The following is a 72,089-nucleotide window of genomic DNA, read 5'->3' on the forward strand; positions in this document are numbered from 1 at the left end:
CGAGGATGTCTGCAAAAATGGGAAAACAACTGATGTCCAGCCGACGACATGGTCCCCTGTTCTTGAAAATGGGTGATCAGCTGAACTGTCGTTCACGCCAATGGCCGATAGAAAACAGCCTGTGGCCATGTGCAAAAGAGGTACTCAGTCGGAAAACAAAGATTCGATGAGTGCTGCAAGAACACAGGTACACTCACATGTGCAGCAGAAGCGTGGTGGGCCCATAACCCAATGTTGGTGTTCATCAAAATAGAACCGAAATATGAGACAGGAATACATACTGGTAGACACCATGGATGATACAATATGCTGGTGCTCGATGTTCTCCTCAGCCTATCGATGCTCACAATGAGCCTGAACTATTATGTCGATAGTGAGCACGACCATGAACCCAACAGTATGTAGAAGAGGACATCCCTTAGTTACATTCATGGATCAATACCGGAACCGGAACCCAAAATCACCATAATTGAAGAAGGGGATATTAAGATCCTTGAAGGGGATGAGAGACAAAAGGCTCTTGAAGAATATTCTAAAAGGCATCATGATTGGGAAATAAAGAACTTCAAGATCTTGTCTTGGATTTTTTTCATCCATTGAGACAAAGATAAACGCCAATATCATCAAATTTAAAAAAGCTTCCGAAGCTTGGTTGTATCTTGAGAAAATGTATACTTCAAGAGACTTATCTCACAAGTACTTTCTCCAAAAGAGGGCTTTGACCCTCCAACAAAATGATATGATCATTCGAGAGTACTTTGTCGAATTATCCTCTATTTGGGACGAGTTTGTCATCCTTGAACCTAAATGGAGTGGAGAAGCAATCGAATTAAGGCACAAACAACTTGAGGAAGACCGGTTCTTCAATTTTCTAAATGGTCTTAAATCCGAATTTGAACAAGTTCGGTTCACTCTTCTCTCCGCTTTCACATCTCCCTCCCTTGAAGATGTAATCACCAAGCTAAGTGGTGAAGAAACCTGTATGGGGATTAGCAAGAATAATCCTAGCATTCTTGTTACCTCTTCTACTCAAGAAGATGGTGAAATGGTTGATGCCGTGTCAAGACCGGGGAATAACGTGAAGACCTATAGACATTCTCATTTCAAGAACCAAGGAGGAAATGATCGGTATGGCAAAAGGGACTATAGCAAGTTGACTTGCCACTTTTGTAAAGAACCAGGACATATCAAACCTATGTGTCCTAAATGGAAGAAATTAATTGCAACGGTTATGGCATCCCAAGCAGAAGAACGTCCTTTATCAAGTGAGTCTCTTTCCCTTCAACAAATCGTAGAGGCATTGCAACCTCTTCTCAAGGGAGGCATTTTCGGAGCCACCATGTCATATTCTTCTCCCGGTAAGATATCTTGGCTTTTAGATTCCGGGGCATCCTTTCACATGACCTCAAGTACTTGCTCTCTTTCAAATTTTTCTAAAAAAATTTTTCCATCCTTTGTCTCAACCGCGGATGGAACACTTCTTGAGATTAAAGGAATAGGCAATGTTGAAAGACAAGACTTTTTTGTTCCAAAAATTCGTCTTATCCCAAAACTTAATTTAAATCTTCTTTCCGTCTCCCAGCTCTCGGACCATGGTTGCGATATAAAGTTATAGGCTTCTAAGAGAGGCATGTAATGGGAGGAGTGGGTGGATACCACTACTAGTGGTTAGCATGAACAGTTATGATAACTTCCCTTTAACTCTCATGTATCCATGTCAAATAGAATCACATCAGGTTGGATCCAATCCATATTTCAACACTCCATTGATCTCGTCGGACTGTCCACCTCCACCAGATTACCTTAAAGATATGTTGTGCTACCTTCAAATACATTTGTGGTCCAGCATTCTACCAACAACCCCGGAAACCAAATCCAAAGGGGAACACGACTTGATGCTTGGAGTTTCAGGTCCATGCGAGGCGTCCATTGGTGAGCCACCAACATGCGACCAGCCACTTTCCATGGACCTCCATGCAGAATCAGTGACATGTCTTCGATGTTATTCAACCTTATCAAGAATAAACCTTGATTCATAGAGGAAATTTTGATGGGGGATGCAAATTTCAACAATGCTCTGAGTTCTTGGATGGCAAACTGATACTCGATGTGAGTACTTTTGTTTTCTCCCGAAAAACCAGCAAGCAAAGTCCACATGAAGGCCTGAAACATCTCGTCATGTTAATTTGTAAAGAACTCCAAGCGCATCTTTCCATCATGCTGGACCATGACCGCTTTGGGCGATGAGCCAGAATTCATAGAACCCTCCACTATGCCCATGAACGAGTTGTAGGGAAAGAGGCCGGTGCCCGCGGACTATGAGGAGCATCATGATTAGGGGTGGCAATTTCTGACACGACCCGCCAACCCGCCTCTTAGGCGGGTTCGGGTTCGGGTTGGGCTTCAGCCAACCCGTTTAATAAACGGGTCGACCCGTGTAACCCGTTTATTAAACAGGTCGGGTTCGGGTTGGGGGTATGCCAACCCACCAACTCGGCTGACCCGTTTAATAAACGTGTTAGGCGGGTGGGTCAACCCGCCAACCCACCAACCCGACCCGCCAACCCGTCTGACAATCCGCCAACCCGACCTGTCAACCCGCCAACCTGACTACCTGCCAACCCGATCCGTCAACCCGACTCGCCAACCTGACCTGCGAACCTGAAAACTTGTTTACCCGACCCAACCCATTTATTAAATGGGTTGGCGGGTCGTGTCGAGTTACCCGTTTATTAAACGGGTCGGGTTCGGGTTGAGGTATTCTGACACGCCAACCCGACCCGATTGCCACCCCTAATCATGATGCTCTTCTCCTACCGGGAGGGATAGGTTAGGGGAAACACTCTCCATCAACCATTAGGAGCCAACAATCAATGGTCAATTGTGAGGTCTCCCTCTCCAAAAAACTTCCTAAACCTAAAACCTTCATTTTTTTAAAAACTTTCAATATCGGATCAGGTATGAAGCGGGTTCAGGTCCATAATCGTGTCGGTTTCAGGTCGGTTCAGTTTTATAATATTGAGAACCATTTGGGTTCGAGTACATAATCGGGTTGGGTCTTGTCGGGTTTGGGTATTCACTTACACATGACTCAACAGGAACTCACGGGTCCACCAATATCAGGTTGGGTTGGATATATTTGTTTCGGGACATCGGGTTGGGTTGGGTATACCCAACCCACTTTCACCTCTAGTCATCTAAACACTTGATAAATCTACCTGAATTTGAGGCTAAACCAGGTTTTTGCCTCATGTCATCCCAACACAGCCTGAGTGGTTCTTTTCCAGAGAGAATGGTACAATCAGGCGTAACCTCATTAGCTGTGGGGAATTGGTGGGAGTCTATTAGTTTGGATATGCCTTGTATGTCCAGGCATCCAATGGACCTACCAGTAACCCTCGTACATATTGACATAACTTTTTTTTTTGGAATAACGCCCGCGTGAATCGAACCCCGACTGCCCGTCTAACAGTAGAGACCAGTTCCAACTACGCTGCCCCTCGTGTCATCTGTGATAGGTATAATATATTTAAAAAAAAAAGGATTTTTTTCACAAAAACACCTAAACTTTGAACAAAAAAACACCTAAATTTTCAATATTTTTAAAAACACACCACAACTTTGTCATGGTTAATTGAAAAAACTACTGTTACTCTCGCCAAAAGCTGCTGTTAAATCTGTGCTGCAATTACCAAAATTTAGGTGTATTTTTTATTATCATAAAACACTTTAGGTGTGCCTTTTAAAGTTTTTCTAAACAAAAGATATTGCTTTGAGAGTAAATTACTGATTTTATCTTATTAACTAAACTTGGGTTAATGATAACCCAAGTTAAACTGACGGAAGTGTGTTTTTAATTAGTGAAACATCAATTGTATATATTTTTTATAAAATATAAAAATCTTAGGTGCATTTTTTGAAAATTTCCATAAAAAAAAAAAAAAAAGAAATTTCACAATGGATTTTCAAATCTATAAATTGACATTGATGATGAGAAATAAAGGAAGAAAAAAACGACGAAAACCTTGAGTGAATAGTCTCTAATATTTGCTGATGTCCATTTCTTTCGCTGGATGTTAAGAAGTTCCCTAAGTTTGGTGGTTCTAAATTAATTGCCATTTTTAGCAAACTTGCAAGAGCGCTTTAGCTGTTTTGTTTTTGTCCATTTTATTGGCAAACCGGGGTTAGGCAAAACCCTACTAGTTACAACAAATAGGTAGAATCACATTACAAATCTACAGGGGTGGAGAACCAATGAAGTGGCAAGACGCTTTTTGCCGTCCAGGCCCAAAAGGGAAAAACATAAAAGGGGGAGAACAAAAATTTTTGCCGTCCGGGGACTAGACAGTAAAAGGCTTTGCCGTCCTGTGACGGACGGCAAACATTTGTGCTGTTTCGATCAAAAAAAAAAAAAGGGAAAAATCAAGGAGGATGGCAAAAGGATTTTGTCATCCCGCCACCAGACGACAAAACTAGATGACAAAAGAATTTTGCCGTCCTGACACCGGACCACAAAACGACTTTGCCATCCCAATACCGGACCTTAAAACAATTTTGACGTCCCCACACGGGACTAAAAAAGATTTTGCCGTCCTGACTTTGACGGCAATTCGTCCACACTTGGAACGGCAAAATGGTTTGTTGTCCGAAAAAAATGAAGAAATTTTTGGATTTTTTCTGGAATCTTAGGATTTTTTCTACAATTTTTAAGATTTTCAGATTAGAACCCGAGAAAATACTTCTCTAGTACTTGAGCATCGTCAAAAATTGTCTTCCCACTCTGACCAACACTGCCACATACCATAGAAATTGAAATAAAATATGTAAACCCCATCAAGGAGGCTTAGGAATTAGCAAGCTCGAAGAGATCAACTAAGCTAATTTGGCTAAGGCCGCATGGTCTGTCATAAGGAGAGAGGTGAATCCTTGGGTTTTACTTATCCAAGCAAAGTATGGAGAAAGGGACACGTTGTTATGGATGGTAATGGATCGGGGCGGGGCGGGGGGGGGGGGGGACAAGGTCTTTTATTCCTTCTCAAAATCCTTCCCTCCATTCCTGCATGGGTTTTGATTTTAACCTCCATCCTCATTTCATGACCTTCATCTCTGGTTCAAGCGGGGCGAGGTGGGGTCCTGTTTCCCCTCGGTCCACTGCCATCTCTAAAGAAAGATAGGAGACGGGGCAGGGCAAGGCCAAGATTGAAGACGGGGACAGGGCGGGGCAGGGAAAAGAGTAAGTCCATTCCCACACGGGTTTTGATTTTAACCTCCTTCCCCATTTCATGTCCTCCATCTCCGGTCCAAACGGGGCGCGGCGGGGTGGGGACCATTTTCCCCCGGTCCACTGCCATCCCTACTCGTTGGGATGAGTCGTCCTCATTTTCATGGATCCTTGGCTTGGAAAATCATTAAATGGGGGACAGCAGCTGTTAATCTTGGTTGCTAATGGCACTTTAAGGGGATGCGAAATCCTTCAAGGTTAGGGTGGATCCGTGGATTAACAAAGCCCCAATTATCAAACAGACGGTTAATGCTAGGTTCCCTATTGACCCTGATCATATTTTCAAAGCAACAGTTGCAGATATGTCAGATGTGTCTTCTCTTCCTACATTCAAACTAAAATGTACAGGCAACCCAGTGTCTTCCAGAGATGTAGCTTTTAGTAGAGCACCAGTTGTGGAATCCGGATGCGGCAGATGAAGCCAAATGGACAGCGTCTCATACTTTCAACTCTAGAGCAGTTTGGGATTTGATAAGAGACAAAGCTCTTGATTTCCATGTAGCAAAGTTTATTGCTGAATGCCCCATCATAATAGGAGGGCTGCTCTTACGCTCTACTTTGTTCATAATCGGTCACTAACTCACGAGTGTCTCCAAAGGCTGGGATTTGCTACCCCTAGTATGTGTCTTTTTTGCTCCAACAGCATAGAAACTCAGAAGCATATTTTTTTTAACTTCCCCCTGTTCGCCTCCATCTGGAAAATGGTGATAAAGGATTTTGGGTAAAAGATACTTGTCATGTCATTCGGTTAAGCAAAAACTGAAAAAAAAATGGAGCTTGCAATCCTTCAACAATCGCCAAGTTAAAGCTAGCTACATGCTGGACTTTCAACTCCTCTGGAGAATCTGGTATTGGAGGAATGGTCTTGCTTTTGGTTCCCTGCGAGGATCAAATCAAGCTTTCATAGTGATTGCCTCCAAATAGTCAGGTTCTATATTTTGTTAGTTTTGAATAAGGTTGCCAAGAAGCGATACATTTAAAAATGTATAAGAAGAGGCAAGAAATAAAAAAACAATATATATATATATATATATATATATATATATATATATATATATATATATATATATATATTGAATGAGATTCAAATAAAATCTAAAATAAAAGTGACTATTGCTAATTTCTATGATTTCTTAGTGTAAGAATTAAATTTTTAACAAAAAAAAAATGACTATCGGTTGAGGGAAAGCACATGAAAATGAATGAGATGCGTGAGAAGAAACACAAAAAACAAAAAAAGTTGAGTAAGAACATGTAAGAAGAATAGATGAATAGTGTGAAAAACAAAGGAGAAGTGTGAGAGAATCGAGATTCTCATCAAGTTTCGAAAGCGAGCAGTATCGCACTTACAAACGGGTTTTCGGGAAGCAGACTTTCCACCTATCTAAGAAGCTTCCGATAAGTCTGGTTTTGAACCACTGCTCTCACTCCATGGCTGATGCCTGGGGATGTTTCAAGCAGTGGGTCAGTCCACAGGATAGATGTGTCAGAATTCAGATCTCTTTAGTTTATTCATGGATCATTGGCGTTCTGGTATATTATGTCGCAGATCGTGGAAGGGAATGCATTGAGAAATTTCTGAACGATATCCCGGCCTCTTTGTTTGGTCCCGGCTGGACGTTGTGGCTCAGATACTGCAATAGTTGGAAGGGGGTGACCAGGACTAATTCCCACCTTTGTATCGACTTCCCTAAGTGCCAAGTTCATTTTTTCCACAAATTTTGTAACGATATCATACAATGTCACCAAGTTGATAGGATGTCACAAGTTCGAAACCCACTGCTGGTGTCCCTTGCCCCAAGGTCAAATCTGGGTGTACTTTCTGATGGGCAGAGGGGACCTCAAGGGTTGTACCAACTGAAAACCACCTAATGTTCTGTTGCTGATGGAAGATTTTTCTAAAAAAAATTGACTAGCTCAAAACCTAAGAGAGAGAGGACATATAACTGTGGTACACGACTTTTGTCTGATGAGTAGGGGTGTCAATGGGTTAGGTTTACCCGGATCCAACCTGAACCAAACCCTACAGAGTCCAGGTATGGTGATAAATAATAAAACCCGGGTCTGATTAATTCATGGATCCGAGTATAGTTTGTGAAATTTTATATCAGATCTGGACCCAACCTGAGTTCCGATTAAGACCCGCAAATTTTCAATGTAAAATTGATAAAAATATGGTTTTACAGAGTCTGGTTGATGTAGTTCTTATCAGGTCTAGGTATTGTTTTTCTTATAGTAGACCTGATTAAACCCAGGTCTGGACCTGATACCATATACAAAAACTGGGTCCAAGTCTCAAACCACCTGGGTCCGAACCAAACCCGACTGGTTGACACGCTTAATGATGAGGTCATGCAATACATAATATGGGTGATCTCACGCCCATCTCCATCAACAATTTCCAGATCAGGATCAACTGTTAATGGACACCCTATCTTCTCGTGCCAAGCTGAGCACATCCTGTCTGGTGGCCCGTGGGTGAGTGAGGTGGTAATTGAGACGCTGTGAAATTCAGGATCGAGGGAGAAGAAGAGGGGGCCACCCTCACTCTCAGCCATGATCTGAGCCAGTGATGACCGATCACAGCCATGTGAAATATAGCAAGATCGGATATCCTTGCTTGCCTTTGTTAATTTTGGCCTTATTGCATTGACCCATCAACGACTTTGCATTTAGTAATCGCTCTGCAGTCCTACCGTATTATTTCTAATAATATTTTGACGAATTCAATATCATCCAATCACATGGTCTTGTGATAGGAATGAAGGTATTGAGGATGGATTCTAAACCAAAAACACAATTTTCTTCGACTTGTGGTCATGACTAGGGGTGGCAATCGGGTCGGGTTGGCGGGTTGGCGTGTCAGCATACCTCAACCCGAACCCGACCCGTTTATTAAACGGGTCAGCTGTGGCAAACACGAACCCGACCCGTTTAATAAACGGGTAACCCGACACGACCCGCCAACCCATTTAATAAATGGGTTGGGTCGGGTAAACGGGTTTTCAGGTTCGTGGGTCAGGTTGGCGGGTCGGGTTGGCGGGTTGACGGATCGGGTTGGCATGTAGTCAGGTTGGCGGGTCGGGTTGACGGGTCGGGTTGGCAGACGGGCTGGCGGGTTGGCGGGTTGGCATACCCCCAACCCGAACCCAACCTGTTTAATAAACGGGTTACGCGGGTCGACCCGTTTATTAAACGGGTTGGCTTAAGCCCAACCCGAACCCGCCTAAGAGGCTGGTTGGCGGGTCGTGTCAGAAATTGCCAGCCCTAGTCATGACTAGGGGTGTCAATGGGTCGGGTTTGACCCTATAAGGTCAGTGTTTGGGTGATAAAGAAGGAGGTTCAATTAGAATCTGAGTAGGACTTAAAGGGACTGATTATTAATACATGGAGCGGGGTATAGTTTGTGAAATTTTATATCAGACCTGGGCCCAACCTTAGTTTTGATCAAGATATGCATGCTTTTAATCTAAAAAAGTCAAAAATTATTATTTTACTAGGTATGGCCGGCCGAGGTCTGGTTCATGTAATTCTTATAAGACCCGGGTATGGTTTCACATATGGTGGTCCGATTGAACCCAAAACTGGACCTGGTACCAGCACCTCAAATCAGATCTAGGTTTGATCCCACCTGGCTCTGAACCAGATCCAAGCTGTTGACACCCCTAGTCATGACCAAATATGATATGTTGCTTTTGTTCTCAAAGACCTACGCCGGGGTTTGAATTCTGTTAGTTTCAGCCAATAATTTGATTAAAAGAGGATTGGTGTTAGTGAAAACTGTTGTAAAACTCTAGCTAACTCTGTACATAAACTTCATTCATGCGAAAATACTAATTTATTTTAATACTTACATGGAGAAACCGCCCCCAGGATCAGAGACCTAACCGTGCTGGCTCTGCCTGCCCTACTTACCATCACTGTCCTGACAGCGTAAAACTCCATGGGCTTACCCCTTGCCACCAGGGAGTCGCCACTCTTCGGCTTGCGCAAGGGTGACATTCATGGGATTTGAACCTAGACTGCCTGCCTAGCTGCCTAGGCCCCCATCCCACTATGCCAAACCCCTTTGGGCATGAGAAAATACTATTTGAATCATGATTTTATAACTTGCACCTTATTTTTTGTAATCCATATATGACTGTTTGATCATGAAACATGAGAAATGTTTTCAAGGTCATAATTAACAAAATCCACATGTAATCCATGTAACTCTAGGAATCGGAATCACCCCAAAGACAGGTTTTGTGCCGTATGTTATCTTCTTTTGTAATCTTCTAAGAGATTTACCTCTTTATAAACTCATCCTCGTCTCTTTGGCTAACCGTATTCCAAGGTGAAACGACCCTTCCCTGTTTTTCTTTCCATTCCAACAACCAGCCTAATCTAAGTAAAATAGTTAAAAATCAGTTATATTTTGAGGTAAACTTTGGAAACTCAGTTGGTTAGGCCAGCCCACACTATTAATGATCAGAGTGACAATTACTCTAATTGTGTGGGTCATGAATGAGGCAACATGACCCTACATCCTAGGGCCAACAGTCACAAGTTCGATTCACAGTCCAAAATCGCCAAGAAATCACGGGTGAGGTCCAGTCGGGAAAAAACCAGAAATTTACAGCAGAAATCGCCTAGGCATCAACTTGACGATAATTAGAGTGCAAAACATCATGATTTTTCACTATTGCACTACAAAAATGTAAGATTTTCTCATGAAAACTTAAGAAAATCATGAAAAAACGTAAAAAAAATTGCTTGAAAAATCAGGTCTTTAAGGGCTTTATTTTTAATCATTCTCATGCAGTGAGTTTCGTGGTGTTGATTCGTTTGCCAAAGCCAGTGCATTCGAAGATTGATTTTCGACCGTGTTTAGGATTTTAATTTAAATTTTTTATATTTTTTCTGCATTTTGTTCTTCTTACTGTGTTTTGGCTCCAGACGAAGCTGGACCATCCCATTCTCCTTGGGCAGCTTTGGATCCAGCTAGACCCCTTTTGGGACCATCCAGCCTTTGGGCCCAATGGACCCACCCCAATGGATCTTCTTGCGCGGTGGTCATAAATCTTAAGGAGGGAAAGACGTTTGGTCTCTCCTCTAGCATTTTTTCAAGCCTTTTAATAGGTAGGTGTTATCATTATGTTAGTTGTTTTAAATTTATTTAATGCTTAGGTGTTAGTAAGGTATTTATTTTAAATGAAAGTGGGTAGACGTGGGAGCTTCCAACGTTTTTCTCTTTTTTTTCATTTTTTTTTAAATCTCATGTCACATAAAAAATCAGAATGAGTTTTCTAATAAAAATAGATTTTTTTTAAATTCTTTTTCTTGCTTGCTTTTTTTTTTTTTTGTGAGAGACACTCGAGAGAGAGAAAGAGGGTGGGTTGCTATTAACCGTAGGCTTATGCACTGAATGTATCATTTCTTGCTTGCTTTTTTTTTTGTGAGAGACACTGAATGTAGAAGGTTATGTAAAGTTGGAGTTCTTGCAGTTTTTAATTTCTACCAACAGGAAAAATCATGGCATTGAGATAGGCTATCTCTGCCTATAAGAAAAACGAAAGTGCATTGCAGGTCACAGAAATTGCCTTTCAGAATGAAAGTGTCCATATGCATTTCATTTTCATACATAAATAACTGATGTATAGAGACCAGGGAATTTGGTTGACCACTTGAAAACTATGCCCCAAAAAAGATATTCAATCATATAAAGAAATTTAAGATGATAGTTTCTAACATAAAGATATAGTTTCATCCCAAGCTTCTTGATCTGTGAGAAATACAATTCATGAAGCTGCCACAACTAGTAAATTTTAATCTATTTAAATTATGTGATTCATTTCTACAAATCTGCCTTTGGGGAATAAAACCAAGTATAGCTGATGAAGCAAAATTTTATGTTAGATTTACTGGAAATTTTTTTAATTTCCTAGTTAAACCTCTCAAAGTAATCACTTAAATTTTTTTGTTTGTCTTGCCAGTGCTCATCTATCACATTAAAGAGCAATTAGGAATACTATGAACACATGTCACATTTTGTAGGACTTTTTACATTATTATTTTATTTTTTCTTATTATTGCACTATGCAATTGAATAAGATTGATAATTTATTGCATTCCTCTCTCTCTCTCTCTCAATCTTGGAAAATTTTATTGAATATATTCTGTCAATTTTAAAAATTATTTTTGTAGTTTATGGTTTTTTTTTTTTTGATAGGCAAGCTGGGGTTAGGCAGACCCCTACCAGTTATACAACCATCCCATTGGGATTGGAACGTCCCAACGCAAGGTGACGTGCACTCACTGCTCCTACCAGACAAGCCTCTAGTTCAAGCTTTTATGGTAAAAACATGTGGCGCTTTTTTTTTTGCCAATTAATCATGATTTGTTGAGCTGACCATTTTTTATGCCAATTAATCACGATTTTCCAATGTTGACACGTCCTGATGAATTGTTGAGGATGAGTTTGGCTAACGTGCTGCTCGTTAAAGGAAAAGAAAATTGAAAAAAGGTGTACTTCAGTTAGGAATGCCAACAACGTTTAGATCGGGTTGGACGAAGTCAATACCAAATCCAACTAATCTAAAATTGGCAATTGGATGGAAGAAAAGCTAATACCTGAATCGTAAAAAATACATGTAACCTGACTTGGATATCCATTGGATTCTGTTCCAAATCTAATTATTAATCAGATTTGGTTTTCTTAAGCAAATCCGACTAATAAGAATATTGAGAATCAGGTTGGACATCAGATATATCGTATCCGTTGACATACTTAGGTATCGTAATCGTTCTATTTCATGCCCACGTGCAATACGTTTTTTTATCAGTTTCGTAGAAACTTCTTGGGAAGACATGATGGACCACAATGTTTTCACCATAGGCGTTCAAGTCATGACGCATAATACATTTTTCTAATGAGAAGCAATGAACAAAAGGCCAACCCGAAGGGTAGGGATGGCAGCGGGGCGGGGGACAAGGTTTCCACCCCCGCCCCGCCTCAAAATTTTATCCTCCACCCCCGCCCCGCCTCAAAATTTTATCCTCCACCCCCGCCCCGCCTCCGCGGCGGGGATGGATTTTATCCTCCATCCCCGTTTCATACCCTTCATCCCCGGTCCAAACGGGGATGAGGCGGGGCGGGGATATTGCGGGGAAAAGTGGTTGGGGCGGGGTGGGAAAAGTGCACGTCCACCCCCGCCCCGCCTCCGCGGCGGGGATGGATTTTATCCTCCACCCCCGTTTCATACCCTTCATCCCCGGTCCAAACGGGGCAAGGCGGGGCGGGGCCCCGCTTTCCCCCGGTCCACTGCCATCCCTACCGAAGGGGTTGGCGTAGTGGGGGCTTGGCTGCTAGACCGGCAGGGGTATAGCTCATCTGCGCAAGCCAATGTGTAGCATAGGTCTGGGGGCAAGAGTCCTAGCTTTGGAGTTTTATGTTGTTGGCACTACGACCGCAAAGTATAACAGGTTGAGCCAGCGCGACCAGGTCTTGGTGCCTAGAGCGGTTTCTTCGGGTTATTGATTCAAAAATAAAATGCCAAAACTGTAAGTTTTAAAGGTCAAAGGAAATAAAAGGAAAGATTAAGAGGCCAACTGTCGAGGCTGTGCAGCACAACACAAATGTAATTCGAATTCCCTCGCGGCTAAGGTCACGATGGATCAAACAAGTGACGCGCTATTTGATGACGTCGGAAAATGACGCAGAATTCATCTTCCTTCCCAATATAAATGCAAGTCCATGTCCCTTGTTTTTCTTAATGCGTGCTTGGAGTTGGGTCCCCACCTTCAAACGAGGACGTGTTGAGTTCGATTTTCTCCTCCTCTTCTTTCTTCTTCTCGTCCGTCTTGATGTAAGCACCAGAAACTAAAGAGAGGCCAAGGAATGAGGTTAGACAAGAAAGTAATGTGAACTACCTGCATTGATCTCTCTCTCTTCTCGGGTTCAATCTCTAAGGCGTGCCTCTCCGTCTCTCCCACGAGATCGTGGTAGGTGTTGAGAGTGAGTTAGCCCTTTCTCCTTGATCATTCTCATTTTTCACCATTCCTGGACTGTATATAGATATGTTGTTGGTGGGAATTACTGTTGGTAATGGTTTGTTTGTGTTGAGGCAGAAGGTTCAATTTCATGGAGTTGAAGCCACGGCCTCCTCCCGAGGAAGAGGTAATTAATTACCAACTGTTTTCCACTTATTTTTGTTTGAAAATCGAATTTTTGAATATTTACTAGTAGCAAAAGAAGAAGAAGGCAATGGTAGTTGATAAACAAAACGCTTGTTCTGAACTGGCCGGGACAAAAGCAGCTGTTGGTAACGGGGGTTTTGTGATTGTGGGATGTTCAGGGAAGGGATTTGGAGGCGGAGGTGAGCAGGATGAGGCAAGAGAACCAGAGACTGAGTCAGATGCTGGGCGAGATGCGCGAGAGCTACAACGCGCTGCAGGCACAGCTGGCCTCGCTGGTAATGGTAAAGAAGGAGGAGGTGGCCGCGTCGAGAAAGAGGCCGAAAGAGGAGAGCTGCACCAGCGAGGAATCGTTGAAGAGGCCCAGGGAGGAATTTCCCTCCCGAGTGGTGGCCACCACAAGCATCATTTCACGGGTCCATGTCAAGGCCGACGAATCCGATACCAGCCTGGTTAGTAAAAGCCCCAGCCCACCATAGCTCCCATTCACTCACCCTCCAACCAACCCTAACGAGGAGAGTTTTTGTTGTGAATTTTACAGAGGGTGAAGGATGGATACCAGTGGAGGAAATACGGGCAGAAAGTGACGAGGGACAACCCATCTCCTAGAGCTTACTTCCGTTGTTCCTTTGCACCAGGATGCCCCGTTAAGAAGAAGGTACCGTTTTTAATTAATTAATACCCTCCATCTACTTACATCGATTTTCATTGTAAATTAAGCAAAAATTTACATAGTCTAGGATGCGTTTTATTAGGTTCAAAGAAGCGCACAAGACATGTCCATCTTGGTGGCCACATACGAGGGCCTGCACAACCACGCCCAGCCACCGGCGCACGACGCACCCACTTGCTCGACCGGATCGCAGTCAGCGACCGATGGCTTGGTACCCTGTTCCATCTCCATGAACGCGTCGCGACCCACCATCACGCTCGATTTGACCCGCGTAGGAGCCGATCAGGGGAGTTCGGTCAGCTCGGAGGTGGCTCCGGCGGTGGAAGTGGGTGGGAGTGAGCTGCAGAAGGTGGTGGCGGAGCATGTGGCCTCCACGTTGGCCAATGACCCAGCCTTTGCCAAAGCCTTGGCATCCGCTCTTTCCTCCCAAATGTTTCGGCGTCCTTAACTTGGGAAGCAAACGGCAGTGCTGAATTTGAACGGGGATGGCAGATTGGCAATTCATTCATGGATGAAAGAGCATCAGCAACTCATGACAAAACAAATTTACAACTGCGTTTTCATCCTCCCTCCTGGCTCAATTCATCGTCTCAGAAGAATATATGAAAAACAGAGAGAGAGAGAGTCAATGCAATCGTCCATCCCTTGGGTGAGAAGAAGTGGCTCGTGGTAGTGGACGGTGGTGGGTGGAATAGAGGGTTTGATGTCATGGAAGTCGGCGTGAGCTTGAAAGCCCATCGCCACCAATAGCAAGCCTGTATGAGGGCATCTTTTCATTTGCTTTTTGTTCATTTTTGGCCTTTTGTATTGACCCCCACCAAGTTCCAACGACTTTGAATCAAAGTTTGGTTGTATGAGAAAAATTCATTTAGGAGCCAACTTTTGCTCCTAATTTCAAATATGAACCTGATGTTTCTGTAATTTCAAATATAAGCTCGACTTTTTCATGAAAACAGTTAAATAGAGGCCTCAGGTCAACATTCATCATATTGAAAAGCGTGAGTCCTTTGAAAATTAAAAAGTACTATTAAAAAAAATGTAATCAGTTTGAACCAGTGTTGTCTGTATCGGCCTGAGTCGACTGATACGTATTGATTGTATCACCAGAAAATCAATACGATACTGACCTGAATCGGTTATGTTTTAATAAATGTAAAAAATAGTTTAAAATAAAAAATTTAATATTATTTTAATGGATTTAACACATGTCATGATATGATTGTCAATTGCCATGCAATATTTTTTGGCTGATTCAGAACGATTCACTTGAGAATCACTATGACCGTTAACCAAACGATACATGTCCGATTCCGATATTGACAACATTTTTGAACTAGAAGGTCACCATTGTAATTTGACTTATTATTTACAACAATAAATGCAGGCCCTTTTGACGGTTTTCAAGACATATTTACAATTTCATAAACGTGTATTTGAAATTAGGGGTAAAAGGTTGGTCGTAAATGAAAATTTTCCCTAATTCCAAAAGCAGCCCCAGTTTTCTAAATTTTTCTAATATGGTGCATAAGTTTCCTAAAAAACTACCAAATAAAGACCAGGTTAGCCTCCACTGTCCCGGGAAAGGTGATTCCTTTGGGCTTTTTATATCGCCCTTGTAGTTTAGAAAAAAAATATTTATTTGCTCTCGTAACAAAGAGAACGTTAGGCATTTGAAGATATTATTGACATTTGATTCAATTTACCAAAGATTTAACTAAAAGGTCATGGGCATGATTGGGCCCCCGTTTGGAAGTTTTCTAAAAAACTAGAGGTTCATATCAAAAAAATCAGAAATGTGAGGCGTTTTTGAAGATTAGGGGCAAAGGGCCAGCCCCTAATGGATTTTATTTTAAGATTTCGCCATTTTTTCCGGATAAATTTTTGCCAATTTTGGTATCATTCAATCCAAAGTACACATTTTCCTTCACTTGAAGTCATGATCAACTAGGATTAACCGCTCCAAGCACACAGACCCAGCCGCGTTGACTCAGCCTAGCCTACTTTACTTACCGTCTCTGTTCATGTAAGCATGAAACTTCAAGGGCTTACCCCTCGATCCCAGAAAGTTGCCAAGCTTTGGCTTACGCAAGGGCCGGGCTGACGCCCATGGGATTTGAACCTAGATTAGAATGCCCGTCCACGGTCTAATCCCCTTCCCACTACACAAAACCTTTTGGGTTTATGGTATTTTGTTTTATCCACATGTAACTAGGGGTGTCAACAGGACCGGTTTACCCGGACCAAACTGTATAGGGTCCAGGTATGGTGACAAAAAAGAAGACCCGATTAAGACCTGGGTCCAAACTCAAAGGTCCAATTAATACATACACCCATGTATAGTTTTTAAAATTTTAGATCAGACCCAGACCCAGACCTGACCCGATTAAGACTCGCAATTTTTCAATGTCAAAATGATAACAAATATTATTTTATAGGGTATGGTCTGGGTCTAGTTCATGCAGTTTTTATCGGGTTTGGGTATGGTTTTTCTTATAGTAAACCTGATTAGACGCGGGTTCAGACCCGATACCATACCCAAAAATCTGCTATAAGTCTGGTTCCACCCGAGTCCAAACCAAACACCACCCGTGGTACTCAAACTCTACTAGTGCTAGTCTCAAACCTCACTAAAGGTGGGCTAGCGTCAGCAGCAAATGACTATGACACTGAATCTAACCCATGAGTGTGTTCAACATGATGAAGATAGTATGAATTGACTTTTAAATAGTATTTTTTCAACGTAAAGGTTTCTTTACGAGAGCTGAAAATTTTGTACATTGTAACCATTAATTTTTCAACCCTCACAAAATTCTTATATACAAGTTTGAATAACTTAATCTCTCTCTCTCTCTCTCTCTCTCTCTCTCTCTCTCTCTCTCTATATATATATATATATTAGGCCCTGCTCCATAGGTTTTAAATGTTCTATGATAGATCTGAACCGTTAGATGTGTTTACGTTGCTCAATTTACTGGGAATCAATTCTTTGATAATGTTTTTACGACGAAAAAACATATTTTTACAAGCTTGGAAAAACTGGTACCTTCGTAGCCATTGATTTTGGATCACTAGAAAAACCTGTATACAAGTCAGATTTCGGCCATCCAAAAGTTGGTTCCCACTAAACGAAATCTATAGATCACATCTACAGTGTTATATGTGAGAAAAAATACTTAAAACTATGATTTTTGATGGGGCCTATGAGATTTATAAAAAAAGGGGCCTAAGAAACACATTATATATATATATAGTAGAGCTTAGATGCTTGAACACTAGGTGCCTGCAATACATGTTTGATGGGTTTTTAAGGTTTTTTTTCATTTATTTTAAATTTTTGACTGTATAGATATGATCTACGTACTTGATATTATAGGGATCAGCTCTTGAAGTGTTTGATTCCGACACATAGGTGGGTTTTTATAAGGTTCAAAAAATCAACAGTCTAAAATATTTATAAATTTTTTTAGGCTCCAAATATCAAATTTTTAAGCGAAAATACATGATTTAGGTGTGGATTCCTCATAAATCGACCATGCCCAACACATTTATGGGGTCGGAACTGTGACAAAAACACCGAAAGAGCAGAAAACTCATCAAGCACGTATGACCCGCACCTAATGTATATATAGAGAGAGAAAACTATGTAGGTGCTTAATCGCTAGCTATTAATCGTGCTTAAACATTTTGGCATTGGATCTACATCAAATACAATGGCTAGAATGTTAAATACTTAAGCAAGAAAAAGAAAAAAAAGAAAGATCATGTTGCTAATGGTGTGATTAAGGAGACAAAGATTATTGGCCTTAAGGATTTTATGGTTGTCCTTGATTCTAGAGAACCGTTTAAGGAGTTCAACTGAATTATGTGTGTTTTGAGGTGTGCTTTAAATTGTAGCTATGTTGGCACAAGATCTGCAACACATTTTTTTTTGAGAAATTCATGTGAGTGGTATTGTATTTTAATGAATTATGGAATATAGTTTTCATGATAACAAAGGCTTTTACTGGCGCAATTGTTGTGCCAGTAAAGCCCCAATTTTTTTTGTAGTGTTGAGATATGGGATGGTGATTTTGTTTTACTGTAAATTGGTACGTTCAAATATGCAACCCTTGAAACTGCCAAAGTTCTATACAAGCCACCTAAACGGGAAAACTCTTGCATCTGAAACTGATACAACATTACCAGTTGCAAACAACACTCAAACTTAAAGACAAATATGAAAACTTCTGCTGCATGTTATGTTCTGCATATGAGGCAATAAAAGTTGGGCAACAAAGCTTATTACAATTTGCCATGCAATAAATTGAACATATCTGCATAAATTGTCACCCGATTCAATTAGGGTAGGTACATTGCCAAGAGTAAATAGAAAATAAGTTCAACTGCAAAAAATCAGGCCTAAATACATGAAGTTTATGAGGTTGTAGTTGCTGTTAAAAATGTTTTTCCAGGTTGACAATTAGCTGAAGGCCTGTGGCATCCAAGCAACTGCAAGGAAAACCATAAAAACATTAGAATTGAGCCTCTCACATAATGAAAGATAAAAGAGAAAAAAACATAAATTGTGATAAAGAGATCAAATTACATTGTTGTTGACCTTGCATGATGATGTTGTGTTTTGTCCGGATCGAATTTTGAAACTGAACCAATATACCAATCATCATCCAATGGCCAATAGACCTGGAATTCCCCAAATTCAATCATAATTAGTGACTATGAAATGGTTCAGTCCAAACCAAGGTTGCCAAACTAGGAAGCAGAAGCAGGAAATGATACGGGAAGCGGAAGCGAGAAGCGAAGCATTTAAAAATTTATAGGAAGCGGGAAGCGAAGTATCAATTTAAAAGCAAAATATTAAAAAAAATGAAGCAATATGGTAATTGAATAGGAATCGAACAAGAAACAAATAAAAACTAAAATAAAATTGACCATTCTTATATTTCATGATTTTTCAGTAAAAGAGTTAAATTTTTGTTAGAATGTAATAATGGTGGTTACTAATTTAAAGAAAGTACATGAAAAATGAGTGAAAGAATGAGAGAAAATACATGAAAAGAAACGTGAAAAAAGCATATAGGAAGCATAGAAGAAGTGTGGGGGAATTGAGATTCCCATGAAGTTTAGGAAGCGAGGAGTATCGCGCTTCCGAAGCGAGTTTCCGGGAAGCGAGCTTCCCACCTACCTAAGAAGCTTTTGGTAACTCTGGTCCAAACAATGCAAACGACAACTAAAGTAAAGTGATCATGATTTTATTTCGAAGAAGCATGATCAAAAGTTTGGCTCCTACAAAACAAACTATCTTTAAAACATCCATAGGGTTGTATTGGAAAAGAGCAATGATTCTTGTGCATGTGAGACTCATTCTTCATAAGAGACTAATTATTCAACATTATAAATGCAAACAAAAAAAATTAAGAACACCAATCCATCATTCACAAGACCAACATGACAAAAGCTCAATTTCTACATATTGAGGTAGAAGCTAAGAAATTTTGCATCAAAACCACGATCGAGCACACTAAAACACAACACTGAATCCACAATTTTGCACAATGCCACAACCAAGAACTACAAATAAAAATGCACTAATGCCTAAAATCCAATCATACAAGAAAAATGCATGAAGAACAAATTGTCACTAGAGACACGAAATCAAAGAAAAATGAATAGCAAACAAAAATGAAGATACGATAAGAGGAAAAAAAACATTTAATCAAATTTAATGACTGATGAACAAAATACAGAGACCAAAATAGAGTATCCGTCTAAACAATTAGGCTTTGTTCACAAACAAAAAAATAAAATGCATATACAACATATCAATGAATCATAAACTAAACAGAAATGCAGCTCCGAAACAGAAAAATAAAAACCTAAATAAGCCTTATATTTTTTGAAGCAAGGTAATTGCAAAACGTCAATGCATATAAAGAAACAGAAGAATTCAATGCATATACTGTTAGATATTTTATGTGTGACTACATATGTAATTAATCACTCATTATAAACTATTTAAGATGAAAGGCCATTTAAAGTGATCTTATATGGTTGGGCCATATGAAATCTTATAAAGTGTGATTATAATAATGTGCAGATACCTTATGTGCACTCATATGTCAATTTTTTATTTTATGATGGGTTAAATTGGAAAGAAGACTATAGGGTGGTTACAATTAAGTTGTGATCTCCAAAACCATATATAGTGGCTATTCTCTTTTGCCTTCCCATCAAGAAAGAAAATTGTCCCTCTCTCATTAGGTTTAGAGAATAAGGAAATACCACTTATAGAGGTTTTGAAAGATCTAACCCCATCAAGATTACTGGTGTAACGATAAATTCGAGTACGCTTCTACATTTTGCTTTATTTATTTTTTATTTTTTCAATGATTTAGCATGAACAAATTTAGGGATCAAGAAAGATGTTTTCCCTAAATCAATCCCAACAATTGGTATCAAAGCCTCTTGTTCTTGTTAAATCACTGAAATATTTGATTTTGCCATTGTATATTTTTTGGTGGGTCGTCGAAATCCCATCGGATTTGGTTTTCCTCCTTTGACTGCCAACATTAGGGGTTGTTAACAATAATAATAATAAAAAATTTATTATTGCAGCCGATGGCATGGTTGGAGGGCTGATGGGACCGATGACCTACCGTAAAGGGTGGCTCACCCTTTTTCGGTGGCCACAAGCCATCAGACAGCATCGCACAGCTTGCTGGACGTCGTTCGGTTTTATGCAGGCATCGTTGAGTGCCTGCACAGGAAAGCAGAAGACAGGGAGAACCAAACGGTCCTCCCCGATTTTCTGTCAGATACGAAAGGGAGTCAGATGGCTCCCCCCTCCGTCCGACAATAGGGTGCATGCAGAGGAAGGCCGAATGACCCTCCCCACGCCGTCAGGCAATGTTGGATGAAGGAGGGGCTGATTCGGCCTTTTCCTTAGGATTCTGACCTCCGGAAGGTGCCGGCTAGCCCTCGGCTAGTCACCCTTGCCGGACGCTATGTTGGCGTCCAGCGATGGTGGTCTGGGGCCATCTGTTTACCTCCGGGTGACCAGTGTCCGGTGACAGTGGTTTGGGGTCGGCTATGCACCCCAGCAACTGTCAGGAAACCCAGATCTGGCGACAGGCGAGGATGAGTTCGGCCTCGTCAGTCTGTGTAGGGACCGACCTGGGTCGGGTCAAGTCTATGTCTAACCCGGGTTGGGTCTAGTTTGACCCGACCTGCCGGCCCTAGACTCCTTCGCATGTGCCTCGAAACTCATAAAAAAAACAATAATAATTTCTTAAGATTTTTTTTTTGGTCCAGGCCATCAGGTATGCCATTTGGCTCTCTGTAGTGGGTTGACTTTAAATATTTTTGACCCAATTTGGATTATGGCTTTATTTTTTTTATTTATATGCATATAATCATATATTATATTCAAACTTTGGTATTCTTCTTTAGAATAAGGGTCTGATATTATAAAATGAGTTGATTGAAACATGTTACCAAAGTAACAACTCACCCAAATGTATAGACTTGAAATTTTTGTTTTTCGAACAGAACTCTGACCGATAAAAATGCTCACAACTCCCTCATTTGAAGATGTTTTGTCGAGCAATTTAGTGCGTTGGAAAGCTAACAAAAGTTTCTATCTACTGTGAAATTTTGAGCTTTGTCCATGGTCTGAGTCCGGTTCGACAACAGTTAGAACACAATCTGGCATACCTTTAGTAAAACAATTGTATCGCCCTCATACAAAAAACATTTTATGAACGATTTGTTCCTACGAAAAGCTGACAAAATTTCTTACGTTCTGTAAAAATCTTAGATCTATTCACCAAATGTAAATATTTCTATAAACTCTGAAATAGTCGGACATAGTTGAGGATTTCGCGAATTTAGACGTGTCTTTGGACTAAGAGACAATCCTTACATAGTTTGCATGTATGTCGCATAAATTCTTTAATTTTAAATAGTATGTAGTGTGTAAATGTGTATGCTGGCCTGTTTTATGTATAAGTTCACATGTTTAGCATAAGACATGAGTTTCTAAACGAGATGGCTAGGCATAATGCCTAAAAAACCACATCGAAAGACAAAGGGCCGAAGTGGTTCAATGAATGCAAGTTTCTGATTTTATTTTGAATATGGTATTGACTGCAGATATGTTCATGATGATGATGAAGATGATATGTGATATTATGGATGCTCAAATTTATGTTCTTTATTGCATTGATCATGTTCATGCATATATGTTAACCTAAGCATGAAATGAATGAGATTTTTATATTCACATATGCTCAAGTTATATATGTTAATAGCATGGTTAAAGAAATATTTCAATGCTTTATTAAAAATGCATTCATTGCCTATAAAGTGACTAAAGTTTTGATGTTGCATGAAAAATATGAATGAAATCAAGTGAACATATGACATTAAAATTTAAGATACGTGCTAAGAGAGTAGCAAATGATACACGGAGGGTTGCTCCTCCCCTTCCACGATTTTATGGGAAAATCTCTGCATTAGACTGCAGCGTAAAGAGAAAGATACTCATGAGGAAAAACTGATGCATCAGGTTGAAAGGTATTGGAAATCTCTCTCGCACTATCACCCCATATCCCGTCTTGGTGAAAGGGACCGACCTGGCTAAAGTCACTCCTTTATATAAAACATCGCATGAGCCATGGTTCTGATTTGAGAGTCAAGTTTATGTCGTATTAGCGGGCTAAGAAGTGATAACTTAGATATGCATATGCACTAGTTAGGCATTGCATACATCATTTAAGAAATAACACCTAATTAAAGATAAAAATGTATGCATGCATTCGATGATAGTTGCATATGGTAAGTTCATGCATTTTACATGTCCCTACATTTTGTATGTTTATTCATTTTTATCTGATTTGGGTTAAGAATGATTAATGCATGTTTATTCAAAATTGATATTTTTTGTGCTTATTGCTTAATTAAAATGCATGTTTAGTCCCTTAGATTTAAATTATTATGCAAAGAAAATTAGATAAAATTCATGTTTCGTAATTTTATTTTATAAGTTTAGTTTAGTTTACCCTACTGAGATATGTTATGTCTGACCCTATGTATTTCAATGTTTTTCAGATAGTGAGTACATGCTTACAGTGAAGGCGGGAGGTTGTGACAGGGACCAAGCCTACCTTTCATCTGCTTCATGAAATTTGAACTCTAATTTACTTTCATTTCAATTTTAATTCATGGAAATGTAATTAAGTATGGTGTGGACTTGATTTCAATTCATGCATGGATAATTAGTTATAAAATTTCAAGTTCTATAAGAATATGATTGCAAATGGTTACGTGAAGTAGCACTCCAAGTTTTATACCTAAAAAAAAATTTCCGCTGTTATTTGTTAAACCTTTTAAAAGTATTTAAAAAATAAAATTTTCAGCATTTTCTGGGTTATAAAATTTAAAGTGTTACAATAGTTAATTTAAGTTGTTTCTTAATTCAAATCTTATTGGAACCGGTTCTTCATCTGTGGTCGATAACCTATATTTACTTAATATTGTTGCCTCATATCATGAAACTATGCATTCAAGTTCATGTGGTACAAAACGAAAATTAGTCAATGAGAATTCGGTTTTATTATGTCACAAGCACTTAGGTTACATTTCTAAACAAAGAATTAAAAGGCTTGTGACAAGTGAAATTCTTGATTCCGTTGATTTCACTGACTTTCAGGTTTGTCTTGAGTGCATAAAAGAAAAACAAACAAATATAAGAAAAATATGTGCCAACAGAAGAATAGACATCTTAAAACTTATTCATACAAATATTTGTGGGTCATTCCCTACAGGTTCTTGAAATGATCAATAATATTTTATTATGTTCATAGACGACTATTCACGTTATGACTACCTATATTTGATTCATGAAAAGTCTAAATCACTAGATGTGTTCAAATCATTTAAGGCTAAAATTGAAACTCAACTTGGCAAAAGAATTAAAGCTGTCAGATCTGACTGTGGTGGTGAATACTATAGTAGATATGATGGATCAGGTGAACAACGTCCAAGGCCATTTGCTAGATTCCTAGAAGAATGTGATAGTGTTCCACAATACACCATGCTAGGCAGTTTTAGCATGAATGGTGTTGCTGAGATATGAAACAAGACCTTAAAGGTTATGGTAAAGAGTATGATTTGTCATTCTACTTTACTAGAATCCCTTTGAGGAGAGGCTTTAAAGACTGCAGCTTATATACTGAACAGAGTACCAACTAAGCAGTAACCGAAACCACATATTAAATGTGGACGGACAAAAGGCCTAGTATGAAGCATTTTCATATTTGGGGATGTCTAATTGAGGCAAGGCCACATGAAAGGAAACTGAACTCAAGAATGGTTAGCTGTTATTTTGTTGAATATTTTGAAAGATCTAGGAGTTATAAATTTTATGACCTTGTGAATAAGACCTTTTTTAAATGAAAAATACTTGTTTCTTTAAGGATGCTGAATTTAGAGGAGGTAATAAGGTAAAAGTCATTGCTTTTGAAGAATAATCTATTTCTCTTCCTACAGTTATTGTTAACAATGATCAGATTTCAATTTTTGACATTGTTCAAACAAATTCAGAACAAGACAATGTTCAAGATCTCTCTATCCAAAATCAAGAGTTTACTCTTGGAGTACAAACTCAACAACCTCAAGAAATACCTCAAGTAACTCAAAAACAAGTGTCATTAGAGAAATCCACTAGAGAGAGGAGAAGAGCAATTTCACATAATTATATTATTTTTCTCTAATAATATGAGAGTGATACTGGCTTAAAGAAAGATGATCTAATCAACTTCCATTAAGCTATACAGAGTTTTAACTCTCAAAAGTGGATAGATGCCATGCATGAAGAGTTTAAATTCATGAAAGACAATGACATATGTGATCTTGTCTCATTACTTGAAGGTATGAAAATAATTGGTTGCAAATGAATATTTAAAACCAAGAGGGATTCAAAGGGTGATGTGGAAAGATATAAGACACGTCTTGTTGCAAAAGGGTTTACTCAAAGGGTAGGCATTAACTATACAGAGACTTTCTCTCCAGTTCTCACGAAAGACTCTTTTAGAATAATGATGGTACTTGTGGCACATTTTGATTTGGAACTATATCAGATGGATGTAAAGACTGCATTTCTTAATGGTAACATTGATGAAAAAATATATATGGTGCAATCGAAATATTTTGTCTCAGGCAATGCAAAAAAATTTATTTGCAAATTAAAGAAATTCATCTATGGACTTAAGCAGGCTTCCTGTCAATGATATCATAAATTTCATCAAGTTGTCCTCTCATTTGGTTTTGAGATGAATGTAGTTGATGAATGCATACACCATAAATTCAATGGGGGTAAATACATTTTCTTGATTTTATATGTCCATGACATACTACTTTCCAGTAATGATATAGGCTTATTGCATGAAACCAAAAAATTTCTGACAAAGAAATTCGAAATAAATGATCTTAGTGACACCTCTTTTGTATTAAGAATTCAAATACACCAAGATCGTTCTTGAGATATTCTTGGATTATCACAAAAGGGATATATCAAAAGGATTCTTGACATATTTGGCATGAAGAATTGCAAACCAAGTAACACTCCTATTGTTAAGGGAGACAAGTTTAGTCTCGCTCAGTGCCCCAAACACCAGTTTGAAGTTAAGGATATGAAAAAGATTCCCTATGCATCAATTGTAGAGAGTCTTATGTATGCTCAAGTGTGCACGTCTGGATATAACATACATTGTTGGGATGTTAGACAAATATTTAAGTAATCCAGGAATGAATTATTGGAAAGTAACCAAACTAGTTATGCGGTACTTACAAAGAATAAAAGATTACATACTCACATACAGAAAGTCAAATCAGTTAGAGATCATTGGGTATTCTGATTCTGACTTTGTTGGATGCCAAGACAGTCGCAGATCCATGTCAGGTTATATTTATCTTTTCGTCGAAGGAGCTATCTCTTGGAAGAGTGCTAAGTAGACACTTATTGCATTTTCCACTATGGCTGCAGAGTTCGTAACCTGTTATGAGGCATCCAATCATGAAATATGATTACATAATTTTTTTACTGGGCTGCGGATTTTAAATAACATTGAAAGACCGTTAAAGTTGTTTTGTAATAATAATTCGACAGTACTATATTCCAATAACAATATGAGCTTATTAAAGTCAAAACATATAGACGTCAAGTTCCTTGTTGTTAAAAAAAAAGTGCAGAATGATCAGATATCTATTGAACATATTGACACAAACTCCATGAATGCGAATCCGCTTACCAAAGGTTTACCACCCAATGTCTTTAATGAGCATACTACTCGAATGGGTGTTATATCATTTAATGATATATTGGTTTAGTGGGAGTTTGTATTTTGATGTTCTGAGATAAAATAAAGTTTCATTACTTTAGTATAAGGCTCAGGTTCTAATTTTATTATGAACTCGTTTAGTGTGATCTCACTAAAGAATAAAGCAAAACCAATTAGAAATAGGCATATACAGATCATATTACATGTAATTTCCATACTTCACGTTCATACTTAATCTATGTTGTTAGTTATATCAATATATGCGATCATTGATGGGTCTATTTACGATGAATGTAATGAGGATCACTTTGATTCTATGTTGGCATGATTAATTGACCAGATTGTTAGGGATGTCATTTGGTAAGACAATGTTTTTGAGCTCATAAGGTTATTATATAATGCATGATTGTATGGTAACATATGTGGCCCAGGTGAGAGATTGTTAGATATTTTTTGTGGGACTACGTATGTAATTAATCACTCATTATAAACTATCTAAGATGAAGATCCATTTAAAGTGATCTTATATGATTAGGCCATATGACATCTTATAAAGTGTAGTTATAATAATGTGTAGATACCTTATGTGTTCTCATATGTCAATTTTTTATTTTATGATGGGTTAAATTGAAAATGAGACTATAGGGTGGTTACAATTAGGTTATAGTCTCCAAATCCATATATAGTGGTTGTTCTCTTTTGCCTCTCCATTAAAAAAAAAATTGTCCCTCTCTCATTAGGTTTAGAGAATAAAGAAATACTACCTATAGAGGTTTTGAGAGATCTAACCCTATCATGATTTACCAGTGCAACGATGGATTCAAGTACGCTTTCACATTATGCTTTATTTATTTTTTATCTTTTCAATGATTTAGCATGAACAAATTTAGAGATCAAGAAAGATGCTTTTCCTAAATCAATCCCAACATATACAACATATCAATGATAATTCAATGTATATAAAGAAAATCCCAATTTCATTAGACAACATTTCATGGAGAAAAAAAACACGCTATTTATACATTAAACAATGGTCTATCATTGAATAAAAAACAAACAAAAAGAGAAAAAACAGACCTACATAAAAAAAAAAACCATGATAATGAATCATAAACTAAATAGAAATGCAGCTAAAAAAAACAAAAAACAAAAAACCCTTGATAATGAATAAAAAATGATGTGATAATGAATCAAAAACAAAAAATAGAAAAAAATAGATCTACACCCGAAAAGAAACCCTTGATAATGAATAAAAAAAACCCTGAATCAAAAACTAAACAAAAACACAGCTCAGAAAAACAAAACAAAAACAAATAAACCCTTCGTAATGAATTAGAAAAAAAATCCCTGCAATAGATCTAGACCTAGAAAAAAAATACCATAGATCTCTTTCCCCAAAACCACCCTATTGGATCCCAATCTACCGGACAGAGGCAGCTCGCCGCAAAAAAAAAAACTAGAGGGAGCTCGCAGCAGATGAGAGGGGAGAGAGGCAGCTCGCAACATAAGAGAAAGAGAGAGAGAGAGAAGCACCTGCGCCAGTAGAATGCTATGCTCATCTGCCGCAGCGCTCCTCTAATGTCGTTGCTGGTAAGCGATTCAGGGGAATGAGAGAGAGAGAGAGAGAGAGAGAGAGAGAGAGAGAGAGAGAGAGAGAGAGGGAGAGGGAAAGGGAAAGGGGGAAAGCGAAGGGGCTACGTATTTTTTTTTTCTTAAGTATTAAACATTCTAATCGTTGGATCTGATGTGCATCCAATGGCCAGAATATTCAAGCACGATTAAGTAGCTAACGATTAAGGACCTATGCAGTTCTCTCTCTCTCTCTCTCTCTCTCTCTCTCTCTCTCTATATATATATATATATATATATAGAGAGAGAGAGAGAGAGAGAGAGACCTCATTAAAGTTATTTTGAAGCTAGGTGTATTTGCTGGCCATGAGCAGATGGCACCTCAAAGATTTTACCACCTAAAGGCCTGCCAATGTGTAATCAGTGCTGGTATGCACTAGCTAAGCTAGTAAACGAGTCAAGGCCTGTGTTCTGATCATTCGAGCTTGTTTACCAGAGTCCTTGTCAAAAAATTAAAAATAGAAAAGGAAAATAAACAAGAACCACGCCTAAGCCCAATCCAAGATACTTCTCGACTGGACAAACGAAACCCCGTTCTCACTTAAGAAATAAAGAAGTTGCTTAAACAGCTTGACATTCAACTGCTCTACCTTTTTTCTCGATCAATTTATCGTGAGAGTTTTTCTGACAAGAAAATATTGGCAACCACGTTTTTGTTACTATGGCCAGTTCAAAATATATATATATATATATATATATATATATATATATATATAGAGAGAGAGAGAGAGAGAGAGAGAGAGAGAGTAATTTTCTGAAGAAGATGAAGTCATGCAATACATCACATGGATGATCTCACGCCCCGTCTGTCATCATTTTAACATCAGGTTGAAGTCAGGTCTGTCCACACTACTTTTTCCCTGTCTGCGTGCAAAGGTCCATCCGGTCCGGTGGGTGAGTGGGGGTGGGCTCGTGGTAATTGACAGTCGTGGAGGTCGCGTCAAGGGTCGGTGTGACTTAGAACATGCAAATGGAAGGATAAGAGGAAGGACCACCCCTACTTTCCGACCCCAGCAATTAGTCAGCAAAGAAGGCATCCTTTTGTTTACTTTTGATATTTTGGGCCTTTTTGCATTAACCCGCCAACGACTTTGCGTTATGCATTTGACTATTATGGTATCCCATGTGGTAAGCTGGGTCCTGAAGGCTCAGGATCCAATCCCTCTGTCACATGGGGCGGCTGTTGCTCTGGTAGGTGTCGACCTAACCCTAGCTTGCCTTTCAAAAAATATATATATTGGGAACATTACCTTGAAGGGCCAAACATTAGCCTCTAATGTCAAAACTAAGCCTTCCTTTTCTGAAAATTTTTTATATGCACTCTAGGTTTCCTAAAAACTACCTAATAGAGACCACAGGTTAATTAAGCTCCACCATCTTGGGAAATGCGATTCTGCTGAGCTTTTTAATATTACCTTTTGGAGTTACAAAAAATCCTCATTTAGTATCATAAAAAAAAGACAAAGGTAGGTAATTTTAGGGCATTATAGACATTTGATTCAATTTAACTAAGATTTAGCCTGAGTTAATGGTTAATGTAAAGCGTAGCTATCTGCTTGGCATTTTTCAGAAAAACGGAAGCTCATATCAAGAAATTCAGAAACGTGAAACCGTTTTGAAGGATTAACTGAAAAACTGGTCGGCTGCCGAATGGAATTTTGCTTTATATTTCACACTAATTTTTAAATTTTCTCTAAAAGATAAAACTGAAGCGTGCAACGGCTACGGTAAGCGTTGGCCCACTGGTTTACGTGAAAAGATCAGGTGCAATATGAGTGCACAAATATTTGTGCATTAAGCACCTGATCACCCTCCATCTTCGTACAGGGACTGTCAGCTGTGGGGCCCAAGGCTTGATGTAGGGCGATCAGGTTCTTAATGCACAAATTTTGTGCCATGTGATTGCACCCTATCCGAACTCCTAGTTTTATACTCAAGGGACCAAAAATGCACTTAAAAAAAACCCACAAGAGTTGAAAGGTCAAGAAAATTGACGGAAAGATCAAGAGGACAGCTCTCAGGTTTTATTCTCTAGGATGTACACGGATTTGGATCAAATGATATTGATGGTAATTTTCAATTGTTTTGTGCCAGATGCCAAATCCCTTAAATTGGTTCTTTTGAACAGAGGATTACAGCCCTTGATCCACCTACTGAAAATCACAATCAATGGTGATTTTGGGTGTTACCTGTTCTTATCAAGATGCACACGGTCACCCATGATTACATATATTTTTTTATTTTTTTATTTACAACACAGAAAGAAACAGCACCCGGGCACAAAGACCTGGTCACTAGTGGGAACATACGGACACCAAGCTCCTTCCAATCTGTTTGGTGCACAACACTGAAAGGTAACATTTGCGTGCCGATGACGTCTGAAGCGTGACGCAGAGCTTCTTTCCGGTCCTCTTATAAAAGTGAGCCCGCGTTCCACGTTTTCTTAAGGCCTGATTCTTATTCCTCCCTTCAAACGAGGACGTGTTGAGTTCGAATTCTTCTTCTTCTTCTTTCGTATTTGCTGTTAGTACCACAAAAAGAAAGCAAGACAGAGGAACGCTCTTGCTTGACGTTAGGCGAGGAAGAGATGGAAACAGCTTGCCTTAATCTCTCTCTCGGGTTCGATCTCAACGCCGCTCCCCTTCGCCGCCCCCATGAGATTGTGGTAAGTGTTGGTGGGGGGATTTAATCCTTCCAACTCCATCATATTCATTGTTTACCACGCCTCAAGTACAGACTGTCGACGGTAGGAACTGTTACTAATAGTTTGTTTGCGTTGGGACAGAAGGCGCCGAAATTCAATTTCATGGTGTCGCAGCCACGAACGCCAGCCGATGAAGAGGTAATTAGCGACTGTTTTGTGTTTCTGTTTTCGTTTATCAGAGTATTTAATTTTCTGAACAGAGTCAAAAGCAGCTGTTGCTAACGCGTTTTTGGTGGGTGTACTGGATGTTTGTGATCAGGAAAGGGATTTGAAGGCGGAGCTGAGCAGGATGAGCCATGAGAACCAGAGACTGAACAGTATGCTGGGCGAGATGTGCGAGAGCTACAACGCGCTCCAGGCGCAGCTGGCCTCGCTGGTAAAGGAGGAGGACGCGGCACCAGCGGCCTCCTCCAGAAAGAGGAAAGAGGAGGACCGTCATCACGCGGAGAGCTGCTCCGGCGAGGAATCATGCAAGAGGCCCAGGGACGAATTTTCCACCCGGGGGATAGCCACCACCAACATCATCTCACGGGTCCACGTCAAGACCGACCCATCCGATACCAGCCTGGTTAGTAAAGGGCCCAGCCCACTCTAGCTCACCCTCCATGCTCCATCCAATTATAATCCAACCAACCATAATGAGGAGAGCATTTGTTATGAATGTGACAGATAGTGAAGGACGGATACCAGTGGAGGAAATACGGGCAGAAAGTGACGAAGGACAACCCGTCTCCTAGAGCTTACTTCCGATGCTCCTTTGCTCCGGGATGCCCTGTTAAGAAGAAGGTACTTTCTTTAATTCAATCCCTCCATCCTACACACATCGATTTTCCCTGTAAATCAAGCAAAGAAACTTATGTGGTCTACGATACGTTTTATTAGGTTCAAAAAAGCGCAGAAGACAGGTCCATCTTGGTGGCCACATACGAGGGACAGCACAACCACTCCCAGCCATCGGCGCACGACGCGCCCACTTGCTCGACCGGATCGCAGTCCGGGACCGACGGCTCGATTCCCTGTTCCCTCTCCGTGAACGCTTCCCGACCCACCATCACGCTCGATTTGACCCGCGTAGGAGCCGGTCAGGGGAGGTTGGTCAGCTCGGAGGTGGCTCCGGCGGCGGGTGTGGGTGGGAGTGAGGTGCAGAAGGTGGTGGTGGAGAATGTGGCCTCGTCGTTAGCCAAGGACCCAGCCTTTACTGCAGCTTTGGCATCCGCTCTTTCCTCCCAAATGTTTCGGCGTCCTTAACTTGGGGAGCAAAACGGATGTGCTGAATTTGAATGCAGATGACAAATTTGATGAGAGAAAGCTCGTCAAGGCAAGCAAAGCCGGAAGGAGGAGCAAGCGATTGGGAAATTTTGATAAATGGTAGATCGGTAACTCCCTTTTGCAAAAGGGCCGATGCAAATCGCTTTGGCTCGCTACGTTCCTTGGTTTTGGTGAATTAAGGGAATAGAAGCAATTCCCTGAAAGAAGAGGGCAGCTTAGCTTAATTCTCCCTAGAGCATAAGTATGGCACTACTCAATCTGCAGGTACACATGAATATGTGCACTAAGCGTATCAGATTTGAAGAGTGCATATATCTGCACTGTTGCCGGATCGATCGGTGGTCCTTGTAAAGCATTGTGACTCACTTGTGACACTTGTAGATTGTAGACATTGTAAATAATATCATCAAACTAACCTTGTGCTTTTTAGTAGATCATAATCACATGGAAATTAACCATGATTTCTGTTATTGGCCACTGTAAACAGATGTTATTAGGGAGTCCCGTCCTACTCATCCCCTATGTCATCCCCCATCTTCATACCCCTCTTAAATCTCATGATGCAAGTTGTTTTGATCAAAGATGTCCTTATAGATGGATTAAGCATCGTCAATTTAATAAGGAATGACCCTTGAATAGGTACAATAATATCACAGTTGTACAAAATTAATACACGTATGACAAATAGTCAAGGTAATCAAAAGTGTATAAGTTATATTGATAATATTATAACACATGCAATTGAATGATTCACAAATTTGTATAAGCAGGGCATTATTTTCATTTCAATTAGTAGTGTGAATATCATATCTTTATTTTGATATTATACTACTTGTGGGTACTCACATGACGAATTCGTAGATACAAACTAGGATTATTCGGGGGTTTATTATTTCATGTAAGTTTATACTTCGAATGATTAGCTGAATTCGCTCCAAAAGAGATGATATAGCTACTGAGAGAGAACTTTTCAAAAGCCAAGACAAACTCAAATGCATCCTAACTTACTACAAAAGTTATGGGATCTACCACCTAGGACAATAATTGGTAGCATTGTCCCCTAACTTCGATGATTGGGGATGTCGAGTTATTACTACTCGTGGAGTATAGTTGTTAACAACATTGTCTATCAAAGCTTGTACCTCTTATCCTCTCCAGATAGACATTAAGTGTAAATGGGTTATTGGGTCCTCTATTATTAAGGGGATTTACCATATTTGTATATGCCTCACTCGGGTAGACATCATTTACCCATTCTAGGTAGGTTCCCATGTTTGTTATTATTGTAACACATTCACTATGCTCTAGTCTTTGAAACTGATTGAGCATTCTGCCTATGAAGGTGATCCCAGAATTTAGCGTGCATGCAATTTTTTATAATACGGTGCATTGTTGCACGATAAGGTTTGCTATAAACCTCAACTCATTCATCAGTGTACGAGCATGTCTTGCATGTCGTATAGTACAACAATGATAATAATTAAGTTGATTTTTAAAAATAATAACACTTTAATTTTTGAAAACCAACAGGGGTATTTTAAGAAATTATTACCATCAAAACAATTTCCCAAACCTCAAGCTGAGGTGAATTCAGGTTGTTCCCAGATGCAAAATTAGAGAACTTGATGTACGTGTGACCGAAGTCCACATAATCGATGTCTCGTATTTGCCAGTTCAAAACAGTTTCACTTGTGTATTTTTAAATCGTAACAAAAACTCATTCTTTTTAAACAATTTTTTAAAGTTTGAACCATGTCGTGTTAATGTTTCGTAAAGTCTGACATTTAAAAATGTTCGATTTATGTAAATGTAAAATCTCACACACACGCGAATGTAAATCGGCATACGAAACATGCATTCATAAGTTGAGATATGAACATGCTTTCAAAAAGTGAATTAAAGTATGCATACACATATTAAAGTATGTGTATGTAAGTAAATCACGTGTAATTTAAATAAAGTAGGCATACACAAAAATGCCATTGTAAACAAATGCACGCATAATCTAAATAAAGCAAGCATATACAAAACTATATAAGTAAATAGATGCATGTGTAATTTGAATAAAGTGAGCGTACGTAAAAATGCCATCGTAAATAAATGCACACATAATCTAAATAAAGCAAGAGTATGCAAAATTGTTTATGTAAATACATGCACGCGTAATTTAAATAAAGCGAGTGTAGACAAAAATACATATGTAAATAAATCATATATATATAATTATATATATGTATATGTATTTATTTAACATTAATAAGCAATACATATATCAAGATTAAGCGACGACTTTCCCATGCCTTGTAGTGCTCAAGTATGTTTGCAAAATGAGGCGGCAAACTGCGGCAGTTCGTGGAAGGAGAACCAACACAATGGTACTCTGCTTGGTTTAAGCCACGGTCTGGTGAAAGCGGTGGCGAAACTAGTGATGAGAAAAGATAATTAATTTTTTCGGCAAAGGTGGTGGCAATGGGTGGCACCAGGGCCAAACTCAAACTGAGCTCGGGTCGACAAGACCGAACCGAGCTCCATTCGACAGGATCAAGCTGGGATTAGCTTATAAGTAGAGCCGAGTTGGGTTCAACTTGTCTTAACTTGAGTCGATTCGAGCTCTAAACTGAGTTGGCTCTGTTGGAACTGGAACCGAGTTGGCTCGGTTAGGATTTGAGCAGAGTTGGTTTGGTTAGGAAATAAACCAAGTTGGCTCAGTTAGGAATATCCGAGTTGGGCTTGGATCAGCTTAATCGAGCTAGGCTCGGCTCGGTTGAACCAAGCAGAGATCAGCTTGAATGAACCGAGCTAGGATCAGTTGGATTTAACCGAGCTAGGCTTAGTTAGGTCCAACCAAGCAGAGCTTGGTGAGTTTTAACCAAGCTGGGCTCGACTCGAGTGAAACGAGCTGGGCTTGGTTAGAACTGAACTGAGTCATGCTTGGTTGAGTTGAACTGAGTCAAGCTTGGTTATATTTGAACCGAGCTCAATCCAGTTGAGTAAAAAGCCCAAGAGCACAATGAGCAAGGCTCTGTTAAGGGGGCTTATGTGATGCTCTGAAAATCTTGACTCAAAATTTTATGTGAAAAATTGAAAATTTTGTTTTGTCTTTTAAGCAATGAAAAATGAAGTATTTTAATTAGACCTCGGGGACGAATGACTCCAGATGGGTCATAGGTAAACATAAACATTCTTCAGAAATTAGATCATATTCCAAAACAACAAAACAGTTTAGTTACATATTAGAGTTTGTAAATAGTATACATAACTTATGAAGTGTTTAGGATTTAAAAATAATCAAAAGTATCCTAAACTAACCCCTTGGATCTAGAAGTTTGGTTCTGAATGTTGCCCTTGTCTCGCACCATTCCTTGTTCACTGCTCACCTGAAATCCCCATAAAAGGAGGGCCAGACTTGTAAAAGCCTGATAGGTAGTCCTACCAATTTCAAGTAAAAAACATATTATTATTTTAAAATAAGAATTATAAAGAAATTCAGACATCATAGTGAATATAATTCAAATGTGAGAGTTCATTAAGAAGACATTTAGTTAAAGCATGATTCTAGATAAAGCAGGATTATGCAACTCATATATGTTTATGCAACTCAAATGTCACAGTTAAGCAGGTATTCTTAATAATTATGAGCAGGAAAATCTTATGTTTCAATGTTAACCCCCATTGTGGGTACTCATTGGGGTAACTTCGAGTTGCAGTTGAAACTGTACAGAGATTTATTATGTAATGTATTTTAATACCCCACACGACTAACTGACTCTGTAACTCTGTAGGGGATGGTATAATGACCAAAAGAGAAATTCACCCTGACTTAACTCTAAAAATTCTACCTTCTTATCTCGCGCATGAAGGGAGAAGTAATTCTCCAAAAAGGCTTCCTGAAAACCTTACTAGGTAATCATTGCATTTGCAGGAAAATGTATTCTTTTGATAGTGTCTCACCTTTTTTAGCATTATCCTTTAGTCTATACGTGTCAAAGTTTATCTTATTGTCTTATGTTCAATAATACTTGAAAAACTCGTTTAATCTCATCGACCTATCTTTCTGCCATCTCTGGATCGGCCTTTCTAACGAATGTCGGAGGTTCTAGTTTTAAAATTTTCTCATATGTAACCCCTCTTAGGTTACAATTTGCGTTCCTTGGTGCCGCCTCTTGGTTTTGCTTGTCTCAGATCAGATCTCTAATCGCCATGGCTAGAGTATTGAGGGTTTTCATAACGAACCCTCATTGCTTTGCCTATTCATTAGGAGTTTTTTGCCTCGTTCAGATATTTGTGGGTTAACCGATGCAATGGAAGATGCAAGACAGTCATAACTTGTTGTATCAGAAAAAAATATATATTAACAAAGGTTCAAAATTACAACCACATATCAATACAAAAATTTAATGAACCAAAAAAACTCCTAAGTTCCTTCTATGAGTGTCTTGAGACTTGTTTCATATATTTTATTTTACTTCCCATGCACCTAGTTTTGTGGAGGGTAGGAGGATAGAGATAGATCATACACCAAAGACGCGGTGTGTAGATCGGTGTATTTGAAGGGTATTCAAATGAAGTTGGATCATAGATCGATGAAGTGATGTTATAAAGAGGTGATGCAGGAGTGTATTCCGGCGATGCTAAAGTGTATTCAGGTGATACCGGAGTGTATTTAGGCAATGTTGGAGAGTTTTATAGGTTCTCCTTGGTTGGTCATGCCTACTAAAGAGTCTGAAGAGATAATTTATATTGGCGTTGCTTTAGGACCACTAACATGTGATTCTGTATCTGATAGGGTTTCTGCTGCTTGTTGCCATTTTTCATAATCCTTCCTTATATGACACTCAAAATGAGTATGCCCTACTTCATAAAATTAGTAGTCTAACTGCTCAAGTGGGCACATATGCTCTAGATGCATTATCTGGCATCGGTAACATTCTTCCAATCTTGGGTTGGGGTTTTTTGTGAACCAATTCTAGAACTTGTTGTCTCATGTTGTGTATGGTGGTTTGTTATTGTTCATCAATCTCAATCATGGCATTGATAGCCTCGATCAAATCGTTATAAGACATCTACTAAAATAACAAAATAAGAATTTAAGTATAATACTTTAGTGGAATGTCAGAATCAAGGCAGATTCAAAACCAAAATTTTTCAAGATCTAGGCTATGTTACCATGTCTGTGATGTCTCAAAAATCTTGAAACAAAATTTTACGTAAAAATTTGGAATTTTTGTTTTGTCTTTCAAGCAGCAAAAAATGAAGTATTTTAACTAGTTCTCATGATCAAACGACTCTGAGTGTGTCACAGGTAAACATAAACACTTTTCAGAAATTAGATCATATTCCAAAACAATAAAACTATTTATTACATATCAGACTTTGTAAACATTATATGCAATTTAGGAAGTGTTAAAGATTAAAAAATAAACAAAAGTATCCTAAATTGGCCTCTTGGATCTGGAAGTTTGGTTCTAAATGTTGCCCTTGCCTCGTGTCATCCCCTGTTCACTACTCACCTGAAATCCCCATAAGAAGGGGGTCAAACATGTGAAAGACTGGTAGGTAGTCCTACCAATTTTAGGTAAAAAATATATTAATTAACATATTATTACTCTGAAATAACAATTATAAAGAAATTCAGACATCATAGTGAATACAATTCAGATGTGACACTTTATTAAGTAGACATTTAGTTAAAGCATGATTAGAATTAAAGCATGTTTTCAAATAAAGTAGGATTATGCAACTCATATGTCACAGTTAAGCAGGTATTTATAATAATTTTGAACTGAAAGATCATATGTTTCGATATTTAACCCCCATTGTGGGTACTCACAAGGGTAACTTTGAATTGTAGCTGAGACCATATGGGGGTTTATTATGCTATATTTTAATACCCCACACGACTATCTGACTCTTTAACTCCAAGGCATACGGTATAATAACCAAAAGAGAAATTCACCCTGGGCCTGTCGAAGTGTAAAAACTGCCAACCTAGGATATACTTGAGGTAAATCTTGCCCCCAACCTTCGATAATCAATGATATTGAGTCATTGCCACTCGATAAACATATTTTATTAACCATGATATCAATCGAAGTTGTACCACTTACCCATTTCAAGGTAGGCATAGATCTGGATGGGTAACAAGGAGTTTTTCTTTTTTAACGTGTTTTATTATTGCATGTGCCTCATAGGCATTTCGAGGCATCGAGTGCCCTTGTACCCTTTCTAGGTAACTAATATTTAATAGCGCATTTATATGTTCTCTCCCATCCAATATTGCTTTGGCTCTTTTGGTGCTTACGAGCACATCACTGGTGAAGGTGGATCCCTTTGCTCGTACGAACACTTCGCCTATGAAGGCAGATCCTTTTAAGTGTGTGTATGCATATATTATTTATTTTTCAAAATTACTCTAACGCTTCGGCCTTTGTGAGCACTTCACCTATACAGGCAAATCCCAATTATCACATTCGTCATGCATACAACCAAAACATCATAAGTTCATACAGATAACACCACAGAGTATTTCAAATTGAATTACAAAGGTTCCTCGAAACTTGGCTTCATCTCGAGCCATATTTTTCTTATGCATGCTCATAAATAATGGCCCTTAGTTTTGATATGCATGGCCCGTAGGGTTTCACAAACCCTAATAATATGATTTAACTACTCATTTTAGTGCATGTAAATGATTGCATGCGAGCACAAAAATCATACATACGAACATAGATTCTACATAATTATTGCATGTGAGCATATGTGAGTATAGAATAGAGCATGCAAACATGGATTCTACGTAAACTACTGCATGTGAGCATATGCAAACATAGAAGAGATCATGCGAGCATAGGTTCTATGTAACTATTGCATGCAAACAGATACATTAAATATTACACAATTTATAAGCAATTGGTGGGATGAGACCCTACTTTGGAATAGCGTGCCTAGTCAAAAGAGATGAAAAATTTCTCAAAAAATATCTCTAGAGAAATTTTCCTCCAAATAGTATGTGAAGAGTGATGTGATAGTGATGACTTGAGCATATGAAGTTGATGATCGAACTGGACTCACACGAACCGGCTCATGAGTAGGGAACATGGTAGCTAGGGGCATACCAGGTAGACCAAAGGATGAATCGAGTGGTCAAAGGGGTGAGTCAGGTGGCCAAGGGGGTGAACCAGGTGGTCAAAGGGGTGAAACAGGTGGCCAAGGGGGTAAACCGGGTAGCCAAAGGGGGTGAACCAGGCGTGCTAGGTCAAGAAGGGTGGTAACCACCAAAACGGTGGCGCAAGAAGTGGCTAAGGGAGGGAGGGAGAGGGAGAGGGAGAGGGAGAGGGAGAGGGGTTGATTGAGGCTAGAGGGGAGGGGAAGACCCCCCTTTAATAGGAGTGGAAAGGGGTAATTGGGGGAGAAGGTGAAAGACTATGGTGTTGTCAAGTGGCAACACACTACAAGAAAAATGTGGATTAGCGACGGATAGTGGATTAGCGACAGACACTATCCGTCGCTAAATAGTTTAGCGGTGGATTAACGATGGATAGCGTCTGTCGCATAATCCTAGTCGCTAATTAGCGATAGAACTTATATGTTGCTACTTCCGTCGCTAATTTGCAACAGATTAGCGACAAACATGATCCGTTGTGAGTACGTCGTTATTTTAAATTAGCGACGGATATTATCCGTCGTGAGTCTGTCCCTATTTTAAATTAGCGACGGATAATATCGTCACTAAATTTAAAAAAAATTAAAAAAAAAATAAAAAAATTGGTCCCTGTCGAGCAGTATTCCGGCAGCAATAGGCCGGACTTTTATCGCACCACACATGTATTGCACCCGAGCGGCCCGGCCCACCACTGCGGGGTCTTTTGCACAGAATTGGCATGCTCTCCGGCGTGCTCTCTGGCACGCTCTCCGACGGAGGCGGCGATCAGCGAGGTGATCGTCCAGACGACCCGCAACTTCAGTCCGCCGTTTATATAAAATGACTCTGGGATACCTCCTTGGTCCTCAGGGTCGTAATTGAGGTCCCTCACGGCTTCAATGGCGAGATCGATGGGGAGATCGTAGTCAGCAGTGGGCCACCGGCGGAAGGAGGGGAGACGAGGATGGCGTAGCTCTCGAGTGAGCTCCCAAACTCGGCCTTCCACTTGAGGAGGGCACCGCCGTCGATGCCGAGCCTACCGTAAAGGAGCTCGATGCAAAGTCGGCGGAGCTCCTTGAAGGAGTGGAGGACCTCGCAGGGGGAGTGGTGGGAGACGGTTTAAATCGAAAAATTTTGAACGAGGAGAGAGGGAAAATTTTGTGCCTCAGATGGGACGATTTAAATCGAAAATTAGCGAGAGATTAGCGAGGGAATTTTTTCGTCGCTAATTAGCGATAGATTAGCGACAAAAAAATTCCCTTGCTAATTAGCGACTAGCTACGAAATAATTCCCTTGCTAATTACCATTTATTTCTTGCAGTGTTTGGCGATGAAAAAATTCTTCCGCTAATTCGTCGCTCATTAGCGACGAAATTACGAGGGAGATATTTTTGTCGCTAATTTTACAAATATTTTGAATGTTATTGACAGATAGTTTTCTCTCGCTAATCTGTCGTACATTTGCGACTGAAAAAATCTGTCGCAAATGTTTATCGCTAATCCACATTTTTCTTGTAGTGACACCAAGCAACACTTGGAAGGTTGGCTAAAACCATGGGCTGGTTTGGCGAGGGGTTTTGCATTTAGATCTTGCGCAAAATCCAGATCTAAAACCTAATTGATCCAACTAGATAGGGTTTTGGTTAGGTTAGTTGGTTTGTTAGTTAGCTTTTAGTTGAAATTTTCTAACTAGATCCTAATAAACTTCTTAATTTATATTTTTAACATCAAAAACCAATTTATTTTATAAAAAAGAAGGATATTTTATAAAAAGTATAAATAGTTGACTGAACTTGGTCAACATGGGCATGGATGACCATGACCCTCAGGTCACCATGACACCCAAAAAAATGCTCAAATTACCAATATACCTTTGAAATTATCGGGCTTGTTTTGAGTTTGTACGAACATCGATTTTGATGAAATTACTTTCATTTTCTTTAATATCTTGTCATGTAGTCAACCACGTGTTCAAAAATCATAAAATAAAAAAAAAATTGATTTTGCCCTCCATCATCTTTCTATCCTTGTAACTGATTATTATTATCTCTTGAAAATTTTAGTAAATATGCCTATATAAAATTTGATTGAAAAGCTATTCCTCATTTATTCATATAGAAAATTTGTGGTCGTTACAGATTAAATGAGTTGGGCTCGGTTGAGCTTAACTGAGCCCAGTCAGTTAAGCTAAATCGAGCGATAGGGGGGTGTAGCAACAACAGAATTGCTACTGCCACTGGTTCGCCACAACAGACAAAAGCAGTAGGGAGAGAGAGAAGAACACATGGGTTGGCGGCGACATTGGCCATGCCTACTGTGAGCCATAAGGGGAAAGGGAAAGGGAAAACCACCTCGGGTGGTTTCTGGTGACCTCCACCAGAAGAGGGAGAGAACTGAGAGGTGAGAGAGGGGTGCATGAGTGAACAAAAATCGAGTGTGTGTAGCGGGGGGGGTCATCATGGGTTGGGTTGGATCCTAATGGATCCAACCCAAACAGGGTGAAAAGGGAGAGGGTCAATGGGTGTATTGAGTGGGTTGGGTCCTAATGGATCCAACCCAAAACATGGTAGAGTGAGAGAGGGTATTATGGGTTGTATTCCTTGGATCCAACCCATATGGCCAATATGGGTTTTTTTAGGTTGGGTTGGACCCAACACCTATGGCAATTAAATGAGACCCACTTCGGGTTTCTTTTGGATCTTAGATCCAATTAGATATATATTGGTCTCTCTCTCTCTATATATACACCCATTTAAAAAAAAAATATATATATATATATATATATATATATATATATATATATATATATATGGATCTCACAATGGATCCAATTCAATTTAAAAGTATCTCAATCCAAGTATATATATTATGTATATATAATATACACTTATTTATTTGTTTGTTTAGAATTGGTCCGTCCATGTGGATCAAATTCTAAACCCATTGTATTTAACAATTTGGATCTCTTTTGGATCCAACTTATTTTGAGATTTGATCCACCTAATGGATCCAAGACCCAATCTTATGGTTTGAGTAATCCGGATCCCTTCATAGATCCAACTCAAAATTATTCTTAACTTAGACCGGGTCTATTGAATGGATCCTAGTCATTATCATATGGGTTTACAAATTCGGATCTCTCTCTGAATCCAAACTTGTTTAAACTTTGAGATCCAGTGGATCCTAGGTGTTTCAATTATACCTTTTGAATTGGATTTCATGGGGGTCGATCCTCGTGGATCCCCCATCGACATCCAAATCCAAAGATGTTTAAAAAACTCATAAATTTTAAATAACTTGATAAAATCTAAAAGTTTAAATAACTTGATCCTCGTGGATCCCCCATCGACATCCAAATCCAAAGATGTTTAAAAATCTAAAAATTTTAAATAACTTGATAATTCATTTATAATTAATAATTTAAAAAATATTGAAATAACCCCTTATTATTTTTGAAAAATCCAGTCGTCGTGCCAGCAGCATAAAATTCCAAAGCTAGAACCCTTGCCCCTGTGGCCTATACTATATGTTGTTTTGCACGTGTGCGATGCCCATGAAAATTTGAACCTTGACTGCCCGTCCAGCAACCCCACCCCACTCTGCCAAACCCCCTTGAGGCATCTACAACTCCTTTGAAATCCAATATTTGTATTTCTTCCAACTCTTTGCAAGTCCCTTCAATGCCTGTTCCCAAATAGTTGCTTCTTTATCCCAGGTCAATTTGAACATTTTTTATCTAAAGAATATCTTCACAGCCACGTGTCTGTGATTATGGATTGTTCTGAATATATATATATATATATATATATATATATATATATATATATATATATATATATATATATATATATATATATAGAGAGAGAGAGAGAGAGAGAGAGAGAGAGAGAGAGAGAGTTTTTGTTAAGGAAATAATGAAGTCATACCATACATCATATAGATGACCTCAGGCACCGTCGAGATCAATGACATCAGGATCAACTGAGTGCGTGTACACGCTTACTTTTCTCACATGGCCCATCCGGTGGGTGAGAGTCGTGAGACTTTGAGAGAGAGGGAGGGGCTCATGGTAATTGACGGTCGTGGGATGAGGAAGAGGGTTGACGTCATGGAAGTTGTGTCATATGGGTCAGTTTGTGAGCGTAAACATGCGATTAGTGGATAAGAAGAAGGAGGGACCAACCCCAACTGTAGCTAATATTTTGAAAATTTTGCATTTAGGAGGATATTTTGACCTTACTTTAAAAGAATAACCTTTATTTTTTTAATTTTATGATATCTCCCATAGTTTTTAGAGGTGGCCCACGTAAGGCAAGGTGGTCGTGGGTACCCCCACCATATTTTCTCTAAAAGCTACCACATAAAGACCTTGGTTAACCTCCGTCATCTTGGGAAATGTGATTCTTTTGAGTTCTTCATATTGCTCTTTGGAGTTGAAAATTAGTTATTTAGCTTAGTAAGAAAGAAAGAGAAGGGCAGCTATTTTAGTCACTTCAGGATATTATCATCATTTTCATTCAATTTAACCAAGATTAATTTCACCTAATTAAGCTAATTGTCAATGGCAAGAGTAAGCCTTTGTTTGATAGTTTTCAAAAAAAAAAGTCTTATATGAGTAAGTTTAAAAATGTGACGCCCTCTTTAAGATTAGAGTCAGGGCTGGCAAACGAGCCCAACAAACCAAATAGGGCATGCTCGGGCTTGGCTCTTTTACCAATGGATTGAATTCGTTGATCGACTCATGTTCGCATTTAGCCGAGCTAAGCTGGTCTTTGAAAGAGACAAGCCGAACACCAGCTGGTTTGTGTAAAAACATTGCACGTTATTTATACAAAATATATATTTGTTGCATATTACACTTAAAATGTACATATTTTATATATTACTGTTAATAGTTCAGATTTTATGAATATATTTGTCAGGCATCCTTTTCTTTGTAAATATATTTTATGCATTTTTTTATATATTACATTATATATATATATATATATAAATTATACGAGCCTAAACTGGTGGCTCATGACTCATCTCACCAGATATATGAACTGATCCCAAACAAGTTTGTGATGAGACAGAACTGAGCTGAGTCACAAGCTGCTCGATTCATTTATCAGCTCTAATTAGGGACAAAAGTTGGCTCATGTGGACTTTGTGTGATGGACATAAAGGTGTTTAGGATAGAGTCTATACTAAAGGATATATTTTCCTGGTCTTGAGGTCATAACAAGTACAGTATCTTGTTTTATTCCCATACTACACCTTGCTAGTGACAGTCTCAAACCTTAATAAAGGGAGAGTGCAAACAGCTATGAAACTTTAGTTATATTTATGTATAAGCTCTTTTGTATATGAGCGAAAATATTGACTACACTTAGAGTACCATACTATCTAGCTAAAACTCATATGTACAAGTTTTACTTAATCAAGTTGGCCTCATATATGCATTCAGTATAGTCTCTTTGCTAGGAAATTCACCCCCATTGATAGTTTGGGCATAAAAAACATGGTTTTCTTGATGGTAAATTTTTGCACATTGTAGATCATTGAATTTTGAGGATTTAAAAAATGCACTTAAACAGTGCAATTGTACCATTGAAACATGACTTTTAAATACAAAAAGTAGCCCCAAAAGGGGTTTTGCATAGTGGGATGGGGCCTAGGCCGTTAGGCAGGCGGTCTAGGTTCAAATCTCATGAGAGTCACTCCTTGAGCAATTCAAAGAGTGGCTACTCTCTAGGGACAAGGAATAAGTCCATGGAGTTTTATGCTGGCAGACCTTAAAGGTTGTTTGATGGCTTGTCCAAGATTGGATGAAATGAGTAGAATAGAACACAACATTGGTTTTGTTCATTCCAAGTCGGGTTTTGATAGGAGAAAAATGAAGAAGAAGAAATCCTAATCAATGAAAAAAAAACTAATGAAAAAGAGAACCTTAATCAATAAAATCAAACAAAAACCTAATTTATAAAAATCAAACAAAAACCTTTAATATAAGAAAACCCTCACATATGAAAACCTAAAAATGCCCTAAAATGAAATTTGATTCAAACTGAAAAAAAAGAAAAAAGAAAGAAGGAGAAGAAGTAAGAAAAGGGGGAACCTCGCCAGCCTTGCATTGTCTCCCCGGCGGCGGCCTCATCCCCGGCGTTGGTGATCCCCTGGCTGTAAAGGAGAGAGAGAGAGAATCGGAAAACTTTTACCCCCGATTGTTTTGTTTTTAACGTGTTTTCTCGCGTTCTATTTTTTTTTTGAAACAGGGAGAAGGGGTGTTATAAAAATAACACCTTTTTAAAAGGATGCGATGGATGGCGTTTTAAGTGTCCACGGCATCCAACGTTTGTTGAAATTATTGTCCCCCGCATTCATTTCGTCTCATTTTAAGTGGGGGGGCATAGTGATTCAAACATACCCATAGCCAGGGGCGGTTTCTTCGGGCAAATATCAAAAGAAAATACAAAAAGCAGTAATTGTCGGCAGCAGCCCTCGTTACCATAACCTAATCCATGACTCGGCATATTTCTTGCAACCAGCGTTTTTTGTCCTTCTCTTGAGACTTCGTGGCAAAGGCTTGATGGGACCATTACGATAGCTCGTTCTATTGGTTGTCTTAAAACAAAAGAAAAGAAAAGAAAGAGAGTAAGAACTACGACGTGGAAAGGATTGGTCCACCCTTTTAAATTCAATCGGATGAAGACACACAAAAGGGCCTGAACCGTGAGTTGAAAGGTCAAGAGGTCAATTCTCGTGGGCTTCCGAACAGAAAGATTCCACGTAAGAAGCATGTTTGGTGTGGCTTGACTTGCTGGAAAACGTTGACCGTTCTACCGCTCCTCGAAAAGTTGTTTCTATGACCGTTACAATCTATATAACATATATTCGCTGAGTTTGGCGCAGTACAAAATACAAAACAAAATGGTAAATCCCTAAACTGATATGGTGAGGAAGAAGGAAGTGACGCACTTGTTGGTGACGTATGAAGCGTGACAGCAGAGTTCCTTTCTGGTCCTCTTATAAAAGCGAGTCCTTGTACCTCGTTTTCTAAATGCTTGCTTCTTTTCCATCCCTTCTCTCAAACGAAGACGTGTTGAGTTCGAATTTCTCTTCCTCCTCTTCCCCTTCTTTCTTCTTGGTCTTGCTGTTAGAACCAGAACAAGGAAGAGAGGGGAATACTCCGGACTGGAATCACAGGAGGAAGAGATGGAAACGGTGTGCGTTGATCTCTCTCTCGGCTTCGATCTCAACAGCGTTCCTCTCAGTCGCTCCCACGAGTTTGTATTGGGGCAGAAGGTGCCGAAGTTCAATTTCATGGAGTTGCAGCCACGGAGCCTCGCCGACGAAGAGGTAATTAGCCACTGTTTTGTGTTTCTAACTTTCTGAACAGAGTCAAAAGCAGCTGTGTTGCTAACACGTTTTTGGTGGGTGTACCGGGATGTTCGTGATCAGGAAATGGATTTGGAGGCGGAGCTGAGCAGGATGAGCCACGAGAACCAGAGATTGAACCGTATGCTGGGCGAGATGTGCGAGAGCTACAACGCGCTCCAGACGCAGCTGGCCTCGCTAGTAAAGGAGGAGGACGCGGGACCAGCGGCCTCGTCCAGAAAGAGGAAAGAGGAGGACCGCCATCACGCGGAGAGCTGCTCCAGCGAGGAGTCGTGCAAGAGGCCCAGGGAAGAATTTTCCACCCGGGGGACAGCCACCACCAACATCATCTCACGGGTCCACGTCAAGACCGACCCATCCGATACCAGCCTGGTTAGTAAAGGGCCCAGCCCACTATAGCTCACCCTCCATGCTCCGTCCAATTATAATCCAACCAACCATAATGAGGAGAGCTTTTGTTATGAATGTGGCAGATAGTGAAGGATGGATACCAGTGGAGGAAATACGGGCAGAAAGTGACGAAGGACAACCCGTCTCCTAGAGCTTACTTCCGATGTTCCTTTGCTCCGGGATGCCCTGTTAAGAAGAAGGTACCATTTTAAATTTAATCCCTCCATCCAACACACATCCATTTTCGCTGTAAATCAAGCAAAGAAACTTATGTAGTCTACGATACGTTTTATTAGGTTCAAAGAAGCGCAGAAGACAGGTCCATCTTGGTGGCCACATACGAGGGACAGCACAACCACGCCCACCCATCGGCGCACGACGCGCCCGCTTGCTCGACCGGATCGCAGTCTGGGACCGACGGCTCGATTCCCTGTTCCCTCTCCGTGAACGCGTCCCGACCCACCATCACGCTCGATTTGACCCGCGTAGGAGCCGGTCAGGGGAGGTTGGTCAGCTCGGAGGAAGTTCCGGCGGTGGGTGTTGGTGGGAGTGAGGTGCAGAAGGTGGCGGAGCATGTGGCCTCGTCGTTGGCCAAGGATCCAGCCTTTACTGTAGCTTTGGCATCCGCTCTTTCCTCCCAAATGTTCCGGCGCCCTTAATTTGGTAACCAAAACGGCTGTGCAGAATTTGAATTTAGATGGAAAATTTGATGAGAGAAAGGGCGTCAAGGCAGGGAAACCCGGAAGGTGTTGGGAAATTTTGCAAAATGGTAGAGTGGTGGTATCTTACTTCTGCGAAAGGGCCAACGCAAATTGCTTTGGTTCTCTGTGTTCCCTGGTTTTGGTGGAGGGAATAACAATTCCCTTCAAAGAAGAGGACCCATTACGTGTAATTGACCAAGAATATAAGTATGATGCTATTCAATCTGCACGTACCCATGCATATGCGCAGTATGCCTATCAAATTTCAGTGTTTCCAGATCAATTGGCGGTCCCCCGTAAAAGATTGTGACTCACTTGAGACATGTAGATCACTACATTGTAAATGAAATGTTATGCAGAACCCTTTGGGGTCTGACTTTCCCGAGCAGTGATAATATCAAGCCATGTGGATGAAGGACAAAATATTAGAAGGGCTCTCAATCTCACACAAAGAAAGGCTCAAGAGAAGTTTACTATACATATACAGAATATATACATAATCAATAGGTATATATTTCTCTCATGTATAAATGATAACTTTGCGCCTTTCTTTCATGAGCCTCAAAGATCACTATCCACAAAAGGAAAATTAAACTAGTTCAACAGAAAAAACAAACTACCAGCATTTACCGTGATCTAAACAAACCACAAATGCCCAACAATATTAAGATTACTGAAGTCCATGGAGATAATTTTTTAATATCATAATTAAGCTTCATCCTCCTCCATCCGAAGTTAAGGGCTCCCAACACCACTTGTCGATGGGAAAGCATTGTAAAAACAACTCGAGATAACTTGCAATGCACAATTCTCTCTTCTTGGACCCTATTGATAGCAGCAAGGTTGAATTTCAAAAATGAAACCATATACATATATTAATTGATTAAACATGAAACAAATACATCTTGCAAACATCACAACAATGTTAATGTACATAAAATAAAAAAAACAATACCAAATATGACAACCCACCTATCTATGTTTCCATTTTAGATGAACCAAAGCTACTGTGACGATAGATCCAGGTCCAGGTCCACATGATGAAGTGGACCCTATCAACATAGTCCACACGTTAAGAAAGACTCTTACTTTAGAGACAGCAAAGATCAAGGACCCTTTCCTCATAAGGAGTCCGAAGATAAGAAAGGAATGGAGAACTCATTTAAGAATAAGTTCTCAAATAAATGCAGTCCTAATCAAGTTTGTAAACTGCCTGTAATTGGGTCTCCTTATGTTCAGAGAAACCCCAAAACCGTGTAACTCTTGGAATCATTAATAAAAGAGGAAGAGACCTCTCCGGGGTGTAAACTTACACACACACACACAGAGTAGACGTAGGTCATGTTGGACCGAGCAACTTTAAAATGTGTTTTCCATGTGTGTTATTTTGTGAGTTTGTGTATTCTAAATTTTACATGGTATCAAAGCCTATTGGCTTGATCCTCGGCGCCTCATGTATGATGGCAGAGATGGCATCAAGTTCATCTTCATTGACACCCAACCCTACAATCCAATGGAATGCATTCTCTTCCTTGGTGTCTATTAAGATGGACCGAGACAATTATTTGTTGTGGCTTTTGCAAATATAATTTGTTTTATATAGTTAGAATCTCATCAAGTACATAGATGGATTGGTGGGCAGATCAACACGTATTGAGTTGGATCAAAGCCACTATTATTGAAGTTGTCTTTCGGCAAATTATTTGTAGCCTCTCTACCCAAGATGTGTGGATTCCATTGGAACAATCTTATGCATCTCACTTAAGTCTCATGATTCTTCAGCTAAAATGTGACCCCCAAAATGTTAAGAAAGAGGATAAAGGCATGTAGAATATTTGAATTATGTCAAGTTCCTTGCAAACTCCCTTTGTAATGTTGAGAAACCAATTTTTAATATTGATATGATTCAATACACCTTAAATGGCCTAACTTGAGAGTACAAAAGCTTCATTACCACCATTATCACCTCTACCTTAAACAAGCTTCTCAACTTTAGTGAGATTTTTTCTCTTGCTAAATCAATAGAAGAGACTCCAGATGTTGAATCCCAAGCCTTCACAACAAGCTGAAACAACTATGTCTGCTTTCTTTTCTCAAAGAGGTTGGGGTCGAGTTCGTGGTGGTCGTAGAAGATGGGCAGGTTATTTTAACCCCTTCTCCCAAAATTACCTAAATTTTGGGGGTAAAGACAATCAAAGCCAACCAAAAACTCCCCAGCGTGATGTGGGTCAAAAGGACAATCAGGTCATATGTCAATTTTATGGTTATAAGAACCACATGGCACATACATGCTATGATAACCCGAAAACTTTTGCAGTCATGGCACTTAACAATATGCATGACTACTTTTGGTATCCGAATACAAAAGCTACTTATCACATGATATTCGATAATCAGTCTATGCGAAGCAAGTAAGAATATCATGGTTATGATGGAGTCAGTTTTCTAAAAGATGAAGTCTATATGGATTAACCTCCATGTTTTGAAGATATGCAAGCTCAATCGAGCCATCTATAGTTTAAAACATGCCCCTCATCCATGGTTTAAAAGGTTGAAGGTGTACTTAGAGAAACCAAAGTTCATTGAGTCTTGTGCTAACTCAGCATTGTTCATTTGTCATGGTCATGATGCAAAGATATATATTTTAATATATATGGATGACATAATTATAATAGAAAGCTCTCATTAAGAAGTCGAAAACGTCATTCAGGTCGTTGATCAAGAATTTTTAAGAAAAGACTTGGGACCTTTGCACTACTTGGGCATTGACGTGATTCAGGACTCGTTAGATATCGTCTTGCCTCAAAAGAAATACATTACAAATCTCTTACTCAATACAGGCATGACAGACTATAAAAGTGTTGTTACTCTTGCAACTACAAATGTCCCCCTTTTCAGATTTGTTTGAGAACTTTTAGAGAATCACACTCAATACAGAAGTATTGTGAGGGCCCTTTCGTATGTCACATTTACACGACCAGATATTGCCTTTGTTGTGAACAAAACTTGTCAGCTCATGTATGAGCCCACACTGGATCATTGGACTCATGTGAAACAGATTCTAAGATACCTCAACTATGGGTTTCACACATTAAACAATCATATATTCTCAAGCTTGCAGGGTTCTCTAATACAGATTAGTCTGGATGCTCGGATAATCGAAAGTCCACCAGTGGGTACGTAACTTCTTTGGGATCCAACTTACTTTTGTGGAACTCCTCTAAACAGCACACAATTGCACAGTATAGTACAGAGTATATATTATACTATACTTACAATAGATATTTTATATATTACACTTAATAGTTCATATTTTATGTATATATTTTCTATAAATCCTTGTAGATATGGTTTTGCATAACTTTATATATATTGCATCTAAAATATATATTATACATAAAGAATATATATATTTTATCTATATGAGCTCTCTTAAGCCGAATAGAGCTGAACACCTTGTGTTTGGGATCAATTCGTTTATGCTAAATTGCTAAATGAGCTGCTCATGGCTTCGACAGACCGCAATCGAGTTTGTGACAAGCCAAACTGGGTCGAGTCGTGAGCCTCTCGGTTTGTTTACCATCTCTACTTACAACCTCTATGATAAATATCACGATATTTATAAAAATCTTGCGATAATATCATGAGAAATTGTCTGATAGTTTAAAACTGCAATTTCTCATGAGATTTTTCAAACCATGACAAATATCACGATATTTGTGTTTTAACATATATTTATCGTGAAAACCCTCAAGATTTTTATTTTTAAATGTGTTTTATTTATATTTTTTATAAAATTTATTTTTTAATTTATTTTTTATTGCCAAGATTTTGCCAAAAATGCAAGATTTATGAAAATTTTCAAAATCTCCCAAGTTTTTAATTGTCCATATTTTTCCATTTTAAAATTTTGTCATTATGCTTACAACACATCCAGTTGGATTTAAAATTCTAAATCCATACTAGAACTTTTTTATCCATCTTGGAACTTTGAATACATCCTTTCACTACAAGAAAAACTCTAATTAGCGACAAAAATTTGTGATAGATTTTTTCTGTCACAAATTTGTGACAGATTAGCTAGAGAAAACTATATGTCGCTAACATTCGAATTATTTGCAGAATTAGCGACAAAAAAAATTCTTCAAGAATCCGTCCTGAATTAACAATGGATTCGCAACAGAACAATTCCGTCTCAAACTCCGTCGTAACTTCGCGATGGCTCAGCAGCGAAATTTTTTTGTCGCTACTCCATCGCATATTTGTGATGGCGTTTGCGATGGAATTTTGCCATCGTGAATCCGTCGCTAAATTTCCCATAAATCCCTAATGCGAGCCCCTTTTATCTTTCTATTTCATCAATCGCCCGCCCACCGCGCGTCGACCTCCCATCGTCTGCCCGTTGCCAGGCAACCTCCTGTCGCCTGCCCAACTAGAGACCTCATGTTGCACCCTCGACCAACGCCCGTCGACCTCCCGTTGCTCGCTCGACACCCATCAACTTCCCGGTGACCTCCTCTTTCTTTTCCCTCCCGTTCTTTCTCTCGTTGCTCCCCCTTTGGGTTTTTCGGCGAGCCTTGTTCGCAGGTAACCCTCCCTCTTTTTACTATGGTGTAGCTGCCCCCTTCCCCCTATGGTTGCCAGAGGGCTAGCAGAGGCCCGACAGCCTTTGTTGGGCCCTCCCCACCCCTGTGTAGTCGGCGGAGGCTAGCATAGGCCCCAATCACCTCTGTCAGGCCCTCCCTTTGCCCTTGATCTCTTCGACAGGACAGGGGGCTCCGCCCCTGTCCTCTTTTTCTTTGGCATGACAGGGGGCTTCGCTCCTGTCCTTTCGAATGCCGACAGAGCTCCCTCTGTCCTCTTGACTTTGACGACAGGGGCCCCCCTGTCCGCTGTCGGAGAATGATCGACAGAGGGAGAAGCCCCTGCCCTTTTATTTTCCCTGGTAGGGGGTGGCTTCGCCCCCCTGTTCTCAATAATTTCGATAGGGAGCGATGCCCCCCCTGCCCCTTGTCTTTTAATTTTTGCCTGACAGGGGGCGGATCCTCCTGCCAAGAAATTTTGCTCGGTAGGGGGCAAATCCCCCTGTCAGAAAATTTTGCCTCGTCAAGGGGAAAGACCACTTTGCCTCATGATTGATACAGGAAGGGATGAGACCTCTCTTCCTTGACCTTATTGCCAGCATGGGCAGCACCCCTATCTGTCTCACTTTCACCAAAGGGCTGTGTCTCCCTGTCCGGGCTCGTTTCCGACAGGGGGCATCACCCTCCTTGTTATCAGGTAATAAATTTCATTTTAACACAGTGTCTCTTGCAGAGTTCTCAATGGATCCCGCTTGTGCCCCGTGACCTGTGGTAAGTAAGTGACAAAAGCAATGCAAATCGGGTAAATACCCGTGATGAGTAAGTGATGCATGTGCATCACAGGTTATTTAATTTCTTGGATGCAATACTTTTTTGTTCACACACTCACTTAGTTGTGAATATCTAAGACTGCTTTGATAGAGTTCAGAGATCATGCTGAGCATGATTTTAGTGTATCAAAATAGAAGTGTTCTTATTTTTGGAGTTCGGATTTCATGCTAGTCATGGTAGTAGTTAGCAAGATATTGGAGTGTGCTTGCTGCAGGTACATGTTTGACATTGTTTTGATATAAATGATTTGAATGTATTGAAATGTTTGATGTGACTTGCATGAAGTTACTTTCAATTTGATTATGACTTCCATGTTAAATTGTATCATGAAAACATGCTTAAAATGAATGTATCGTGTTATGAATGAGTTTGCACTTGAAAATGAATGATAAGTTATCAATGCTTCAAACATGCTTCAAATGAATGGTTTTGCACATGAAAATATTAAGTTATCAAATGCATGCATCATAGTTCTTGTGATTGTATGATATATATATATATATATATATATATATATATATGTGTGTGTGTGTGTGTGTGTGTGTGTGTGTGTGATATATCAAATCATTACATCTACCATGAATGCATGATAAATTTGATATTTTCTTCATCATAGCATTCTGATGATTCTCTTTTAACTAGTTAAGATAATATCCATAACATCATACAATAAAATGACTACAAACTGTGAATGAATGTATCGTAGGATAGTTGACAATGAGGTATAGCTTGAATATATGGATGGTGTTGACAGTTTTATTAAATTTGCAACGACAAGTTTCAGTACAGTGGATCCCACAGGTCGGATTAGGTGCCCCTGCACGATATGTAAGAACAATCGATTCATAGAACCTTATGGCGTTGGACATCACCTATACAAGAAGGGTTTTGTGAGTGATTATCAGAATTGGATGTTTCATGGTGAAGAATTTAGGAACAATTTTTATGCATGAGTAGATGTGGTGCATGATAATCCATATGTGAAATTGATATTTGATGTCACAGGATCAGAACTGGGTTCTGCTATGGGTCTTAGTGATGTGTCAACTGGGGTAGAGAAAGAAGTATCAAACGATGCAGCTAGTAGATTTTATGATTTACTTAGTGATGCTGATGAGCCACTTTGGAATGGTTGCGAGAGTCATACTATCTTATCTGCAGTTCTTCAACTACTGAATCTGAAGTTCGAGTTTAATTTGAGTCAATCATGTTTTGACCGTCTGTGCTCTATTGTGAAGAGTATGTTTTCCAAAGATGAGTATTTAAGTTCCTTTTATCTATTTCGTACTCAATTTATTTTCAGAATTTTTCCAATATCAGGGAATGGAGTTTTAGACGTCGTAAACTGGTCTGTTGGATCCTGTCAGGAATCTGACCAACTGGTACTGTTGACATTATTTTATACTCAATTTTTGGTCAAATCGAGCCTAATTTAGGGTTGTAATTTGCTGACAAACACAATGACCTACTGTTAAAATTTTACATGTTCGGAGCAGTCGGTGGCGAAGATTTTAGCATATTGGTTTTTCTGGGTCTGTCACAGGACAACATAGTCTTAAGTAGGTTCGGTGCATGGGCTCGGGTGTCGGCAAGCCTGAGTACACTTTAGCTATTTTATTACTTTTAGTTTTTTTAGAGTTTGTCTTAACCCAGGTTGGATTTGGTCAGACATTCAACTGGGTTAGCTTTGGTTTGTTGTAAGCATTTAGGCATCTAGTCTACTCGACCCGCGCAGTTAGCATAGGAAAAGGAAAACTTATCTTTTCACTTAGGCATTGGTGTAAAGCGGACCCTAATACATTCTGGATGTCTAACCATGTTTGTTACAACAGACCATACGCTGATTTTCGTCAGAAAATCAGACTTGGTCTGTTTGTTAAAATTGGTTTAATCGGCTAGACCTGAATTTAGCTAAAGGTGTGGTTTAGTCATATGGTTGGTCTAAACTATATACATAGTTGTATCCTACCATCTTAGAGTTATTTAAGTATGTTTTTAGGTCGCATTTAAGTCTGCATTTTGTATTTAAGTTTTAGATTAAGTTTGGTCGTACTAACTCGTGCGCAATCAAGTTTTTTTTTTTTTTGTATTTGCAGTGTTTTGTAGGTGAAGGTAACCCTCTCGCGTGTGACAAGGACATCAAGTGGCTGGCTTCATTTGGTTTTGTTTTTGTTTTTGTTTTTATTTTTTATTTTTTATTTTTTATTTTTTTATTTAGTTAAGTAGGGCCTTAAGCCAATTTTAAAATTAGGTTGTATTAATTTTCAATTTCTGCTTGACACTTGCAATAGGCTTGGAGCTCATTTGTTTTCATAATTTTTTTATTTTAAGGCAATAAAGAAGTGTGAATTGAGTGAAATATTTAGTTTAACTTCATTCCTTGTAGATTCGACCCAGACTTCACCACTTTAGTGTGTGAACTGGTTATTAAAATTTGGTATATGGTTTACACTTAGTTTTTTATTGAAAAATATATTTCAAAATAAAATCACACCACTTGGTCTGAGTGTGTCCAGACCGAATTATAGTACCTACCGACTCAGTTTGGCAGCAATCCAAACTGAGTCAGGCAAAAAAAGAAAAAAAGAAAAGAATGAATGACAAACCGACTGGGTCTGGATAGAGCAACTCAGTTTGGACAGACCGACTCAGAATTGGTGACAATGATAACTCATCCAACTTTTGACACATTTAAAACTATAATTTAATAAAAAATATAAAAAAAGAAGAACAACGTTATTTATTGTAAAGAAAGAAAAATATGTGTTGCATATTTTTTATATATAATATATAAACATATTTTATGCATAGAATAAAAAAGCAAAACATTTCATATCTAACATTAAAGAAGGAAAATATTTAAGAAGGAAATATATGGGGATTTGCAAATGAAAAAGTGATGGTGGTGAGAAAAAGTAGGTGGTGCTCACTTGTGCCATTAAGGCACTTAATTTCTCACCACGGTGCTTGGATGTTTGCTTCACAAACGGGATGGAAAGAGAAGCCAGCTCAGTAATTTTCTAAGAAAAACTACGTGAAAAAAATGGCAACTGCATTGTCACATTCTTGGTCAATTCATCGCGAGATTTTCTTAAAAGAATATATTGACATTTTTTGTGGTCGTCGTTAGCTCATTCATAGCGATGGCAGTGGACAGCCCCCGCCTCGTCTCAAAATTCTGCCCTCCATTCTCAACTTCTTCACACGGGTTTTAACCTCCATCCCTGTTTCTCCCCGGTCCACTGCCATCCCTACTCATTCAAAACACTTGAGAGAGAGAGAGAGAGTTAAATTTTGATAAGAATAAAATGAAGTCATTCAATACATCACACGGATAATTTCACGCGTGTTTAATTTTTCACACCAACTCTTCCCCCATGTTTGTGGTCCATCCTGTGGGTGAGGGAGGGAGGGAGGGCTCTTCACGGTGGGAGAGAGGATCGGGCAGTCGTGGAAGTCTTTGTCAAGGGTTGAAAATGCCAAATGGAGGGAGAAGAAGAGGGACCACCCTCGCTTGCATTGCAGCCAAGTAGGAAGTCGGCAAGATCGGATATCCTTGTTTGCTTTTGTTAATTTTGGCGTCTTATTTGACTCCACCAACGACTTCGAATCAAGTAAGTGCCTACTTTTTATTATTAGTATCAATATTTGGGAAAATCTCGTTTAAGGCACAACCGTTTGGTCGTAATTTCAAAAAAATCTAAGTTTTTGAATTTTCTCGTATGACCGATAGGTTTTTCTAAACACTATCAAATCGAGAGCTTTGTTAACCTCCACCACCTTGAGAAAAAATGTTTCTTTTGAGTTTTCCATATTTCCCTTTGGATTAAAAAAGATTACTTAATTAGTGGCCTTCATGAGAAAGAGAAGGGCAGCTATTTTAGTCATTAGAAGGTAGTATTATCATTTGATTCAAGTTTAACTAAGATTTCATCTAAGTTAATCGGCAACGCAATAGTAAGCCTTTGTTTGGCAGTTTTCAAGGAAAGGTGAGGCGTATATCAAGAAATTAAAAAAACATGAGACCTTTTATTAGGATTAAGGAAAACAGGTCGGCTCACTTGGACTTTATGTGATGAAGACGGGTATTCGTGATAGACGCTAGACGAAAAACACACGTTTTCCTCAACTTGAGTAATCTTTTTGGTGTGTGCCCCTAGCTAGACAGTAAAGGATCATTTTTACTAGCTCTAATATACTTAGCGTTAGTGAAAAAGCAAGTTATACTGGCACCAAATGTAGAGCACTCATATAATAATTTTTTTCCAGCACAAAGAAAAAAGATTTTTACTGGTGCATCTGCTTCAGGTCATGCTGAAAATGAGCGCTTTTGCTCATGCGGGCATCTTGGTCGTCTGTTTGCATTTTGGATGAATGCCACGTGGTTTTGTTGACTTTTGAGCTTTTTAAAATGCAAATCGGATGGCCACGATGTCAGCATGAGCAAAACCGCTCATTTTCAGCGACCTGAGCTGCTTCCCTACTTGTCACGCTAGTAAAAAATATTCGTTCTTGCACACAAAAAGTGCACCTCTAAAAAAATAAGGATTTAAAAAAAATTGACTTATGGAAGCTCTCTCTCTCTCTCTCTCTCTCTCTCTCTCTCTCTCTCTCTCTCTCTCTCTATATATATATATATATATATATATATATATATATATATATATATATATATATATATATATATATATATATATATATATATATATCTTTCTGTTGCATTCTTTTGTTCATCGCCACCGTCATCAACCACCACCGCCATTGTTGGCAGTGACCACCACAACCATCATCGGTGACCTCTCTCTCTCTCCTCTGTGTGTGTGTGTTCACCAACAACCACCACCGCCGACATCTACCCCTCTCTGTCTCATTGTTCTCTGTCTTTGTATTTTCCTCTTTCTCTCACCTTTTCTCTTTGTATTTTTCCTCTTTCTCTCTCCCTCACTCTGTATTCCCCGGCCATCATCATCGGCCGAATGTTCCCTCTTTTTGTCTCTCTATGTTCTCTCTCTCCTTCTTTCTATATTCACCGACCATTGGTGCTGAGGATGCTCGCTCCTACCGCCTGCCATCATTGGCAAAGTATTTTTTAATTTTTGCAATTTTTTAATTTATGGGTTTTGTATTCTAATTGTTAATTTAAGGTTTTATTTAGTGAATGCAAGCTTAATTCAAATTTTTTTCAAGTATGATTTATATTTTAGGTAATTGCTAATTTAGAAATATATTGAGTGAATACATCAACAACAACAACAACAACTACGCCTTCATCCCAAAACAATTGGGGTCAGCGATATGAACCAAAAAAGAAATTCATTTTGGGTCTTCCACATGAATCCTTTTCCTCCAATCATTTCTATCCAACGCCATGTCCTCGGTGAGGTTCAAAGCATTCATATCCTTTCCTATCATCTCCATCCAAGTCTTCCTAGGCCTACCCCGACCTCTTTTAACTAATATATTTTCCCATTTCTCCAACCTTCTAACTGGAGCATCATTAGGCCTTCGCCGAATATGTCCAAACCACCGTAAACGATTCTCTCGCATCTTATTTTCAATGGGTGCAACACCTACCTTCTTACGTATCTCTTCGTTCCGAATCTTATCTTTTATTGTATTTCCACACATCCATCTAAGCATCCGCATCTCAGCTACACTCATTTTTTGAATATGATGTCTCTTGGCAGCCCAACATTCCGTACCATATAGTAAAGCGGGTCTAATAGTCGTCCTATAAAACTTTCCCTTCAACCGCAATGGCATTCTACGATCGCACAGCACTCCGGTAGCACTTTTCCATTTCATCCACCCAACCTTTATCCTATGATTTACATCTCCATCAATTTCTCCATACTTTTGAATGATGGATCCCAAATATTCAAAATAATCATTCACCGGTATATCTTGCTCACCAAGCTTCACTACACTCCCATCACTACTTCGTTGCTTACTAAACCGACATTCCATATATTCAGTCTTACTCTTACTCAACTTAAAACCTCTAGCTTCCAATGTCTGTCTCCATAATTCTAACTTAGCATTAACCCCAGCTCTAGACTCATCAATCAAAACAATATCATCAGCAAACAACATACACCACGGTACATTTTCTTGAATTGATCTCGTAAGCTCATCCATCACTATTGCAAATAGGAAAGGGCTTAAAGCAGATCCTTGATGTAACCCAACCGTTATCGGGAAATTGGTTGTCACCCCTCCACAAGTGCGGACATTGGTTACTACTCCTTCATACATATCTTTAATTATACTAATGTACTTGAGAGAAACACCTTTCTTCATCATTGTCCACCAGAGAACGTCCCTAGGTACTCTATCGTATGCCTTCTCTAAATCAATAAAAACCATATGCAAATCTTTGTTCCTCTCTCTATATCTTTCAATAAGTTGTCTAAGAAGATGTATAGCTTTCATAGTTGATCTTCCAGGCATAAAACCAAATTGATTCTCCGATATCATGACAACCTTCCTCAACCTAGACTCAATCACCCTCTCCCAAAGTTTCATAGTATGACTCATGAGTTTTATACCACGATAGTTTGTGCAATCTTGTATATCACCCTTATTCTTATATAAAGGCACCAAAGTACTCTTCCTCCACTCATTAGGCATCTTATTTGTTCGCCAAATCAAGTTAAAAAGATTTGTCAACCATTCTAAACCTTTCTCTCTCAAGCATTTCCAAGCCTCGATAGGTATACCATCTGGGCCAACTGCCCTTCTTGATTTCATTTTCTTCAAAGCCTCTGCAATTTCTTTCTTTTGAATCTTGCGCATGAAGTCACGATTTATCTCATGAAAAGGAATGGATAAGTCTCCAAGATCTTGAGCATGACTATCATTAAATAGCTTATCAAAATAATCTTTCCATCTCTCCTTAATCTCCTCATCTTTGACTAAAACCCTTTGCGTTTCATCTTTGATACATCTAACCATACCCAAATCCTTCGATTTCCTATCTCTCATCTTTGCAAACCTATAAATATCCTTCTCGCCTTCTTTGGTATCCAACTTGTCATAAACCTCCTTATATACCTTAGCCCTCGCGTTTCGAACAACTTTTTTAGCTTCCTTCTTTGCTATCATATACTTCTCCAAATTCTCATTATCACGACTCTTACTTAGATTTCTATAACACTCTCTTTTAACCTTAATAGCTAATTTGACATCCTCGTTCCACCATGATGTATCCTTACCTAGTGGTGCACCGCCTTTAGACTCACCCAATACCTCCTTAGCTACTTTTCTCATACCACCCGCTATCTTATTCCACATTGATTCTGAATCCTCCTCGAGACACCAATCAACTTCCTTAACTACCTGCTCTACAAACATTCCTTGTTTAGCTCCTTTCAGTGCCCACCACTTAATTCTAGGATCTATCCTATTTCTATCCCTTTTGCGGCATTGTCTAATTCTAAGATCTAAAATTAAGATCTAAAATTGAGTGAATACATGCTTAATCCAATTTTTTTTTCAAGTGTCATTTAGATTTTAAGGGTTTTGCATTTTGATTGCTAATTTTTATAATTTATTTAGTGAATGCATGTTTAATTCAATTTTTCCAAGTATGATTTAGATTTTAAGGGTTTTGTATTGTAATTGCTGATTTAGAAATATTTTGATTGAATGCATGCTTAATCTAATTTTTTTCAAGTATGATTTACATTTTAGAGGTTTTGTATTTTAATTGATTTATAATTTACTTAGTGAATACATGCTTAATCTATTTTTTTCAGGTATGATTTAGATTTTAGGGTTTTGTATTTTAACTATTAATTTAGAAATATATTGAGTAAATGCAAGATTAATCCATTTTTTTTCAAGTATGATTTAGATTTCAAGGGTTTTGCATTTTAATTACCAATTTTGTAATTTATTTAGTGAATGCATGATTAATCCAATATTTTTAAGTATGATTTAGATTTTAAGGGTTTTGCATTTTAATTATTAATTTTAAAATGTATTTAGTAAATGCATCCTAAATATATTTTTTTAAAGTATTATTTATATTTTAAAGTTTTTGTATTTTAATTATTAATTTAAAAATATATTCTGTGAATGCATGCTAATTCTTTTTTTTTATATGATTTAGAATTTAAGAGTTTTGCATTTTAATTCTTAATTTTATAATTTAATCTATAAATGCATGCTAATTTATTTATTTTTCATATATGATTTAGATTTTAGGGCTTTTGCATTTTAATTCTTTATTATGTAATTTATTTTATGAATACATTCTAATTCTATTTTTTTCATGTATAACTTAGATTTTATAGATTTTGCATTTTAATTACTAAATTTGTTATTTATTGAATGAATGCATTCTAAATCTGATTTTTTTCTCATATATATTTTATATTTTAGGGTATTTAAGATATTAATTCTTAATTATGTAGTTTATTTTGTGAATGTATGATAATTCTATTTTTTTCTCATGTATGATTTAGATTTTAGAACTTTTGTATTTTAATTGCTAATTTTAGAAGTTACTTAGTGAATGCATTCTAAATCTGATAATTTCTCATATATAATTTTGATTTTAAGGGCTTTGTATTTTAATTCTTAATTATATAATTTATTTTATGAATACATTTTAATTCTTTTTTTTTCTCATATATGATTTATATTTTAGGACTTTTGCATTTTAATTACTAATTTTATTACTTTTATAGTGAATTCTTTTTAAATTTGATTTTTTATCATATATGATTTATATTTTTAGAGTTTTGCATTTTAATTTTTAATTATGTAATTTTTTTGTGAATGCATGCTAATTCTTTTTTTTTCTCATGTATGATTTAAATTTTAAGAAATTTTCATTTTAATTGCTAATTTTATTATTTATTGATTAATAAATTCAAAATCTAATTTTTTATCATATATGATTTAGATTTTAAGGGTTTTGCATTTTAATTCTTAATTATGTAATGTATTCTATGAATGCATACTAATTCTAATTTTTTTATTTTTATTTTTATTTTTAGAGTATTTTTATTTTAATTGCTAATTTTATTATTTATTATCTAAATCTAATTTTTTCTCATATATGATTTAGATTTTAGGGTTATTTTATTTTAATACTTAATTATGTAATTTATTTAATGAGTGTATGCTAATTTAATTTTATTTTTCATGTATGATTTACATTTTAGGATTTTTACATGTTAATTGTTAATTTTGTCATTTATTAAGTGGATGCATTATAAATCTGGTTTTTTCTTATATATGATTTAAATTTTAGAAATTTATATTTTAATTCTTAATTGTACAATTTATTATGTGAATAAAGGTTCATTATGGTTTTTTTTTTCTTATATAGCATTTAGATTTTAACATTATTCAATAACTTTAGTACCAATGTCAAACCTTCATAAAGGAGGGTTGAAGTTTGTGACAAACGGTCATAAAACTTTAGTCACACACACACACACACACACACACACACACACACACACACACACATATATATATATATATATATATATATATATATATATATATATATATATATATATATATATATATATAAGTGATAGGTAAGTGTCTTACATTTTTATGCTTATCGCGTAACTACCAAGCTTTTGAAAAATTGTTTCTATTTTTTCTAAAATCTGGTCATACAAATGTGATCTACATGCTTGATTTTGTAGGAATTGACTTTTTGATAGTCCGATTCTATCACCAAGTTAGGTTTTTATTCAACGGTCTATAATTTTAAAAGATATTTAATGCTTAAAAATAAAAAAAATCACAAAAAAGCATGATCCAAGTGTAATTTTCTAGCAACTCAATCACGCAGAACACATCTATAGGGTCACATTTTTTAAAGAACAACTTGAAAATCCATATTCAAGCTCATTATGCACATGGTAAGCACAAAACACATGAGGCACCTACCCATTATATATATATATATATATATATATATATATATATATATATATATATATATATATACTAAAAAATATAATAAAATAATTTAGAGCTCGAATTTATCAAAACTTTGAAAAAATCATAAATCATACTTAAAAAAAAACCCTACAAATGCAAAATCACTAAAATGAAAAACTTAAAAATTCATAAATCATACTTAAAATGCAAAACCCTTAAAATCTAAATCATAATGCAAAACCCCTAAAATCTAAATCATACATGAGAGAAAAAAAAAATCAAATTTAACATATTTTTCTTAGATAAATTGCAAAATTAGTAATCATAATATAAAATATAAATCATACATTAAAAAACAATTGGATTTAACATGATTTCACTCAAGAAATTATAAAAATATAAATTAAAATGCAAAACCCTTAAAATCTAAATCATACTTGAAAAAAAATGGATTTAAGAATTTTTTACTCAATAAACTATAAAATTAGAAATTAAAATGAAAATGAAAAACCCTTAAAATATAAATCATAGATGAAAAAAAAATCAAATTTAGCATACAATCATTAAATAAATTATAAAATTAATAATTAAAATGCAAAACCCTTAAAATCTAAAGCATACTAAAAAAAATCTGATATAGCATGCATTCACTAAATATATTACAAAATTAGCAATTAGAATACATAACTCTGAAACTTTAAATCATAGATGAGAAAAAAAATAGATTTAGCATGAATTCACTTAATAAATAACAAAAATAATAATCAAAATAAAAAATCATTAAAATATAAATCATATATGAGAAAAAAATTAGATTTAGCACTTTCACTTAAGAAATTACAAAAATATTGATTAAAATGTAAAACCCCTAAAATCTAAACCATACTTGAAAAAATCAGATTTAGCTTATATTCATTAAATAAATAACATAAATATGGTTTAAAATGAAAAACCCCAAAAATCTAAATCATACATGACAAAAAATTGAATTTAGAATGCTTTCATTTAAGAAATTACAAGAATATGGATTAAAATGCAAAATCTCTAAAATCTAAATCGTACTTGAAAAAAATATATTTAGTATGCATTCACTTAATAAAAAAATAAAAAATATTAATCAAAATGCAAAACCCTTAAAATTTAAATCATACATACACTACAAGAAATCTGTGGATTAGTGACAGCCACAATCCGTCACTAATCTGTCGCCAATCCGTCGTTGTAGAGCTTTGCGATGGATTGGCAATGGCTAACTTTCATCACAAATTTTTAGTCGCTAATTAGCGATGGAACATATATGTCGTTACTTTCATCGTTAAATTGCGATGAATCAGCGAATGCTATGATTCGTCTCATGGCCATCATAAATCTGCAAAGATTTGGGTTTGCGACAGATATGAATCTATCGCTATTGTAGCGACGAAATTACGATGGATTAAAATCTGTCATACAACATCAGCCGATTCAGTTTTGCGATGGTTAAATATCCACCTCTGATCTGTCGCTAAATTGGAGGCCGATACTAATTAGCGACGGATAAAATTTGTCGCTAATCCATCATAAAAAATAAAAAAATAAAAAAATTTGTTTAAAATATAAATATCGAGAAAAAAATTATTGTGATACAATTTATATATCCAGTGTATAAAAAACAAAGTACACATAAAAAATACATATACAAAGCAACTAACATAATTTATCGATCAACTATAATCCTCGTCAAGTTCTAAGTATTTACAAGTGAACATTTACAAAAAGTTTCTTTTGAAACAACAAGAAGGTACAACAAATTCAACACATGAATCTAATCATCGCCAAGATTATGTGCATCATCTTCTTCATTGTCTTGATCTGCCTCTTCAGCTCATCTACGCTGATTATCTCCAGCATCCTACAAGAGAAAAGAAAGGTTAGTATTGATAAACAAAATATAATGAAATAAATTATATGCAATGCACCTAAGCTAAGGCAATAAAAGTAACATGAGCGAATTACACATAGTCTAGCTATCAATAAAGTGAAGGATATTAATAGAATTCAGATGTGTTCCAAGGCTGACAGAAAAAAATTCATAATGATTCAATCATGCAAATATGTGTTCTAAGGTTGTCAAAAAACTCTAATAGTGATTCAGTCATGCATATATGTGTTCTAAGGTAGTGAAAAAACTTTCATAGTAATGGAATCATGCTTATATGCGTTCTAATGTAGTAAAAAACTTTAATAGTGATGAAATCATGCATATATGTGTTATAAGGCAGTCAAAAACTTTCATAGTGATGAAATCATGCTCATATGTGATGAAATCATGCATATACTAGCTTGAAATCTAACAACATAAAACAAATGACATGAAACTTTCATACCTGACAGGCACCTGCAGACGAAGTTCTCCTATCCCGAAAAAAGTTGCATAACTCATTACGGACAACGTCAAAAATTTCTTCGAGTAAATAGTTACACATTGTGTCTTTAACAAGCTGGCAGACACCATCCCAAGAATTAGGCGGGTCAGTCGGATGCTTGGAGCTGATGTTGGCGAGAGAACTCTAAGAGCCATGACTGGAGGAGACAACGACTGGTGAAGTGTTCATATTACTCCCAAACCCGAATACACGACCATTTTTGGGTTCACCTGTTGCAGTCACCCATGCTGTAGGATCAAAAGGTGGATGCTGAGTGGAGTCATTGCCATATCGTTCTACCATCTGTTGCACGTATGACTCCTACAAAGTAATGATTATAGTGTGAATTAATAATTAAGAATTACAATATTTATGATAACTTGTATATTATAATATTTATTAATACAATAAATATATATTGTTGTCATTCTCGCCTTCTCTAATACGAACTCTCTCGTGGTCTTACATTTATGTATTTCAATAGACACATCCTTGTATGGCATAATGCCTCTTTTTTCTGCTTCCTGCGAAGTTAAATAATAAAAAACTTATTTAACAAATATGCAACAATATTTATAAATTTGACTATATATATTGATGAGTTACCATTTTCTTCAGGTGGCTCCCAAAAGTCTTAGATCCACATATGTATAGATGGACATCGGGCATCATTGCTCAGTTTTGTGCAGCCTTCGCTGAGCGGTTTCGAAATTCATGTCCTACCCACTTGTTGCACATTGCATCCCAAAAATCTGACTTGATAGTAGGAGGACCATGATCTTTCTACTACAGTGGATCATCTATCCCGCCAGATGCTTTTCTTGCTGCAGTCTTCATATTGTGCAGTATGTCTGCAAATTGACTGGCAGCTACCTTCTGTTATTCCTTCCCCGCGTCCTGCTCCTCCATCGTAGTCATGAAGCGATTCGAAGCCTACAAATAATTTCAGAAAGTTAGTAGACATGACTATAACAAAAAATTAAATATGAAACACATTAACTATGAGAAATGATTGTATACCATGAATGAAGACCATAATCTGTCCAACACCTCCTTTGGGTACTATTTTCATTGAGCGGTCGGTCCTGATAGATATTGAATTAGTGACTGTCTAATCTCTCGTATTACTTCTTGTGGCTCGAACCTCGCGTTGCACATGAATTGGTACACATTAACTATCAATATACAATATTTATAAGATAAGTATAGGATAAGTAAAAAATGAAATACTTGTGGTCGATTATCAATATACACTATTTGAATGAGTCATCGTGTGTCAGACTGAGAAGACCCTGCATCCGGCATTGTCTCGAGACGTGTATGAATAGCTGGTGTAGGTGGGTCATGTGCAGGCGAAACATCATTTATAGAAAAATGAGTTAGAAATTCACACAATGTGCATTTAAACTAATCAAGTATATAATTAGTTAAATGATATACCTATCAAAGCAGCACGTGAAGATGAAGGCTGAGACTGACTACCACTAGGTGCTCGACCACTGTGACCTCTACAAATCATATTCTAACAAATAAAAAATGTCATGCAATACATTTAAACATTGCAATACCTTCAAATCATTGCAATACATTCAAATCATTCACATCAAATATTTCAATACATTAAAACATAAGATATGACATCACTTGCTAATCATGAATAACTTATCCTTAACTTGCAATACAATTGGATTAGTTACACAACTCTATATCTTCATGGATACATAATCAAATCGAAAATAACTTCATGCAAGACATTCAAATATTGCAATACATTCAAATCATTCAAACATGTTACAATGCATTCAAATCATAACCCTATACCTATCGAAGATATATAATCAAATAAAAAATAACTGCATGTAATACATTCAAACATTACAATACCTTAAAATCATTGTAATACATTCAAATCATTCACATCAAATATTAAAATACATTAAAACATAAGATATGACATCATTTGCTAATCATGGATAACTTATTCTTAACTTGCACTACAATTGGATCAGTTACACAACTCTATATCTTCATGGATACATAATCAAATCAAAAATAACTTCATACAAGACATTCAAATATTGTAATACATTCAAATCATTCAAATCATTTCAATACATTTAAATCATAACTCTATACCTATCAAAGATACATAATCAAATCAAAAATAACTTCACACAATACATTCAAACATTGCAATACCTTCAAATCATTCAAGTCATTGCAATACATTTCAATACATTCAAATCATTTAAATCATTCACATCAAATAGAGGTATGTATTACAAGATGTATTTCGCTAGCTCAAGAATGCTTCATCATCACTTATATTACAAGATGTATTTCACTAGCTTGATATATTCATTCATAGTTTGCTGCCATGTTGTAATATGATGTTACGGATATTATCCTAACCAGTTAAATGAAAATCATAAGAATGTTATGATGAAGAAAATATTAAATTTATCATGCATTCGTGGTAGATGTAATGATTTGATATGTATCACACACATACACACACACATATAACTTCATGCAAGCATTCATATCAAAACATTGCAATGCATTTAACTCATTCATATTAAAACAATGTCAAACATATACTTCAGCAAACACATTACAATATCCCTCTAACTATTATCATGACTAGCATGGAATCCGAAATCCAAAAACAAGAACACTTGTATTTCCATACATTAAAATCATGCTCGGCATGATCTTCGAACTTCATCAAAGCAGTCCTAGATATCCACAACTAAGTGAGTATGAGAACAGAAAAGTGTTGCATCCAAGAAATTAAATAACCTGTGATGTGCATGCATCACTTACTCACCACAGGTATTTACCCGATTTGCATTGCTTTTGTCACTTACTCATCACAGGTCGCAGGACACAAGCGGTATCCATTGCAGAATCTGCAGAAGACACTTTGTTAAAATGAAGTTTATTACCCGATGACAATAGGGGTGACGCCCCCTGTCCAAAATGAGCCCAGACATGGAGACGCAGCCCTCTGCTGATTGCGAGACAGGCAGAGGTGTTGCCCCTGCAGGTAGGAAGGTCAAGGCAGAGAGTGAAACCTCTTGCCGAAATATTCACAGGAGGTAGGGGGTGGGACCCCCCGAAGGGAAGCATCAGGAGGCAGGGGTTGAGCCCCCTATCGGGAATCAATCATGAGACAGAGGGGTCTCGCCCCCTGTCGAGGCAAATTTTTCTGGTAGGGGGTTTCGCCCCCTGCCAAGAAAATAGACAAGGGGAAGGGGGCTTCGCCCCTTGTCAAAATTATCGAGGACAGGGGGGGTGAAGCCACCCCCTGCCAGGGAAAACAAAAGGGCAGGGGGCTTCTCCCTCTGTCATAATTATTGAGGACAGGGGGGCGAAGCCACCCCCTGGCAGGAAAAACAAAAGGGCAGGGGGCTTCTCCTCATGCCGATCATAACGAGGACAGGGGGTGGAGCCCCACTGCCAAAGAAGTCAAGAGGACAGGGGGCGAAGCCCTCTGTCGGCATTCAAAAGGACAGAGGCGAAGCCCTTTGTCTTGCCGGAGATCGGGGCAAAGGGAGGGCCTGGAAGAGGCGATCGGGGCCTCTGCCAGCCCCCGCCGACTACAGAGGGGTGGGGAGGGCTCGACAGAGGCTGTCGGGCCTTTGCTGGCCCTCCGACAACCATAGGAGGAAGGGGGAGGCTCCAACAGAGGTTGGCGACCCTCTATCGGACCGACGATGACACTTATTTCAAGGGGAAAAAGCAAGGGGGAAAGGGGGAGGGTTACCTGCGGGAGGCACTGATGAGAGGTCGCTGGATGGGTCGTCGCAAGCTGGGGTCATCGGCTCATCGAAAAATGTAGAGAGGGAGCAATGAGAGAGAGACAACAGGACAGGAAACGAGATAGGAGGTCATCGGACGGGGCTTGCCAGAAAACACAGAGGGGGAGCAACGAGAGAGAGAGAACGGGAGAGGGAACGAGAGAGGAGGTTGACGGGCGACGGGAGGTCGACGAGCGGGCAACATGTGAAAAGAAAGGGAAAAGGGGCTCACATTAGGGTTTTACGGGAGAAATTAGTGACGGATTAGCGACGAAATAATTTCATCTCTACTCCGTCGCTACTTGGCGACAGAGTAACGACATAGAATTTCTGTTGATGAGTCATCGCTAAAGTGTGAAGGAACTTAAGACAGAATTTTTCTGTCTCTAATCCGTCGCCAAGTAGCGATGAAAGTTTTGTCGCTAATTATGCAAATGTTAGCGACAGATAGTTTTTTCTAGCTAATTCATCATAAATTGGCGACAAATTATTTCTGTTGCTAATTAAAGTTTTTCTTGTAGTGATAAGAAAAAAATTAGATTTAACATGCATTCACTAAATAAATTATAAAATTAACAATTAAAATGCAAAACCCTTAATATCTAAATCATACTTGAAAAAAATCAGACATAGTATGCATTCACTATATATATTATAAAATTAATAACTAAAATACAAAATATTTAAATTTTAAATTATACATAAAAAAATTTGAATATAGCATGCTTTTACTTCATTAATTATAAAATTAAAAATTAAAATATAAATCATACATGAGAAAAAAATTGGATTTAGCATGCTTTCACTAAATAAATTGCCAAAATATAGATTAAAATTCAAAATCCTTAAACTCTAAACCATAATTGATAAAAAATCAGGTTTAACATTCTTTCACTCACTAAATTGCAAAATTAACAATTAAAATATAAATACCTTAAACTTTAAATCATAAATGAAAAAAAAATAGATTTAGCATGCCTTCACTTAAGAAATTACATAAATAGTAATTTAAATATTAAATATTAAAAATCTAAATCATACTTAAAAAAATCATATTTAGCATACATTCACTCAATAAATAACAAAAATATGAGTCAAATGAAAAACCCTTAAAATTTAAATTATATATTTGATACAAAAATCATATTTATTATGAATTTACTAAATAAATTATAAAATTAGCAATTTAAATGTAAAAGCCTTAAAATCTATATCATACTTGAAAAAATAATTGAATATAGCATGCATTAACTAAATATATTATAAAATTAATAATTAAAATACAAAACCCTTAAAATATAAATCTTACGTGAGAAAAAATTAGATGTAGTATACTTTCAGTCAATAACTTATAAAATTAGTAATTAAAATATAAATACCCGAAACTCTAAATCATAGATGAAAAAAAAATAGATTTAGCATGCTTTCACTCAAGAAATTATATAAATAGTAATTAAAATATTAAATATTAAAAATCTAAATAGTACTTAAAAAATTGAATTTAGCATGCATTCACTCAATAAATAACAAATATATGGGTCAAAATACAAAACCCTTAAAATTTAAATTATATATTTGATAAAAAAATCATATTTAGCATGAATTTACTAAATAAATTATAAAATTAGCAATTAAAATGTAAAAGCCTAAAAATCTTTATTATACTTGAAAAAATAATTGGATATAACATGCATTAATTAAATATATTACAAGTTTAATAATTAAAATACAAAACTCTTAAAATATAAATCTTACTTGAGAAAAAATTAGATATAGTATACTTTCAGCCAATAACTTATAAAATTAGTAATTAAAATATAAAATCCTTAAAATCTAAATTATACATAAAAAATTTAGATTTAGCATGCTTTCAGTAAATAAATTATAAAAATATAAATTAAAATGCAAAACTTCTAAAATCTAAAGCATACTTAAAAAATAAATTGAATTTAACATGCATTCACTCAATAAGTAATAAAAATATTGATCAAAATGCAAATCCCAAAAAATCTAAATCATAGATGAGGAAAAAATTAGATTTAACATGCTTTCACTCAATAAATTAAAAAAATAATAATTAAAATACAAAACACGTAAAATATAAATTATACTTAAAAAAAATCAGATTTAGCATGCATTAACTCAATAACAAAAATATAGATTAAAATACAAACCCCTAAATTTTAATCATACATGAAAAAAATATATTTAACATGCATTTACTAAATAAATTATAAAATTAGCAATTAAAAATTAAAAATTTAAATCATACTTAAAAAAAATTGAATTTAGCATGCATTCACTAAATATATTATAAAATTAGAAATTAAAATACAAAACTTTTAAAATCTAAATCATACTTGAAAAAAAAATTTGAATTTAGCATGCATTCACTAAATACTTTGGGTAAACGAGGAGAATTTTAGCATGAGAGAGAGAGAGTCCTTCAGAGAGTGGAAGGGTTTGTTTTTTAAAATTCTGAATTTCTGGCATACTTTTTATGTTAGATAAAAAAAAAACTTTTTTTTTAGGTGCACTTCTTTGTTGCACTAGAAAAAATTATTTACACTGATGCACTTTTTATGTGTGCCAGAAAAAGTTTATTATGTTGATGCATAAAGGTAGCATTAGTTTAACTCACTTTTTCGCTAGCGCTAAGTATAAATAGGGCTATTGAAAATACTGGCAGGTCAGCCAATAAAAGAGGTTTCCTTGTAGTGAATCTTTTCATACCAACACCTGCAACACGTTTTTTTTATTGTCTTTTAATAACTTCATGTCTAGACCAGATGAACCAGAGATAGAAAGATCAGGTGCAACGTGATTGCACACATTTGGTGCGCTGCTGCAATTGGACATCCATCATCTGCTGTTGGA

The 72,089-nt window shown here is 37.6% G+C and overlaps 3 protein-coding genes across 5 annotated transcripts; all 3 read left to right on the plus strand.

The window, feature by feature from the left end:
• The first annotated feature begins 13,035 nt into the window (after window positions 1–13,035).
• LOC149842148 (putative WRKY transcription factor 40) lies at window positions 13,036–14,662 on the plus strand. 2 transcript variants are annotated; one of them, XM_090001290.1, is made up of 5 exons: window positions 13,036–13,264; window positions 13,391–13,439; window positions 13,618–13,908; window positions 13,998–14,114; window positions 14,212–14,662. In XM_090001290.1, the coding sequence occupies exons 2-5, from the start codon at window positions 13,404–13,406 to the stop codon at window positions 14,575–14,577; spliced, it is 810 nt and encodes a 269-aa protein (XP_089857416.1). In that variant the 5' UTR covers window positions 13,036–13,264; window positions 13,391–13,403; the 3' UTR covers window positions 14,578–14,662. The 2 variants fall into 2 exon arrangements, with proteins under 2 accessions (XP_089857416.1, XP_089857417.1); XM_090001291.1 differs by lacking the exon at window positions 13,036–13,264 and having other exon boundaries at window positions 13,279–13,439.
• A 15,846-nt stretch (window positions 14,663–30,508) lies between these two features.
• LOC149842149 (putative WRKY transcription factor 40) lies at window positions 30,509–32,498 on the plus strand. 2 transcript variants are annotated; one of them, XM_090001293.1, is made up of 5 exons: window positions 30,509–30,758; window positions 30,882–30,935; window positions 31,057–31,365; window positions 31,467–31,583; window positions 31,680–32,498. In XM_090001293.1, the coding sequence occupies exons 1-5, from the start codon at window positions 30,681–30,683 to the stop codon at window positions 32,043–32,045; spliced, it is 924 nt and encodes a 307-aa protein (XP_089857419.1). In that variant the 5' UTR covers window positions 30,509–30,680; the 3' UTR covers window positions 32,046–32,498. The 2 variants fall into 2 exon arrangements, with proteins under 2 accessions (XP_089857419.1, XP_089857418.1); XM_090001292.1 differs by having other exon boundaries at window positions 30,510–30,758; window positions 30,879–30,935.
• Window positions 32,499–46,239: 13,741 nt separating this feature from the next.
• LOC149842150 (WRKY transcription factor WRKY76-like) lies at window positions 46,240–47,907 on the plus strand. Its single transcript, XM_090001295.1, has 4 exons — window positions 46,240–46,548; window positions 46,651–46,959; window positions 47,061–47,177; window positions 47,274–47,907. The coding sequence occupies exons 1-4, from the start codon at window positions 46,405–46,407 to the stop codon at window positions 47,634–47,636; spliced, it is 933 nt and encodes a 310-aa protein (XP_089857421.1). The 5' UTR covers window positions 46,240–46,404; the 3' UTR covers window positions 47,637–47,907.
• Window positions 47,908–72,089: the final 24,182 nt, after the last annotated feature.

The sequence above is a fragment of the Nuphar pumila genome, chromosome 3 (genome assembly GCF_984573655.1).
Source record: "Nuphar pumila chromosome 3, dmNupPumi1.hap1.1, whole genome shotgun sequence".
Taxonomy (NCBI): domain Eukaryota; kingdom Viridiplantae; phylum Streptophyta; class Magnoliopsida; order Nymphaeales; family Nymphaeaceae; genus Nuphar; species Nuphar pumila.

Excerpts from the sequence above, each read along its gene's own strand:
- LOC149842148 (XM_090001290.1), top strand. The coding sequence starts at position 13,404 with ATGGAGTTGAAGCCACGGCCTCCTCCCGAGGAAGAG. Across the intron at positions 13,440-13,617 it reads GGCCTCCTCCCGAGGAAGAG|GGAAGGGATTTGGAGGCGGA; the intron begins GTAATTAATTAC and ends TGGGATGTTCAG. Across the intron at positions 14,115-14,211 it reads GATGCCCCGTTAAGAAGAAG|GTTCAAAGAAGCGCACAAGA; the intron begins GTACCGTTTTTA and ends GCGTTTTATTAG.
- LOC149842149 (XM_090001292.1), top strand. The coding sequence starts at position 30,681 with ATGGAAACAGCTTGCCTTAATCTCTCTCTCGGGTTCGATCTCAACGCC. Across the intron at positions 30,936-31,056 it reads GAACGCCAGCCGATGAAGAG|GAAAGGGATTTGAAGGCGGA; the intron begins GTAATTAGCGAC and ends GTTTGTGATCAG. Across the intron at positions 31,584-31,679 it reads GATGCCCTGTTAAGAAGAAG|GTTCAAAAAAGCGCAGAAGA; the intron begins GTACTTTCTTTA and ends ACGTTTTATTAG.
- LOC149842150 (XM_090001295.1), top strand. The coding sequence starts at position 46,405 with ATGGAAACGGTGTGCGTTGATCTCTCTCTCGGCTTCGATCTCAACAGC. Across the intron at positions 46,549-46,650 it reads GGAGCCTCGCCGACGAAGAG|GAAATGGATTTGGAGGCGGA; the intron begins GTAATTAGCCAC and ends GTTCGTGATCAG. Across the intron at positions 47,178-47,273 it reads GATGCCCTGTTAAGAAGAAG|GTTCAAAGAAGCGCAGAAGA; the intron begins GTACCATTTTAA and ends ACGTTTTATTAG.